The following is a 72089-nucleotide window of genomic DNA, read 5'->3' as shown; positions in this document are numbered from 1 at the left end:
AAGATTCCACTGTCAATTTTGCTGAAATCCTGACCAAAACAACTATGTCCAATTATTTGGAGATACCATGCCCTGCACCTCCCATTGTGCCCAAGCCCTTGGGACCACTGCCGAGGTTTGATTTTATTGGGTTTAGATTGTATGAATTGATTGATTTTTAATCTGATTATTTTATAGATGTTTTTCAGCTGCAATGAGTGCATAAGAGATATTTTTAATTATATAATAAACAAATTACAAACCCAGTTCACTGGATGGCCATGGAGTGGTCGCCATCACTCTGCTTCATCCTCTTAGATGGGAGATAACATCTCTGTCACCAGTGGCTTGAGACAGTTCTCTGGCCAAGCCACCAAAGTGATCAAAGAGGAGATCACTGACATGCCTCAAGAGCTGCCCAACCATCTGTGGCACAGGAGACAACGTCTTCCTCTAGCCATACCACTGCCAGCCAGACTCAAGATGGGTCCCAGCTGCATTGCCATTGCCACATGGCCTTGACTTAGACCTGGCCAGCAGCAGGATGGGAGAAGGCAAAAGGATATGACAAAATGCTCGGAACTGGCCTGACTTGAATAGTACTGGCATTAAATAAACTATTCTTTGCATTTATTGATATTGAAAAGGTCTGTTAAGAATGTTCAGTAACATCCAATGATAAGGTAAAACAATGATATGTGTGTGTATTCCTGCTATTTATATATTTATTAATATATTACAGAGATCATATGTATCCAGTGTGGTCTCTTATTGCAAACAAACAGATGCTGGGAATATATAGATATACAAAGACATGTTCTCAGTATTAATCCAATTAGTGCTGCCACCAATCAGAATAAAGCTAGTCTGGCCCCTTACCAGGAAACCAAGGGGCTGTCCCTTCGTTTTCCCTTCGTCCATTCTTTTAAAATTGTTTTTGGCCATCTACATTAGGAGGATTAAAATAGTTTTGTGCTGGCCTTCAACCATGTCCCTGACAAGAATTGTTGGCCTTGTCCAACTAGGCCCACAAGTTTTCATCCTTGGACCCATCAAAATCCAGCAGGTCCCACTGTGTCTGCAGTCCCATGCTGAATCTAATGGGCCATGCCACAGGCCCTGCCCAAATATCGGAATTTTGGAGACCCAGCTTCCCAGTTCATTGTGCCAGCAAACTGAACCAAGGATGGATATATGTAGAGTGGAGCAGGCTTTAGTCTCAGCTTATTTATTAAAAACCTTTCTATACTGCTTTTCTGTTATGGGTTTAAAATGGTTTCCACAGATACAGGCAATAATCATAAACATTGAAACAAGAAACAGCATATTATTAGGCAATCAGCACCATTACAATTTCAAAAAGCCCCCTTTAAAAGGTTCGAGCTTCCATTATTCCTAAAAATTGATACCTCCCTTCCTTTAGTTAGCCCATTCCAAAGAACTGGAGTTGCCGCTGAGGAAGTCCAAGTACATGCTGAGATCATCTTCAGGATTTATCTAAGCAAGTCTATTAAGAAACTAGTTCATTTTATTCAGTAGGGTTTACTTCTAGGCAAATGTTTTTTAGGATTGCAACCTTAATGTTCCTTGGCGTTGGTATTATAAACAGCCCTTTTTATGATAAGCACTGCACACTTGAGGACTCGTATTGATAGAAGTGGTCCAGCGAGGCTAGAGCCAATGGCTGGGGTCATCAAAGGGAGTAGGCTTAATAAATAATAATGATGATGATACTACTATTACTATACATTTATATAGAACAAGATGGAGGGGGTTGAAAGAGAAGGGCTTGTCTAAGGTCACCTAGAAAGTCTGTTGCAGAAGCAAGGTTTGAACCAGAGATATCCCAAATCACTTTCTTAACCGTACTTTGTGTCCAACCCAGTAAGAAGCCTTATTGCATCCTTGTACTTTCAGCCATGGGACAATAAATAGTTCCCATCTACTTTTTGGAATGTTATTGTGAGACCAAAAGTGCCCCTACCCAGTTCACTGTCAGGGATCCCATGATGAATCCAATTTGTGAAGAGCGCACACAACAATACATGGCTTACCCCAGGGGTCCTTCCAATACACACCTTCCCACCACACACATTCCACCTTATCACAATGACAAACATTTTATGCCATAAAATGAAGAGATGGACACTAACAAGACTGAACACAAAACAGACACATCATCCATATATCTATTTCCCAAGTGTGCCTCCCCATGTCTGTGGATATCTAAATCTGTGGATCAGGGCCACACTGGCACTTAACAGATGTTTCTGCAAACTTGGGGGACTACCTAGGTTTGCAGAAAAATCTCACATTAAAAAAACATTGGGGGGTTTAAATCCCCCCCAACAAAAGTGTGTTCTCTGCACAAGCGCAGAGAATAACACACACCTCAGGTGGCACAGCCCGGGAACTGTGCTGAGTCTGGCAGCAGAAGAGGCACAGCTCAGGAGCAGCGCTGGAGGTGGCAGCGCAGTCTGAGAGCCATGCTGGGCCTGGTGAGAAAGTGAGAAGGGAGATGAGATTCCCCCCTCCTTTGAGTCTCACAGGACTCCCCCACTGACTCAGGAAGGAAGTCCTCACCACCTGTCCCCCACTGAGTCAGCAAGCACACTGCTTTCCTGCTGGAAGGTAGGTGGGGAGAGCAGTAAGGATGGGGGAGAGAGGAGTGCCAAGGATGGGGGGGTAGAGCGTGAGATCTGCAAAGATGGGAGTGCATGAAGCGTCAAGGGCGGGTCATAGGTGGGGACAGCAGCAAAGGTAGGGTAGATTGATGGAGAAAAGGTGGAGGCAAAAGAGATGGGGTAGTTGATAGGTAAGAGGAATGGGAGAAAGGGGGATATAGGGGGTACATTGACAGAGAAGGGGAGGTGTAGATTGATGAAGAAGGGGGCAAAAGAGATGGGGGTAGGTTGACAGAAAAGGGGGAGAAAGAGGGGGAAGATTGTTAGAGAAAGGGGAAGAAGGAAGGAAGCAAATAAGGGGAAGGGATGCACCCTTTCTGAAAGTGTTTTGTGGGCCCCCACTTCTCTATATACTAATAGTGAAGTTGGCCAAATCTGCGGATACTTAAATCCAGTGACTGGAGCTGTGAACAAGCAGGACAGATCTTTCTAGAAACCAGAAAAGGGACCCAGGCTTGCAGCAAAATGTGAAATCTTAAAAAAAAAAATACATTGGTGGGGTTTGAAAAACCCAAAAATAATAAAAGGAGCACCTATAGCTTTAAGCAACAGATTCCCTCAGTGGCTGTTGCGAGGCAACCACAGTATTCCAGACTTGGTTCTCTCAGTAAAAGGTGGAGAGGGGCAGGATCCTTTTCAGGCCTGTTATGGCCTTTGAGGGAGGACTCGTCAGGGCCAGGCCTGGGTAGGCTTATCAATTCCAGGTTGGGAAATTCCTGGAAATTTTGTAGTGGATTCTGAGGAGGGCAGGGTTGGGGGAGGAGAGATGCCTGAGCTGAATATAATACCACAGAGTACAACTTCTGGGTGACTTGATATCACCTGAATTGCAAGACTCAACTAGGCCTGGCTGCTTGCTGCTGCTCAATAGCAGCCACCCTATGAAAGCCAATGTGATATAGCGGTTAGAACTTCAGAGTAGGGTCTGGGAGACCCAGGTTTGAATCTCCATCTTACTGTGGAAGATCACTGGGTGATTATGGACCAGTCACATACTTTCAGCATCACCTACCTCACACAGTTGTTGTGCAGATAAAAAGGAGGAGAGGAGAATAATGTGAACTCTTTGACCCCCACTGTGTAGAAAGGTGGGGTAAAATGAAGTAAATAAATAATAAATAAAGTTGAAGATTGGAGGTAGTTAAAATGTAGGTTGGTGAATGGCTGAGAAGGAGAGAACAAGGGAAGGGAAGGGGAAAGTGTATGGGGGTTGCCAGGAGAAGGGAAAGACAAAATAGTGTGGGGAGGGAGAAAGAGGGGAAAGTGAGATGCCACCCCACAAGCCCTTGAAGTTCCCTACCATGAAAGTGGGCCTGGCTTAGTGGCCAGCACCACATAACTAGGCCACAGTTTTCCTTGGTACAGGATGCTGAGGTGGTAGAAAGCTTAAGATATAGATATTGTCGAAGGCTTTCACGGTCAGAGTTCATCGGTTCTTGTAGGCTATCCGGGCTGTGTGACCGTGGTCTTGGTATTTTCTTTCCTGATGTTTCGCCAGCAGCTGTGGCAGGCATCTTCAGAGGAGAGTCAGATAAAGGTAGGTTGGCTGTTGGGTGAGAAGGAAATAGGGTTGGCAACTCTAGGTTAGGAAATTCCTAGAGATTTGGGAGGTTGAGCCCAGGGAAGGTGGCATTTGAGGAAGGACCTCAGAAGGGTATAATACCAGAGACTCCACCCTGCAAAGCAGCCAGTTCTTCCAGGGGAACTAAGGTTGCCAACCTACTGGTGGGGGCTAGAAATCCCTCAGAATTACAACTGCTCTCCAGATGACAAGTTCACTTGGAGAAAATGGCTGCTTTGGAGGGTGGACTCTATGGCAATATATCCTGCTGAGGTCACTTCCTTTCCCAAACATTGCCCTTGCCAGGCTCCACCCCCAAATCTCCAGGAATTTCCCAACCTAGAGCTCACAACCCTAAGTGAGAACGGATCTCTGTTGTTGGGAGATGTGTTGTGATTGCAAGAGATCTCCAGGTTGGCAACCCTAGAAGGAGAGAAGGAAGCAAGGAAAGGGGGAAAGACTGTGGGGGGCTTTCAGGAAAGGGAAAGAGGAAATAGTGGGGGAGAGGGAAATGAGATGCCTCCTGCAAGTCTTTGTGGGTTCCCACTTGTATCTGTACATTTCTTCACTCCAATGGATAGGAGCCTGATGAAATTATTTGTTAATCTGGATTCTTTTCCGGGGGGCCCTTCCTTTTGGCTTTCTTTTCTCCTAGCCTAGCAGTTTTGCCATATGTGGCACATGGCAAACTGTTTGAATACATGTTTTATTTATAGATTCATTTATAATGATGCATTCTGGAGGCAATGTGGTAAGTAAGGGTAAGCCCATACCTTTCATTTCTAGGTAGACTTTGATGTCTATAATGTGAGCATTCTTGGAAGATGTGCTAATTTATATGTAGGAAGACACCTTTTAAAGCAAGGTTTAAAGTGATGAGTGCTTTTATACCCGCTTCTAAGATTGTTATATCTATAATCTCAAATTGCTGCAGAAGATAAAAATAAAATAATCTGATTTAAAATATAGTTACATTAGGAACTATTTCAGCTTGGCACAACAGACCTTTAAAAAAAGCTGTTTCTCTCTGCTCTGGAAATCATTTTGTTACAAAGATGGCCTGAAAGTGTAGACAAGAAGCAGCTCTGTCATGAGACCATCTGTTGTTTTTCATCTATGAGAGACCCAGATTCAGCATCACACATTCTTACACGTTATGTCAGTCTTGCTACTGTCAGAGGGACACTGAGGGAGGACAGGAATACAGGAAGAAGAGTTGGTTTTTGTATCCTGCTTTTTCTCTACCGTAAGGAGTCTCTGGTCGTTTATGCATGGGAGCTTTACCTGGACCGACACTTTCCTGTTGGGAGTCTATGCACCAGCAGTCTCCAAACTCAAATTAGGAAGTATTTGAATCCCCGCCCCTTGAGATGCTGCTTTGTAATTGGCTGTAGTGAGAGAAAAGTTTCCTTCCCCCCCCAAACCCAATTGCTGCATAAAAAGCATTTTAAGAACAAAAAACAAAAAACATCAATCTGAAAAGAAGGGGAGGGGCGAGAAATCCAAGCCTCGGTTTTAAAAAGCCTTTCTTCTGCTCAAAAAGAGCTCCGGGGAAGCAGGAAGTATTTGAATCCCCACCTCTGGACATGCTGCTTTGTAATTGGCTGTGAGTGAAACTAAGCTTGCGTGTCCTGCACTTTGCCTTATGCACAGAGATTTCACCCGGGTTGAGCTCAAGGGAGAGGGAAGAACTGGATTAACAGAGGAATGGGAAGGTCCAGGATTTGTGAGACTTGCAGCGAGGTCATCTCTAATGGAGGGAAAACTCATGCATAACTCCAAGGAACAACCGAGACAGATGTGTGTGTGTGTGTGTGTGTGAACATGCATAAGCGACCTCAAAATGGCTTACAATCACCTTCCCTCCCCCGCCCCCACATCAGGGCTGAGAGAGGTCTGAGAGAACTGTGACTGGCCCAAGGTCACCCACCAGGCTTCATGTGGAGGAGCGGGGAATCAAATCAATTTCTCCAGATTAGAGTCTGCCACACTTAACCACTACACCACGCTGCCTCTGAAGGGTTCCTTCAGACATTTGTCACCCCCTGTAGAAATTATCTTTGGGTAGGGAAAAGTATCCAAACCCTCATGTCTAAAAAATCCTGTACAATACTTCTTGCTATAGTTCGTATGTAGCACTGTGCTTACAAGCGTGCGCACACACACACACACACACATTAACACAGCAGTAAATGGTACTTCTTTTAGGACTCACCTATATCCAAGGAGTCCAAATTCTTCCCACCTGAATTCCCTGTTTTTAAAGAAAATGCAAATTTAGCTGTTTCACCAAATTTCAATTGACTATTTCTTGTCTGTTTTGTGTCTACCTTGAACAAAGCAAGCATGTGGTGTTTGGGAGGGGAACAGAGCCCCAGATGCAGAACGAATGAAGTTCAGGCAAGCAGACAAAGAAAAAGAGGGGTTAGGGAATTGGATTTTCCCTCTCCACCCCCCAAGTCCTCATATGTCCCCAACTTCTATGTTAATATTAGCATTCATTCAAATGGTGTAATTTTAAATTATGCCCTGTGTCCACACACTGATCCGCTTCTTATTACCACATCTGAATGCTGGTCTCAAAAATCAAGTCTACTGTTCTGAGTCAATTTGCACTTAAGGTGTGCATGTAAGATAATGTAAACTTTTATACTTACAAATATACACGAACACAGGAAGCTGCCTTGGTCTATTAGTGTCACTAATGTCTTCTCTTTCTCAAAGCAACTCCTCCGAGTCTCAGACAGAGATCTACCCCACCCACTACCTGATTCTTATAACTGGACATGCCAGGGATTGAAACCAGAACCCTCTCCATCCCAAGCAGATGCTCTACCATTGAACTATGGCCCCACCCTGCACAAAATGTGAATGCAAGAAGTACTTGCTTGCAAACACGGGAATCAGGCAGGCAGAGTCATCTGCAAGTGACCATTGTCCCCCTGTTGAGTATACACTTTGTGGTGATCTTGGGTTTGCTGCTGCATAACGTGTAAAACTGCCAGTGTTTGCTGCCCCAGGGCTACGGAGGGGAGGATAAGCTCTGACCCATCCCCATTCCAATAACTCTTAACATTAACAAAACACAATATACACAAAGTTTGGAGTGAAACAGGCACAACTTATTTATTTAAACTGAAACAGCTGTAATGCAATGCCGTAACATATGGGCTGGATCCAAAAACATCAGCTGACCCCAATGCAGCTTGATGTGCTCCCTACTCACAGCAATCCTGTGAGTAGCTGGGGATGGCAGTACCTGGATAACACCTGGACGTGAACCACTTGGTGGTTCCCTTGCCATTTGGAAGGAGTCAATCAGGGTTGCCCCCGAGTTGGGTGTACCCTACTTTGGACCTCCCCCCAAATCCCTTATTGGGATCCCCCCAATGCAGAGGCAAGGAGCATACAGGCCGCTTACCTCCCCCAAAATGAATCCAGCACAATGCTCCACTGCCTAAGTTGTGACATAACAATTGTAACTGAACAATAATCCAAGAAGGGAAAGGAGGGAGGGACTAAAGAGCCCAGTGGACTAAAGCCGCATGGGAAGGGAGCCCTCTTTTATCCTCCTGAGATGGACCAGAGTGAAAACTCCACTCCATCCGCTCAGGAGCCAGTCCCACCCCCTTGGAACAGCCACTCCCATTGGTCCCTTTGAAACCAAAGGGAGGGAGCTGATTGGCTGAGCTGTTCCTGGGCAGCACTGTTGCTGGGAGCCGGGTGATTGCAGTGAGCCCACCGCAGACATGCCGCCCATTGCCTCAGCGCTTGTCACCTCCTTGCTTCTTCCCCCTGCCGTCCCAGCAAATCGGGGTTCCGGGTAAGTCCCTGAACCCTTACTTTTGCACACAATGGCTTCTCAGTGAACCTCATTATGACAAAATGGATCCACGTGTCATTTTTGCACATGATAGTATAGGTCTTATGTATACCCTCCCCCCCCACACACACACCATCGCAGAAGATACTGCACACCCAGCTATAGACTGCACTACTTCTGTTTGCTTTCAGAGCTGAACGCATCACTGCACAGCAACCTCAAAGCAGTGTTATAAGGGAGGGGTGAGAGAAAAGAGTGTGGGGAAAAAATTAAAACTAGTGTTACTACAATTCACAAGTGGATTGTAGGGGGGAATATATTGGAGGGGGGAGGGAAGGAGGAAATGATGAAAAAGCCAGCTCTTGACAAGTAGTTCTACAGAAAGAGCACTGTTCTTCAAGGAAATAAAGTCTTTCAGAGTTATCTGATTGACTAACTCTCCCTGTCTCATCAGCTCAGCCACATCCCCCCCCCCCCGAGCTATCACATTAAGGGCTGGTGTGATTTCATGCAGGGCTTGCGATCAGCTGCCGAAGAGCCTCTGGGAAAGGGAAAGAAAAGTGATCATTGGCAAGACCCATTGGCTTTTGTAGGAAAGGGAAGGATTTAAAAAACCTTAAAACTCCCTGTATATGAGAGTTACTGGTGTGACATTCCATAAAAACTAGTGTTTCTAGTCCTCATTAGTTTGTCTCTGTGCTTAGACACCCTCCCCCAGTGATTTCTTATATATATTATAAGAAGTTACTTCAAATGACAATAATTTGCAGGCGGTGGGCATTAGTTCCAAGTCCATTGTATCACTGGGTTTAGAAGGGTATAACTTGGTTTAGGATTCGGTATGTGCCCATATGGATATTTCTGGTCCAAAAAATATACCTGAAAAATACCTTATTGGTATTCTGGGGATATATTCTGGTCAACTGGAACAATATTCCAAATTGCAGAATACCGAATATTGATTTCCCAAAACTCCTAGAAATTTTTGGATATATTCAGGAATATTCAGGGCCACCATCTGAATACCCCCCAGGACTGTATTTCCCCCATTTTTAAAGGTTTCCTGGCAAAGAGAGGGATGGGGGAGGGAGAAAGCTGTCCTAGGCAATGGGATCAGATGTTAGAGGGAAAACTTTGCCCAATCACGAGAATTTGCACATCCCTCCATGATTTTGAGCAGGGGCAAAAGAGGATAAAAGAAGTCTGACTCCATTCCTGGGCAAGGTTTTTGTTAAGTCATTTTGGTAGGGTAGCCATGTCAGTCTGCCATAGCAGAGCTAGATTCAAGTCCAGTATCCATCAACAAGATTATCAGTAATAAGCTTTCAAGGGTCAAAGCTCTGTTCATCAGATACTTCATCAGATTATACCCTAAAAATCTTGTTGTCTCTAAAGTGCTGCTGGACTTGAATTTCGAGTTTGGGTATGCTGCTGCTGCTCTAGTCTGCTTTGTGGTGTAGTGGTTAAGAGCAGTGGTTGGAGCGGTGGACTCTGATCTGGAGAACTGGGTTTGATTCCCCACTCCTACACGAGTGGCGGACGCTAATCTGGTGAACTGAATTTGTTTCCCCACTCCTACACATGAAGCCAGCTGGATGATCTTGGGCTAGTCCCACTTTCTTAGCCCCACCTACCTCACAGGGTGTCTTTTGTGGGGAGGGGGTGGGAAGGTAATTGTAAGCCCGTTTGATTCTTCCTTAAGTGGTAGAGAAAGTCGGCAGATAAAAATCAACTCTTCTTCTTCTACTTCCTGCCTGGGAAGGCCTTTTTGTTCCTTGCATGCTGGCTATCTTCAGGCCTGGTGGAATTTGTTTCAAATATTATTTCAAGTTGTTGTATCACAAAGGATACAATTAATGCCAAAACAACATGGCAAGTTGATATCAAACCAACAGGATGACTCAGAAACATAGTCAAACAGACCTCAGAGTAGGGCTGTTGATTCGGTTCGGCCCGAACTGAAAATCAGTCGAATTTCCCCTGATTCGGGGTTTTTAGTTTGGGAGGAACCGAACTCAAAACTGGCAGGCAACCGGGGGGGCCCGAATTCAGCGAGTTCGGGAGTTCGCGAATAAATTCGGCAAATTCGGGGCTGTCAGTAAGCAGCATAACCGTCAGTAAGCAGCATTCTCCTCCCCCGGCTAATCGGTGGCCAAGCTGGGTCTTCTTCTGGCCAATCAGTCAGGATTGAGTACTGGAGGAATCAGCTGATGTGCGGCCCGGCCAGGGAGAGAGAGAGAGCGAAATCCTCGTGTGTGTGTGGGGGGGTGCTTGTGCACATTCGCTCCTTTCTGTGGCTGCAGGGGGTGTATTTTTTGGGGTACAGACACAAAAATTTCACTGGAGCTTCAGATGAAGCTTCTTAAGATACCCCCCAAGTTTTGTAAACATTGGGTCAGGGGGTCTCGAGATATGGGCTCCCCCCTTTTTCTTTCCATGGCTGCAGGGGGTGCATTTTTGGGTGTACAGACCCCAAACTTTCAGTGGAGCTTCAGATGAAGCTTCTTAAGATACCCCCCAAGTTTTGTAAACATTGGGTCAGGGGGTCTCGAGATATGGGCTCTCCCCCTTTTCCCTCCCCCCTTTTTCCATTTATGTGGCTGCAGGGGGCGCTTTTTGGGGGATATAGCCCCCAAACTTTTAGCATAGCTTCAGACAGTTATTCTTAAGATACCACCCAAGTTTTGTAAAGATGGGTTCAGTGGGGGCAGAAATATCGCCTCCCCCCTTTTCTCTTTCCATGGCTGCAGGGGGCGCATTTTTGGGGGTGCAGATCCCAAACTTTGAATGGAGTTTCAGACCAGTGTTCTTAAGATACCCCCCAAGTTTTGTGAACATTGGGTCAGGGGGTCCCGAGATATGGGCTTTCCCCTTTCCCCTTTTCCCTATTGGGATGAATGGATCAGCCGATCCTGTGCGCATCTCCACTCCAGAGCAAAACGTCCCGTGCCTAATTGGAATCATCTTGGATTACAAGTCCTCCCCAGCCCCTTCTGATGGAACAGAAGACAGCCACAGTAAGACCCCTTTGGGGGCTTTAATCTATAATTTTTCTCCTGTGTATGTGTGTGTGTGTGTGGGGGGGGGGAAGCAAAGTCTGTGTATGTGTGGGGAGGGAGCAGTTTCTGTGGGTGGGGGGGAAGCCAAAGGGGGCTTTCATCAGTTCTGCCTGGGGTGTGTGTTCCCCCTCGAGTCTCTCGCTCCCTGGTTTGAGGGGGGAGGTTTCAGTTGTGTGTTGCAAAGGTGTTGTTTAACAAGGTTGTGTTGTTTTGCAGTTGTTTTGCAGTTGGTTTGCAAACGTCTCAGCTGTTGTCGGGGCTGGGAGCTTTGTGCGTGGGCAGCAAGCTCTGCTGAGAGATGCACATTAAGGGTGGGGGGGACCCCTTTCAGGGCCCATATCTCAGCCCCCCCTGACCCAATCTTTACAAAACTTGGGGAGTCTTTCAATAAACGTCCTTTGAAGCTCTGCCGAAAGTTTGGGACCTCTAACCCCAAAACCCCCCCCCAGAGCCGCGGAAAGGCGCGATTGTGTTTTTAATGGCTTTATTCGGCCAATTTTTTTTCCGAACTTTGAATTCCCGCCGAATTGAACGGATCCGAAGTGGGGGAGTTCGGACTTCGGCATATCCCGAATCTAAACGGGCTGAATTTGGCCGAATCTGAACTATACCGAATTTTTTTTTATTCAACAGCCCTACCTCAGAGCCTTAAAATGCTGGTTCCTGATATTCCCAGTTACTCCAGAATATTTCTGGGATTTTTTGGGACCCATTTCCTGGTACCCCAAAAAATTCCAGATATCACCCAGAGACCTGAATATATCCAGAAAATACTGATGAGGCCTTTTTCAGATATATATTCAGACCAAGTAAATCTAAATGCACATCCCTAGTCCGAAGCATTCCCTCAGCGAGAAAGGTGAGACATGCAACACAAGGACCAAACCTCATTACAGCCCAACCTTGGGTGAGTCACTTCTTTGTGCGTCTTTCCCCCCATCTGTAGAAACAGGAATGCAGTTTACTTACCTGTCAGAGGCACTGCAAATCTTAATTTCATTAATGTTTCCAGTGACCCTGAGAAACTTTAGTGGTTCTCACTCATGCTAAGTGTTATTCTCAGTCAGCTGCAGGAATGGCTCAGATACAGATATTCAGAGGAACTGATGGATAAAAGTAATGTCTCCTTCACAGAATATGATTGGATTTTTAATGCAAATATGGGCTACATCACTAAGATAACATTTGTTTAATTTTTCTACAAAAACACAAACACCTTTTGTTTCAGAACAGAGCAGTCACCAGTCCACTAATTCAATGCCTGCTGATGTTTCCATCGTGCTGCTATTTGTGCAGCGTTATATTTCCAACAGAGTTCCATTGATCTCCAAACTGTGTGTGTCAGATACTGGATATGAGGTGTCCATTTGCTTCTCTCATTTTGGAATCAGCCCCAGCCCACCCAGGGTCAAGAACGATCCAGAAGCTGTTCCTGCTGGGGCATTCCCTAAAGTACTCACTACCTTCTTTCTCCACTTTGGGAGACTTACTAGAGGTGAGCCATTGATTGGAAATGCCACAAAAGGAGGTAGGAACAATGTGGTTTAAATGCTCCTACCTATTTCAAAGGCACCCTCAACCAACACTTCCAGTTAATACAAATATAGTTATCTTTGCTTCCATCTTCCTTGAAGGCTATGGTGAGCTTGTGTGGGACAGTCCCCAGGGTCTCAGTTCCTGCTGTTTTGCTATCTGCAACCCACCTGGTTATTTTCCCCTCACATCCAATGAACTGCTTGAGGTGAACAGCACAATGGAGAGGGGTCTCCAAGGAATACTGTGATGGGGAACTGTGTCCTGGGGCACAGAGATGATGTCATTGATGTGCTTCAGGATCTTGAGTTCCAGCCTGTGGCAGTCACAAGCTTGGATCCAGTGATGTGTAAATTGAAAGGTAAATACACTTAGCACAGTTTCACTTGCACAAGATCTTGTGCAACACTGAGCACTTTCCTCCATATAGCTATATCTGTATACATGTATCTAATAGTGAAGGGGGCAATTACAGATACATAGATCTGCAGATTGGGCCCATTTACATAGATTTTTCAGCAAACTTGGGTGACTCCCCGGGTTTTCAGTTAAATCAGAGAAGTTGGACAAAAATGGAGTTTGTGTGTGTGTGTGTGTGTGTGTGTGTGTGTGTGTGAAATTAGCCAAAAAACACAGTAAGGCTGTCTATGCTTGCACACGGAATGCAACTCTGTCAGCTGGTGTCATCACTCTCCTGGCAGCAGAGACAACAGAAAGAAGAGGAGCTGGAGTAGTGGCTGTTGCCACTGCTTGAGCTAGGCAAGTGGAGGCTGCACGTGGAAGGGGAGAGGAAGAGAGGTGGAGCTGGAGGTGGGGGGCGAGGCAGTGGCTCTGTGTTTCAGGAGGCATTGGGGACACAGAAAGACAGAGAAAGCATGACAGCAGGGGTTAGGAGGACAGATAACAAGAAAAAGGCATTCAGGGAGGGAGAATGGGAGAAAGAAGACTAAGAGACAGAGAGAGAGAAAGTGAGAAAGAGTAGGGGGAGAGGGGAGGAAGCTAAAGTAGAAGGAAGAGTTGGCTGCTCCTGCAGTTTCCTTGAGGGTTCCCACTTGGGTATATGTAGCTAGTTTCCACTGGGGCCTGGATATCTCCCAGAATTACAACTGATTTCCGGAGTATGGAGATCAATTCCCCTGGGGAAATGGCAGCTATGGAGGTCAAGCTTGATAGCATTACACCCTGCTGAGGTCCCTCCGCTCCCCAAACTCTGCACCCCCAGGGTCCACCCCCAAATCTAACCCTGTTTAGCTTCCAAGATATGACAAGATTGGACTAGCCTGGGCTATCCAGGTTAGGGTGTACATAGACTAGCATGGCCTGTATTAATATTCTGGATTATACTTGTGGTGGTCTGCTATCAAGGCTGACCATTCTTAACATTGCTTGCAACATTCTCTCCATCTGGATGACTCCCTGGATGTCAGAGTTTGGAGCTTGTTTTCAAAGGGTTGCCACTCTGACAACAATCCACCTTCTTCCAATTTCAATTTGCAGATTTGTGGCACTTCACACTTTTTTGTTTTTGATAGAGGTTCTTATAAATGCGGCACATAATCAATGAATCTACAACAAAAAGGAACCTTGATGTGATTGTACAATTGCATTAAGATTCTTTTTTGTGCTGTGATTTCATCAATCTGCATAGGTTCTGATGTTCATCAACAAGTAAATTGTATGGGAAAAGAAATAGACGCAGATGGAAAAAAAGTAGTATATTGGGTGCGCATCAGTTCTGAGATCAATATTAGAAACTTCCCAAGGGAAAACAGAAGATAGGCAGACTGGAATGTGGGACTACATATTCCCACAACACAGTTGCTGAACAGGAGAAACCACTCATCCCCACTGATTCCCCATGTGGATGCCACACAGTGGTGGTAGGTTAAAGATGTTTGCTTATCAGCCCAGGTTCCGGCTCTCATAACGTTTGCACTTTTGATGCCTCTGGAGCGCTAGCACATTTCATGCTGCTCCCCATTAATTTGCATTTGAAGACCACACTGCACAAAGTGGCATCTCTTCCCCCTCCCTCCACATTGCTGAGTGCTCTCCTACTCATCTCTTTGTGGAATTACAAAGTGCTCTTGTGGACTGTTTCAGTGATACCTGCAGCGAGGGATGCTTGGCTGTGTCCAAGCAGCAAACGAGAGCACTTGTTAATTCCAAGATAGAGAGGCAGCAGCGAGGGAGCTCTTATGAAGTACTAAAAACACATACATACACAGACAGAGCTGCAATTACTCACGGAGAATATTTCTCTCCCGCATGCTTTTCCCTTTTTGTATTTGAAGTGGCCAAGTAGAGGAAGGAATGCCTCCCAGCCCGTTTGCATATCAAGAGAACCAGGTAACCTCCTCAGACCATACAAAGGGGGGGGCAATACTTTATTGGTGGTTTTGTTTTGTTGGCTTTATACCAATTCATTTGTTTTATAATTATTTTATAAGCCCCACTGCCACTGCTGCATATATACCAGCTTTTGTTAAGAATTTACTGAATAATAAACCATGTGTTGGAAGAGTAATATATATAACACACTTTGATACTGAGAGACACTGTCCTTCAGTGTTACTCCTCTGAAGATGCCTGCCACAGCTGCTGGCGAAACGTCAGGAAAGAAAATACCAAGACCACGGTCACATAGCCCAGATAACCTACAAGAACCAATGAACTCTGACCGTGAAAGCCTTCGACAATATCATGCAAGAGATGTTTAGATCTGGATGTCTGGGATTCCAGCTGCTTAAGATGACCACCTCCTAACACAAACACACAGAAGAGCAGTAGCAATCATAAGTCATCATGGTATCATTAACTATCAGCCCTCAGAAAAAATGAAACAATCTTCACCTGACACTTAAAATGGCAGAAAATTAATGTAGTAATTCCACATTTGGGACATCACCACAAAGAAGGCCCTGCCCATAGCTGCCTTGCTATCTGCTTAACCTCTGGAGGTATACTCTGAATGTAACCTCAGAAAATGACCTCAGTGAATGGACAGGTTCAGACAGGATGTTTGGACAGGGTCCATCTACATGCTATGAAATTTGCATTGATAATATTTTTGGTTTTTAATGGCTCAATCCCCACACTGGGTTGAATCCAGACTAAATCTGCAATTTCTACTTATTCTTCCTTCTCACTGCATATCTTTCCTTTGGATCCCCTATCCCCCAGCTGTAGCATTGGGCTGCTGTGGGAAGGGAGGGAGGAAAGTTTCATCTGTTATTGGAAAATTTAGTCTGGATCCAGCCCAATATGTTGTAGAAAATACAGGTTTGGTATACGTGTACCCTTGACAGGAAGCTGCACATATTAGTCACAGCTCTCTATAGAGTGTAGCAGTATAATACACAACCTTCCAAACATACTTTTGCTTCATTCATACTTCATGTTCCTTAGGGTGCCATTTACAAACATGTAGACACACGCAAAGCAATCCAAAATGTGCAAATAGTAATGTGGGAAAGCTCTTCCATGAAAGGAACGTTTGGGAAGGAAGCAATATCTATGGTGGAAGGATATAGACCAATGCAGGGCTCTGGTATATTGCCCTTAACTGTTGTAAATCCATCCCACCCTCTCCTAGTGTTGCCAACCTCTAGGTGGCAGGTGGAGATCCCCCAGAATTGATCTCCAGACTACATAGATAGCTTATTAATTGATTAATTAATTAAAACATGTATTCCACTTCTCCTGGAGAAAATGGCTGCTTTGGAAAGGTGGACTCTATGGCATTATACTATACTGAAATCCCTCCCCTCCCTAAAGTCAACCCTCTTACGCTCCACCCTGAAATCTCCAGGTGTTTGAGAACCTGGAATTGGCAACCTTACATTCACCATCCCACAATCCTCCAATATTCTAGCGATTTCATATGACATGGTTCCCACAAGTAGAAGGTTTTCCTTGAAAGTTTGTGAAAGTTTCAAATAAAGATTAGAATCTTTATTGCACAAATGAAGTTAGAATCACAGCAAGTCTTACATCTGCTCAGCAATTCCATGGATTGTGCAGAATCTATCAACTCTTTCACCTGTAACGAAATGAACTTTCCGTCTCATCACCGTGGAAGTAAAAAGAACAACAGTTGATCTCAGACACACATTTTGCAAGCACTATGGCCAATAGATCACTACCTCTACATCAGTTAGTGAAGGCACAGTTAGACCAATACAGGTGCAGTTTCCTACTATCATTCCAGGCATTTCACTTAGCAAATGAACTCTATAATATTTCCCCTGAAATTGGTAGCTCCCGGGTGTTTAACGAATGGTTGGCCATTTAATGGCCCGAGGTAAAGCCAAGGAAGGTTAACGTACTGACAAAGCAGACATTAACTATGGTAACAACTGTTTTCATGGGAGATTATTGCTATTATAAACCTTATTTAATACCACAATGCCTGCCACCATCACCACTCCCTTTGTTGCTTCTGTCAAAAATAAAAATGGCCATCACTTTCAACATTTTACATTAAGAGGCGTAGGAAAGATCACCGAAACTGAACCATTATGCTGTCTGAAGCAGAACATGAGAAGCAACATTCTTTGGAAGCTACAGAGATCGGAATTAGAGATGCGCAAAGCCTGCCCTTTTATTTTGATGGAGTTTTATTGCTTTGCCTCCCAACGCGATCAGTTATTTACGGAAATTGCAGAGAGTCTCAGAGATCTTTGTACAATAGGGGGTGTGGGGGTCTGGTTTATCGTTAGCTGAATAAAGCAGATGTGTGAACTGATGCACATTATAATGCTAGGGCTGGTAAACACATCGAAGGTTTGAATGTGCAAAATTTCCAGTTGTGTCAAAGTGTCCATTGTGCCTCGCCTTAATGGACAAGCACACTTTGAGAAGGATGGAAAAGGAAAGTCCAGTCTGCAAGCCAATTGACACGAACCCTCCTGGAAAGTGCCAGGTATAGGCCCACCATGTGTTGTGCTTGTTTGTGAGACATAGGCCGAAAACGCACGGGCACTTACTCCTGTTTCTTCCCAGTGTCCTCCCCGTTCCAGCCAGGATCAGTTCAAACCGGGCGGGGGGACAATCTGTGCGCAGAACCTCTCTTGATCTGTGGCGAGTCAGCGTGCTGATCTGCCCGTCAAAACAGAAAACGCCGGAGACACGCACTTCCTGGCCGTTCAGCAAAGCACGCTCCCGGTGGTGATTGGCCGACTCACTGACCAATGACAGCCCTGCGCTCCCACTTTTCAAAAAATTTGGAAACGAAAGGGGGTGAGGTTGTGCAGGGAGGGGTTTGGAGGCGTGCGGGACGTCATGACGCCAGAAGAATAGGCTCCTGTTAATCTGAGGTGAGCCAGGGTTAACGTTTGGGGTCTTCATTCACAAAGCTGGGTTCATTTTGGGTCGAGACAACGCTCAGCCAGCAGCATCTGAGGTGTCGTTCGTTTGCAAGAATTTGCTCCTGGTTGGAACTGGAAATAAAATGGGAGGAGACTGGGCGGAGACCGGAGTAAGTGCCCGTGCGTTTTCGGCCACAGTAGGCTTTGACTGCAACCAAGGAATCAATAGGAAATTGAGACTTGGAATGGCAGACATGAAGAAACTAGAAAAGATCCTTAAGTATAAGGGTGTGTTACTGGTGACCAAGATCAAGTTAACCCATACCATAGTATTCCACATTACTATGGATGGGTGGGAAAGCTGTGCAATGAAGAAAGCTGACAGGAAGAAAGTTGACTCATTTGAAATGTGGTGTTGGAGGGGGGAAAAAAACATGGATACCATGGACCTCCCAAAAGAGGAATCAGTGGGTTCTAGATCAAACCAAGTCTGAACTGTCCTTAGAAGCTAAAATGACTAAATGAAGGCTATAGTACTTTGGTCACATTATAAGAAGACAAGAGTCACTGGAAAAGACAATAATGCTAAGAAATATTGAAGACAGCAGCAGAAGAGGAAGGCCCAGCATGAAATGGATTGACTCTATAAAGGAAGCCACTGTTTTCAAGAGCAAGGCTATTAATGATAGGGCATTTTAGAGGTCATTAATTCATAGGGTTGCCATAATTCAGAAGTGACTTGACGGCAAATAACATACACAGGCTTTGACTATAGTTGTCCCAATATAACCGCATTCAGGCACAACTATACATGACTAGTTGCATCAGTGGTACACCACTGACATCCCATTGAAAGGAAGGATGCTGATAATTTCATTGCGAGCATGAGCTGAACTTCCTGTACCGAGCTCCTCATTTACATACAAGTCAAGGCTCCTCATCAGCTCATCTCAGTGTTGTTGTCTGATGTGAATGGTGTGCCAAGAGTTTTGCATCTGTGCGGTAGCCACTTGTGCTCCAGAGTCATGGCCCAGTCATGCCTGGGTAGATCAGCTACATTTGTAATTGTTTGTTACACACGGCAGCCGCTCGCACGATCTGCAGAATAAATCTTCTCTATCATTGAAGGCAGCACATCTCCCACAGTGTCATGGCCGGGTCATTAAAAGTGACTTACTTTTCAAACATACAATTACTAGTGGCTCAACCTCTCTTTTCATCAGCACAACTGGAGGCATTTTTTAAATGACTGGCGATGGACACAGATGGGGTTGCCAACCTCCAGGTACTAAAAACAAATAATCAGCATCAGCCAAAAAGGTGCAATGTATGTCTATATCAAAAAGTATCACAACCCAAAAATATGTGTCAATAACACATATCCACAGACAGAGCAATAAACAAATATACGTCACATACTATAGAAATATTAAGACTGACACAGAATATTTTCTTAATCTCTTGCAGGAGATCTGAACAATGAATACATCACACAAGACAGGTAAGTGGAAAAATAGTAGTCCATATGGCTTGAAGCTTCTATTTTTTTTTCTTTTCCTTTTTCCAAAGAAGAAAACTTCAAAGAAGAGAAGAGGACCTGGCTACCTCTTTTAAGTACCGTTTCACATTGCTCAGATTGAGCTAAACCTTTTCAATTCAACATAATATTCTTATAGATTCATCACATAGTCAGCATCATATCGCTACTGCTTCCACCCTGATGAAGTAAATCTGTCAGGCCTTTTAGCTGAAGCAAAGGCTCTTGACACGAGTTAGGCCAGGTTCTGGCCCCAAGACAAGGTCTTGGTTCTCATGCCTTTGAACGTCTGTGTACAGTTTCGCTCATCCTGTTTTCTGCAGCTGTGGGAGTGTTTGGTCTATCTGCCTGGATACCGCTTATCTCGGGGTTGCTTAGCAATGTTTACCTTTTCAGTCCATGGTGTTTTAAGCATGTAACCTGCCTGCTTTTCCTCATTACTAGCCTCACCTGCCTTTAGGCAGTCAGTCCTTTAATCTGTCTTTTTGTTCCTAATAAAGTATTACTGCTTCAGTGCTACCTGCCTGGATGAGTTTGCTTTTGGGATGCTAGGGACAGACGCCTGATCCTGACAAAATCACTGATCTCCAGCCGATCTGTTACAACTGATTTCCAGCCGATAGAGATCAGTTCACCTGGAGAAAATGGCCACTTTGGCCACTGGACTCTGTGGCATTGAAGTTCCTCTCCTCCCTCCTCAGGCTTCACCCCTAAAACCTCCCGCCGGTGGCCAAGAGGGACCTGTCAACCCTAGACACACTGCTTGCTCTACGTGCCAACACAGCTGGTGGCATCAACTGCATTGGCCCATGCACGGAACTGATTTCTAAAAAAGAATTCATATGTGCGACTGACTGCATGGGCAGGACAAGCACCTTTGTTTAAAGAGTTTTCTGGAGCAACCAACGGATCGATTCAAAAGAGAACAAACCGGTAATAAGTACTGTTCTGTTTCTTTTTAGTTTTCAGTGTGGAGGATGCACACCAGGAACAGGGCACTGCAAAAAACCCAGATGCTACCGGTATATTTTTTTAATAGCTGAAGAGGCTACAGTCCCCATGAAGCTGTGTGAGAATGCATATGCATGAACCGATCTGGGCCACTCATCAGCAACTAATACAAACCTAAACTGACTCAGAGATCTGAACAATAGCAATTAGTTAAGAACAACAGCAGGCAAAGGGAAAAATCACAAACAGTTCTCATTGATAAGGGGATTGAATGAACTTTCCTGTTATTATGGGTGAAGACAAATGTGACACAAATCGCTGTGATTAGGATATTCTTCAGTGTTTACAAAAATGGCAGCGCCATAGATGGCTACTTTGGAGATAAAGGAAGGGCCCTTGAATTAGAAAGTGCTCAATCCTTTCCTCCAGTGCCTTTCCCAACATCTAAAACACCATTCCAAAGTAGAAATGAGCACTTGCTGGGTGAAAAGACAGGTTCAGGCACTAAATCAGCTTGTTTTGAAGCTGTTCCATCCTGATAATGGATTAATTACTAAAGGCAAATGGGCAGGAAAAGTATAACTGTCAAGACAAAAGCACTCATTAACTTGTAAAGGGGCATTGTAGCTGTTTTCTGAAAGGTAATTCATCAGCCAGATCATGAAAATATCAAGGCTAGTTACTAAGGCTGCCAACCTCCAGGTGGCACCTGGAGATCTCCCACTATTACAGTTAATCTCCAGACAACCAAGGTCACTTCCCCTGGAGAAAACGGCTGCTGTGGAGGGTGGACTGTATGGCATTACACTGTGCTCAGGTCCCGCCCTACCCCAAACCCCGCCCTACCCAGGCTCCACCCCTAAAATCTCCAGGTATTTCCCAACCCAAACTGGCAACCCTACCAATCACAATAGCTGGGATTTCAAAATGCAAACTTTTCTTCCTAGTGGGTCCTTGGCCAGGGGTGATGAAAACATCAACATTTCTATCCGCCTTGACACAACGTCCATTTTGGGGTTGAGTCAAACACCACATGCAATCCTGTCAACAGTTAGCTTGAAATTCAAAACAAGCAACATTCCAGGTGGCTTTGCATCTATGCTGCAATGGTGGTTAGCTGGGTAACCATTGCTTACTGATGCCTGATCAGAATTGACTGGCTTGCTTGGATTATATATGCCTGAGGATCACCATGTGCAAATCATGAATAGCTGCATTAGAATATATGTGCCTTTTATTTGCCAGTGCAGTTGGTGGCATTCAGCAGTCAGCAACATTAATCATGCATGCTCAGAAATGACTGGCTCTAACCTGGCACCAATACAAGAACATGTAAATACAATCAATAACACAAACACTTTGGCTTTGGGAGTCATTGGAGGTGAAATGGGGAGGATTGTAACATGAGAAAAACAAGCCAGGCAACTTCCCACTCCCTAGCAAGGTTGAAACAACCCAGGAAACCACATGCGTTTTTTTGAAATGGTTGGGTGAATGAAGCATCTGAAGACAGTGTTATTTAGGACTGCATTTGACTTGGAATTTGGGGAGGGGCCGTGGCTTAGTGGTAGAACATCAGTTTGCATGCAGAAGGGTCCCAGTTTCAATCCTCAGCGTCTCCAGTTAAAGGGACTAGGCGAGTAGGTGATGTGAAAGACCTCTGCCTGAGGCCCTGGAGAGCTGCTGCCGGTCTGAGTAGACAATACTGACTTTGATGGACCAATGGTCTGATTCAGTAGAAGGCAGCTTCATGTGTTCATGTGAATGATCTGGTTTTTATTTCTCAGCAGTCCTAATTGGAGTCTTTAAATTGTGACCTTTTAGAGAGCCCATGTGGTGTAGTAGTTAAGAGCAGTGATTTGGAGCGGCGGATTCTGACCTGGAGAACTGGGTTTGATTTCCCACTCCTACACATGAAACCACCTGGGTGACCTTGGGCTAGTCACAGCTCTCTTAGAGCTCTCTCGGCCCCACCTACCTCACAGGGTGTCTGTTGTGGGGAGGTGAAGGGAAGGCGATTGTAAGATTCTTCCTTAAGTGATACAGAAAGTTGGCATATAAAAACCAACTCTTCTTCTTATGTGTTGTTATCATTGTTGTTTTATTTATATTGTTTTTATTGTGTTTTTTAATAGATGCTCTATTTGTATTGGAAGCCACCTTGAGTTCTGCAAGGGAGAAAGGCAGCTAATAAACGTTTTAAATAAATCAATTAAAGATGCAAAGAATGGTGGTGGCGTCCACACAATAGCCCTTCTGCTTGGCTTTAGGCTTCTGGCACTGGTCATGATTTAATACCACCCTGTCTTATCTATACAGGACTACAGGAACTGGCTCTCTAATGAACACACAATACACACTCTCTCTATTCTGCAGTCTGATGCTTTGAACAGAAGGCAAGTTTCCCCTTGAAATGAAAAGAGTCACTGATCTGAAGAACTGCTGACATGGTTTCTTTTAATATCATCTTTCAGTTTGGCCGCATGTGGCCGTACCGAAGTCACTTTTCGAATCATTGTCCATGCTCAATCCTCCTTATCTTATGATTCCTGACAAAAAAAGTGAGTCACAACTCAGAATGGAATAGCTGTAAGGATTATGCGAAATGCAGCCCCTTCTCAGGCATATAATCTTTAATCTCCATCTTCAAATACAGTGACAATATGAGCCCTGACATAAAATGGAGGTTTCTGCCAGATTTTCTTTGCTTGAAATAAAAAAGAGGTTTCCTTAAAAAAAAAAAAAAAAAAAAGTACATTGACAATGAATGGTGTAAAAGATGGGGGACAAAAGAAATTCCTCTATAAAATTTCTTTACCACTTTAAGGAAACAACAGCAAAGGCTTGTTTCTCTTTTTTTGGTTGACATGCATGATCCAAAAGGAACCGCCCTGCATGGATCTCAACCAGCCTTCATTTTGCTAGACTACTAGGGTTTCCAGGTCCCTCTTCACCACAGGGAGGAGGTTTTTGGGGCATAGCCTGAGAAGGGCAGGGTTTGGGGAGAGGAGGAACTTCAGTGCCATTGAGTCCAATTGCCAAAGCGGCCATTTTCTCCTAGTGAACTGAGCTCTATCGGCTGGAGATCAGTTGTAATAGCAGGAGAGCGCCAGCTAGTACCTGGAGGTTGGCAACCCTATAGACTACAAATGACTGCCTGCCCACACAAGAAAGGATTGGCCAAATATTTATTTTGATAAGCTAGGGAAAATGTGCAGCTTCATGAGCAAAATGGGAAAAAAACACATCCCAATCTGCAAGAGCTAATAGAATTGGAAGCAATAGGAAAGGCTTGCTTCTCTTTGTTTGGGCTGACACGCATGATCCTAAAGGAACTGCCCTGCATGGATCTCAATGAAAGTGGCTGGTGTTCCTCAGCAATGAAAAGGCCATGGCAATGATTCCAATTAAAATCCACAGTGAAGATTTTGGTGACTTTGCTGCACTCGATGTTGTGAGTATCTACCACGCCAGCCTTCATTTTGCTAGACTACAAATAACTGACCACACAAGGAAGGATTGGCCAAAGATTTCTTTTGAAAAAAATACGCAGCTTCATTAGCAAAATGAAAAAAAAAAAAACAATCTGTAAGAGCTAATAGAAGTGGAGAGACAAACAAAATGGCAGCTATCACACTTTGAAATAAAGAATATGACTATAGAGTCGTTTGCATGTGAACTCACTCCCCTGTTCCATGATAAATTTATTTAATAATAAAACAGTCTCATTTTGCTGTACGCTGCCATCTCAGGATCTCAAAGGGCTGTTATAAGCTTTCAGAAATACCGCTTTATCATATCCCTGCCAGTTCAGTAATATTGCCCTTGTTATATAAAGGGGGGGATGAACCACAGAGCTGAACTTCAGTCAAAAACTGCATGTGATGGTGAGTCACTAAAACAAAAAAAAGCATTCACTGAACAATGTCGCTGTGTACCTTCTGTTCATTCTGATGGGTCCATGAGGAACTCCAGGAAAAATTGGGAATGAACAACGTGCCATCAAGAATGATTCTTGAAGATGAGATGAGATATCCCTTTTTTAGACTCCTATGTTGTAAATAGATTTTGCTCAAATGATTGCTTGAATTTAGATTTATGCCAGGATACATCTTTAAACAATCACCAGGATGCATTGCATAAAATGGACTTCACTTTCACCAGATATTTTATGTTCCTTCCTTTACTGGAAAAGTGCACTGCTCACAATTTTTTTTTTTTGCAGGGTTTCTTTTTTATGATGTTACATATACACATACACACACTTCCATGTCACACACTCAAAAGGCACCACTAGCAGTTGTGTTCAGTGAAGTTACTTAGAAATAATTTTTGGTGGCTAATCCGCAGAATTAGATTGGTTTTCATTTCAACTCAGTGGGATGAGAAGAAGAAGAAGAAGAAGAAGAAGAAGAAGAAGAAGAAGAAGAAGAAGAAGAAGAGTTGCCGACTTTCTCTGCCACTTAAGGGAGAATCAAACCGGCTTACAATCACCTTCCCTTCCCCTCCCCACAACAGACACCCAGTGAGGTAGGTGAGGCTGAGAGAGCTCTAAGAGAATTGTGACTAGCCCAAGGTCACCCGGCTGACTGCATGTGTAGGAGTGGGGAAACCAACCTGGTTCACCAGATTAGTGTCCACCGCCCATGTGGAGGTGTGGGGAATCAAACCTGGTTCTCCAGATCAGACTCCACCGCTCCTGCTCTTAACCACTACACCACACTGGTGTGATGCTCCTCAGGACTGCACTGTAAACCGGTTCCAGAGGTGACACAAGATCTTGTTGATTTGACAGGCATTTCTGCAACTGTAAATGAGAAGGAGGTCCACAGCGCCATCCCAGGCAGAGTTATACCTTTTCTAAGTCTACTGAAACCAAAGAGCTTAGAAGGGTACAACTGCGCTTAGGGTTTGACTTTCATTTCCCCTAAAACAATGAGCTGGATCCATCCCATTAATGGCGGTCGTTTCCTCTGACACAAGGAGGCATCTCCCAGCACAACATGCTCTTTGAGAGAGCCTCTTGGTTGAGATAAAGGATCTTGGCCCTGGAGAAAAGTACCAGTATTACTAGAACAAATCCTCATGATCCAACCCATTTCATTTCTAAATGTTACCTTTTCTGATCTAATGGTTATCCTTTCAGAGCATTGACAGGTTGGGTGGATGAGTAGTATCAGTGTTACTCGGAATGCAGTCCTAAGAACCCCTTCCTACACCTCCTTAGGATTGCTCCCTAAATAGCTAACAATCCATGCAAGACGTTTCTGGGCATCCATTCATTTCAGTACTGCTTCTGCTGCACATGATTTTTTTGTTGAAAAATGGTCTCACAATGCCTGCATATGAATGTGTTTTGGTTTTGACAAGAACCATAAAATATGCTTATGAAGAATAGAGTGGGAAAAAACCCTATAAAACATATTCAGTAATATTTTAAAATGATGAAGACATGCAACAATCAATATTTAAACATATTGAATGAACTGGGGAAAATGCTAATTTTAATCAATTTTATTTTTCATGCCAAACAATTCAGCCAACAGCATTGGGAAACTAATTAGGTTATGTCATATTTTTCTCCTCATGATAAACAAAGAAGGCCTGAAGGTTGTCTAATGGTTTCTTTTCCCCTGTGATATTTAGAATTGGAATTGAAATTTTGATTGCTCCCTGACATCTTAGGTGAACTGGGGACTCAGGAAGAGGTAGAGAAAAATCTTTACTTAGATTATTTCTGTTAACTCCTATAAACCGACAATATGAGAAAACACTTAATTAAGGAAGGGAAATGTCTATAATCCATGTCCGGGAAGCAAAGAACTGTCAAATAAAAAACTAAACTGATGCTATTCCCTACACAGTTAAAAGCAGTTATCACAACCAAGCCTCTAAAATCTCAAAAACAACCTTTATGTGCTTGGATATGGTCACAATCCTGTGAAGCATGCATATACTTCCTGTTCATAAGAACATAAGAAAAGCCATGCTGAATCAGACCAAGGCCCATCAATAGGGTTGCCAGATCCCTCTTCGCCTCCGGTGGGAGGTTTTTGGGGTGGAGCCTGAGGAGGGAGGGGGTTTGGAGAGGGGAGGGACTTCAATGCCATAGACTCCAATTGCCAAAGCGGCCATTTTCTCCAGGGGAACTGATCTATATCGGCTGGAGATCAGTTGTAATAGCAGGAGATCTCCTGCCACTACCTGGAGGTTGGCAACCCTACCCATCAAGTCCACCAGTCTCTTCACACAGTGGCCAACCAGGTGCCTCTAGGAAGCCCACCAACAAGATGACTACAGCAGCATCCTGCCTGTGTTCCACAGCACCTAATAGGCATGCTCCTCTAATCCTGGAGAGAATAGTTATGCGTCATGACTAGTATCCAGCCACGCCTGCCATTTACATCTCTGAAGCCTTGGAGGGTAAGGCTGGTGAGCAACTGACCCCCCCCCCCCCGCGCGCGTGCTCCTTGCATGTATTCTGCAAATAGAGAGAAAACCTTTTAAAACTCAAGGTGAAGGTTTTGTTCAGTCCACACCTCCAAAGAAAAATGCATTTCTCCACATGTTGAAATTAGGGTAGACTGTGAACTTCAATACGAATGAGTTCAATGCTCAGACTGTACTTTTACATGGCAGTCAATCCTCTCACTTCATCCCCTTGATGTTTTGTGTTATGGTTTGAATAGAATGGTATATTTGTGGGTCAACAGGTTATACTTTCCGGTGTAACTTGATTCATATTCTACAGGGTCATGGGCAGGTTGTGTCCTGAAAAATAAGCTACATTTATAACTTTTGTGTAGCGTCTGAATAGGGTTGCCAACCACCAGGTACTAGCTGGAGATCTCCTTCTATTACAACTGATCTCAAGGTGATAGAGATCAGTTCACCTGGAAACAATGGCTGCTTTTGCAATCGGACTCTATGGCATTGAAGTCCCTTCCCTTCCCTCCCCAAACCAAAACCTCCTCAGGTTCCGCCCCCAAAATCTCCTGCTGGTGTCGAAGAGGGACCTGGCAACCCTACATCTGAAGCATGTCTGGGTAGCTACCGGACAGAGCTTTCTTGATCACCCTACAAAAGTATCTCCCAAGTTCATGAATGGATTGTTAAGGAGCTACTTTTTAAGCACAGGTTGCTTGCAATTTACTCCCTATTTGCACCAGAACTGTCAGGAAAAATTAATTTAAATGGCCAACCAGGAGAGGCAATATATATATATTCAAAAAAACTGCAATCCCTATAAGGCCATATGGAAGCATGCATGCTTCCCATAACCCATTACCAATTTTCCTGCCTTTGGCATTAACATAACCAAGTCAGGCAGTCATAAGAGACATGGTGAGATACCTCACATCTGTAAGTCTCCAATTGTGAAATGGTAAGGTTTGGCGTTCTTAAAGGGATGAGTTAACCAGCCAATGAGGAAATTGTGACAGTAGTGGGGAACCAGCATGGGAATCTGGAATACTAGGGTTGCCAGGTCCCTCTTCGCCACCGGCGGGAGGTTTTGGGGCAGAGCCTGAGGAAGGCAACATTTTGGTGGGGAGCAACTTCAATGCCATAGAATCCAATGGCCAAAGCGGCCATTTTCTCCAGGGGAACTGATCTCTATTGGCTGGAGATCAGTTGTAATAGCAGATCTCCAGCTAGTACCTGGAGGTTGGCAACACTAGTATATACAAAACTTGGTGTGTTCATGTTTGTGTGGGGGGGATTCTTTTTGCACAAACATATGCAAACTGTTCAAACACAAGAAAACAGTTTGTAGGATGTTTTACTGTTGCTGGGTGCAATTTGAGGACAGATTGTGAACCGGTGGGCAATCAACCACATTTGGTTAAAATATTCTTGGAAAGTAAGAGTGCCCGAACAAAAATATATGTTTCAAGAAACCAAGAGTGCTACTACTTTGTCCCTGATGTGTCTTAACTGCAAAGGCAAACATTGGAGTTGATTTGTGTATCTACTACTTTTTTCATGTAACAGAAATTTCAGAAAATACATTTCTAGTCTTTGCAGCTTATATATTATATCTATCTCTCTATCTATACATAAATGCTCTGTCTTCTTAATGAATATTATATGCTAATATAGTCTGGTGGCTGTGGGTATAAAATGGGTGTGCAGGATCATTGAGAAAACTACTCTAATCCTTTTCTCCAAGGATCTCATGGAAGCATAATTGTTCTATGTTCTTTCTTATCATCAGAACGACCCTATCAGAGAGGAGGAGGAGGAGGAGGAGGAGAAGAAGAGTTGGTTTTTATATGTCTGTTGTGGGGAGGGGAAGAGAAGGTGATTGGAATCCATTTTTATTCTTCCTTAAGTGGTAGAGAATGTCAGCATATAAAAACCAACTCTTCTTTTTCTTCTGTATGCCGACTTTCTCTACCACTTAAGGAAGAATCAAACTGGCTTACAATCACCTTCCCTTCCCTTCCCCACAACAGACACCCTGTGAGGTAGGTGAGGCTGAGAGAGCTCAAAGAAAACTGTGACTAGCCCAAGGTCACCTAGCAGGCTTCATGTGGAGGAGTGAGGAAACCAACCCGCTTCACCAGATTAGAGTCCTGTATGTGGGGCTGCCCTTGAGAATCATACAATCATAGAGTTGGAAGGTACCTCCAGGTCATCTAGTCCAACCCCCTGAACAATGCAAGAATTTCACTACTACCTCCCCCCCACACCCCCAGTGACCCCTGCTTCATGCCCAATGGTGTTCGGAAACTTCAACTGGTACAAAACACTGCAGCCAGAATGTTGACTGGGGTGGGTCACAGGGACAATATCACTCCAGTCTCTGCTCACCTACAGTGGCTTCCAATTTGTTTCAGGGAACAATTCAAGGTGCATGTCTTGACCTTCAAAGCCCTATACGGTTAGGGACCAGCATACCTGAAGGATTGCCTACTCCGCTTATGAACCTGTCTGAGCTCAACGGTCATCTTTGGAGGCCCTGCTTTGGGTGCCCCTTGTCTTCTGAGATTAGGCAGATGACAACCTGGGAGAGGGCCTTCTCGGTCTTGGCACCTAAGCTCTGGAACTCTCACCAGGGAAATTCGTCTATCACCTTCTGTTGCCATCTTCCACCAGTGGTTGAAGACTTTTTTATTTCATTTGGCATTCCCTTAGTGATCCCTACTTCCTAACCAATGCTTTAAATGCTGTTTTTATGTCCTTTATGTATGTATTTTAACACTTATTTTAATTGTTTTAATGATGTGTGTTTTGGAGGGTGATTTTAATGGTTTGAAAATGTAATTCTATCATGTATGGTTTGAATTGTTAGCCACTTTGGTGGCTGTCATGAGGGCAGAAAGGTGGGGTACAAATTTTGCAAATAAAAATAAATAATTGACTTCCTTCTCTTGTATAAGTGAAAGTGCTGTCTGTGAGTGGAAAAGGAGATAAGGATCCAAACCTAAGAGCCTGGAGTGGACTTCCGCTGGTGACTTAAATGGTGACAATATAGGCACCAGCTAAATATGAAAATGGATTTCACAATGGTGGTTCCCAAGACATCTTGGTCCCATACCATTTAGTGTTTAGCATCTGATTGTGTTTGCTCAGAAACAGACTGGTAGCCAGAGAAATTCTTCCAGAATTGGGAAAATATACTCTCTAAGGCTAGTCCCAATCTTGTTTCCATGTCAGGGATCATCTGAAGCTTCCAAACAGAATGCAGTATTAACAACATTTGAAGGTACAGATCAGATGAGCTGAACTTAGTTTGCCATGTAAGGCAGCAAAGAAAAGCAACTAATACATAGGTATTTGGGTTTGTTAAAAATGCTGCAGCTCATTTAGTCAGGCCTTTTGATTCCAAACCCAGTGTGAGATTTAACCAATATGCTGCCATGGCAAACTGAAATAATTTTATTTTGTTTTGGAGATGTGATCATGTCTATAGGCTAGACTGCTGTTTCTATCTGCTAATGGCCTATCCATACAGAGTGAACTTTGATGATCAATACAGTTCATTTTAAGTTCAATAGCAAGGCAATTTGGTGCCAGAGGCTAAACAATAGTAAATTGTACATTCCACATATGATAAAGTAGCAGAGCAGACAGTGAAAGAGAATCATTGGCTGCCATTATACCGTTACTGTTGTCCTGCAGTGATATGTATTTTCACAAACCTTGCAGCTTAGGCAAGCTTAACACTTGAGACAAAAGAAAATAAGGAGATTAGAACTAGAGGACGCTGAATGTGGGGTTGCTGCAGAAAATGCAATATTATGCTGTGCATTTTTCTGACATCACCCCATTCAGTACCACATTGATGGCTGCCAGAGCATATCACAGGGATCCACACAAATGCGATGACATCATATCACATCACATGATCACAGGTGGACACAGGATTGCCAATCTGGGCAGCAACTTCTGCTCAGCATTGCATTTAGTTCCATTAGTAGCGTATCTAAGTGGAAAGGATCAAAATATGGCAGAATGGAATATGGCATGTGCCTCCAGGAGGTTAACAGCCGAACAGCCACATTCAGTTTTTTAATTTAAATCTCATAGTGCTCTTTGGCTTTCTCTGCTATATCATTTCTAAGAAGAAGTAAGCATAGAAGAATTAGAGATATTGCTTACCTTGCCTTTCCTTGGGGGGAAAAAGTGTACCACATAAACTCCTTGAGATTCCAAAACAATTTGGCAAGTATTATTTTATCCTTTAAATGTATCGTTATTCCCGTTCTGTACAAGGACAAAATGAGGCATGAAACAGTTCGACAATAAACATCCCGAGATCACATGAGGTGATTTGTTTCAGTAGGGAAAATGCCAGTGTATTTTTAGACATAATGCTATCTTTCCCTTCTGATAATTTCATAATGTTATTCATGTTGTTATATAATTATACCACTCTGGGGTAATTAGTACTGCGTGAATTGAAATGACAAATGCTACTTCTTCTGAGTCTTCTACCTTCAGCAAGGAGAGGCCTGGAGAGAGTGGTCTTGTGGCTTCGCCATCTCTTGGTCTCACTGGAAGGGAAGGCTCACAGCCAACCAACATGAGGACTTGCACAATAAGCATTAATTCACCAGGATTTTGGCACAAGGTGACTCTGCAATTCATACACGTGACTCACTTGAAAAACTAAATTTACCAATTTTGCAATGCCTGTTTGTCTCTAGCCAGCGTGATGTAGTGGTTATGCACGGTGGACTCCTAACTAGTGAATCGGGTTTGATTCCCCACTCCTCCACATGAGCAGCGGTCTCTCATCTGGTGAACCATGTTGGTTTCTCCACTCCTCCACATGAAGCCTGCTGGGTGACCTTGGGCTAGTTACAGTTCTTTCTGAACTCTCTCAGCCCCACCTACCTCACAAGGTGTCTGTTGTGGAGAGAGGAAGGGAAGGCGATTGTAAGCTGGTTTGATTCTTCTTAAAAGTTAGAGAAAGTCGGCATATAAAAACCAACTCTCTCCTCCTCCTCCTCCTCCAGAACCCAATACTTTAGTATTCATGATTTATTTACTATCTACAATGATCCACATTTCAAGCAGATGTGCTGGTTTTGCATTTACATCATATTCACTCTTACACCTGGCAGGTGGCTGGCTGGTAGGGATGTCTGATCACTCACCAGTTCAGCTTGTGTCCTGTTCGCCAGTCACAAATAGAGACTTGGTTTTTTGACAACTAGTTTGGTAGTTTGCAAGTCTCAGATTCAGTTTTATTATTAATACGGCAAAGCCATTAAAATATTCATATCAATTACAAGTTTACATTGGGACCACACAACACAGCATACAAACAAGGATAAAAGAACATGAAAGATACTACAGACTTGGCCAACCTGAGAAATCAGCAGTGGCTGAACATGGACTGACCCAAACAGGACACAGGGTCTTATTCCAAGACACTGAAAGACTGGACAATTCTACCAACTATTTTGTCAGATTGCACAGAGAAGCCATTGAAATTCATAAACATCAGCACAACTTTAACAGAAGAGAGTTTAAGAATGAATAAGGCTTGGCTTCCTGTCCTGAAAACATCCAGACTAACAAAGACTACAGTCCACAATAGCCATGCGGATTAGCCTTGGATTCCACATGTTAACAGATCACTTCAGGATATAATGGTTCCACATTATCATACCACACCCTCATTAGCACACTATCTTGATACTTACAGGACAATGATTTGCACATTACCTTTAATACTTTGCAGGACAATGACTCAGCTCAAACCCAACCCCCTTCTGACTATATATTACTCTTCCTACACACTTGACACTGAGAGACACTGTCCTTCAGTGTTACTCCTCTGAAGATGCCTGCCACAGCTGCGGCGAAACGTCAGGAAAGAAAATACCAAGACCACGGTTACACAGCCCGGACAACCTACAAGAACCAATGAACTCTGACCGTGAAAGCCTTCGACAAGATTTAATACTTTTTTGTAAAAAAAAAAATTCAAGGAACTCCTTGAACATTATTGAGATAGCTTTCCCCTTTAAGAATAACATGGATACAGTTCACAGCAGCTGTGCCGAGAAAAGGCTGTGTATAGAAAGAGAGGCTTATTTTACAACGTGATACGGAAACGTTCCTTCTCTTGAAAAGTTGGACCTTTATTCAAGGCACTGTGAATTTTTTCTGAGACATGCAAGGTCGGTTTTAAGCTTTGTTATTATAGGAGTTTTAACATTGATCATATTCTATATATTATGCATTAGTTGATGAATTTTGTAAGAATTTTGTAAGAATTCTTTACACATGCAATTTATAATTCCAGGCTGATGAAGCCTCGTTTGGTGAAACACAATTTAATACCTGGGATTTGCGTCCTTTTATGCGGTCCTGATCAATTTCTACCTGTGGGTCTCACTAGATGTTGGATGTTACCCTTTTAAGGGATCTTTGCTGGCTACAGCACTACGAGTAAAACTGAAGAGATTCACCGTACTCTCAAGACTGACTGAACTTGCATACGGTTTAATACAATTTGTATTCATATCCTTTACTAGTGTGCTGTGGGACAATTTTGTGAAAAACGTTTGTTGTACATAGTTGTATATATTGTTGTTCAGCACCACATTTTGTTCTTATACACTTATTGCATGTTAATGATGTTATTAGATAGGTAGGTGATTTGTTTCTTTGTCCTTGTCATATATGAAATTTTGTATGCTTAAGTATCGTGTGTGCTGTAGCTTGTTTTGAGTTACTCTCATTACAGCACCGGGTGATTCTTATTTTGCTCTGCTGCACAATACTCAGCAGGCAATTGTTTAAATAGATAATTAGATCACTCACAAATCATACAAGTTGGTCATAAATAAATGCTGTGTTTCGATAAAATCAGTTTGAAGTGGCAGCGTCTTTGCACATGGAGTTTGGGGGAAACCCAGTGCAAACCAGTTTGGCAGGAGTTTGCGGCTGGTCAGCACGAACCAAACAGACTGATGGATCAGCTCACATCTGATTACTTGCCACCTTTGACCATGTTAAGTTAAACAGCCAAATGTGTTCAGAGCAAAAGTTGCAGCATACGTACTGTCTGGTTGCTTTAAATCATGGGGCAATGTGCATCATGATGCCTGAGATTATACACACTCACAGGGAATCTGCAAGGACTTGTGGGGAAGTCATTTCATTTTCTCCTGTATCCCCATTCTCACAGTATTTCCTTTTTCTGTTTCCCAGGCACCCCCCATATCCTTTCCCCTTCCCCTGCTTCCTTTTCTCCTTCCCACTCACCAGCTAGCACTTCTTTTATATCCTCCCCTCCAGTGGTCAACTTTATTTACTTTCTTCATTTATACTCCAGCTTTCTCCTCAGTGGGTATCTGAAGCAACTTACATCATTCCCCTCTCCTCTCTTCACAACAACCCAATGAAGCAGATGAGGCTGACAGACAGTGAGTCACCCAAGGTCACCCAGCAAGCTGCCATGGCAGAGGGGGGACTTGAACCTGGGTCTTCCAGATCCTAGTCTAACCTAGCACTGTCTCTCCGCTTTCACTCCTTCTCTCCCACTGGAAGTCTCTCCCTGGGAAAAGTCTGGCCAAGTTCAAAAAGTTGTATGGTAGCAAGTTGCTCAGATGAGTTGTGTAGTGGCCACTGTGAGCCCCAGCCATGTTTTGCAAGTTGTGTGGAGGCTTCCACTGGGCCCAGGCAACTTGTGTGGCATCAGATTTTAGCCCCTGCCGTACCTGGGTGAGTTGCACAAATTGCATGATAGCTAGTTACTGGTAGTTGCTATTGGCCCTGGCCCGGGGCAGGAAAAGGGGAGCAGGGGTGCGCTGGGAGGCCAAAATAGCCTTAGAAAGGGTCCTCCACCAGCCTTTTATTGGCAGAAACACGAGTTTGAAGGCTGGCAATATTGTGGTTGCTCAGCAATCCCCACAGTGGCCACTCAGAATGGCCACTTACGTCTCAAAAGGCATTAACTGGGGCTTTCATGTGATATGTAGAAAGGTGTGTATTGTCTGTTCATGGTTCTAGTCTTCGGATTTAAGTCCCACAGATAGGGCCATGTTGAGAATTAGATACAAAAGGAGGACCCACAAGGAATTGCAGGGGCATCTCATTTCAACCTTCCCCTCTATTTCCTCTTTTTCTTTCCCCGAAAGCCCCATAACTTTTCCTGCTTTCTGCTCTCCTTCCCACCTACCAGCCAATATATCTTTATCCCCCTCCCCATCTTCAGTATTCCCATCTTCCCTCCCTCTAGCAGCCTCCACCCAGGCAAAGTATAGCCCAGTTATGTAGTTCTTTTGTTAATAGCTACTGTTGAACAGTAGTGAGCAGCCAAGCCTGGGTGAGCGATTAGGGTTGCCAGGCCCCTCTTTGCTACTGGTGGGAGATTTTGGGGGTGGAGCCTGAGGAGGGTGGGGTTTGGGGAGGGACTTCAATGCCATAGAGTCCAGCTAGTACCTGGAGGCTGGTGTAATGGAAATTGCAGAAGACAATTGTACTCATGAGGAGGTAGGTGGTGCTCAATGCAGCCCTTCTCCATGTGAGAGCAATCTCAGGGTATCAGGGAGTTAACTGTCACACCACACTGTAAATAATGAGCACCTGGTGGTGGGGAAATAAATCTGGCTTCGCTCACTACTGAAGAGAGGAGAAGAGGGCTCCAGATAAGAAGCGTCTGCAGAACAAGGACGGGCTGCCAGACAGGATGAAGCGGCTTGCTTGCCTCCCAGGAGACGACTTCCCATCTTCCTAAGGTTATTAGCCTGGATACAGGGTTTATTTTGTTTAATAAAGCTGCATACCTTTTCTCCCCAATACCTGCCTGTTGGAATCCATTTTTGAACCATGGGTAATACAGCTGGCAACCCTATGAGAGATGTAAGTCAGATGGTAGCAAATGAATCCAGTGGTTGCTGCTAGGCCTAGGCTCTAGGCATCCACTCTCAAATGTCAAGAGGGCCCTGACCCTTCCTTTTACTTGAGAGAAACCAAGGCTTGAAGGTTGAAAATACTATTGTAATTGCCTAGCAACAGCCACTGAGCATATCTATTTCTTAAAGGTACAGGCACTACTTCTATTATTTGGCAGGGCTTTAAGTTCACCGTGGGTTTTTTTTTTTCTTCTTTTTTAAAAATTTCAGATATTTTTGCAATCCTGGGTTTTTTTATGTTTGTAGAAATATCTGTCTCATCTGTTTGTAGTCCTAATCTCCACATTTAAGTATCTGCAAATTTGGCCATGTTGAGAATTAAATATACACACACATTAAATACATTAAATACATTAATTAAATACACACACACAGAGAGAGAGATACACAATTGCCTCCACACAGGAACCATAGTCCCTTTGTGGTTTAGTATGAGAACATGGAAAGTATTTGCAATCCAGTTTAGAACACTCAGTAAAAAAATGAACCTTTTGAGTGTTTAAGGATTCTGCTTGCAATCCATAATCCATTTACAAACCAAACAGAGAAGTGATTGCATCATTAATGTTTTTACATATCTGAAACAAATGCACATGGATGAAAACTATTCATGAGATGTAAACTAAGAGAAAAATGAAACAGCCTACTCCAAACATCTATTAAAACGGAAGAAACCTCAAAATGCATTGCAAAATATTATCACCATAGTCACCTTCCAGCCCAGTTTTATGACCTTCAAAACAACAGAAAAAGTAGGACAATTTAGAGAAACTAGAAGTTGAATCTAATAGTTCATTAAATGCTGTAGGGAAAAAATCTGCTAAAGATAATCAAGGTCATTGCATCAATGAATGCCTTGAGACGTCTTCAGCTTTTAGGAAGAGAAGGTTAGAATAAATAAATAAATAAATAAATAAATAACCTAAACAAATGCAAGTACCCAAGAAGCACTGGCAGCGTTTACTGGTGATTTGCAATTCTTAGCACTATAATGGAGCAAACATCAGTAAAAAGAAAAATAGATATTAAGCTACATTTAGTACAAGGGAACTGGCAGGACTGCTAGCAGTTCTGACAGTGCAATCCTAAGCAGTGTTACACCCTTCTAAGTTCACTAAAGTTAATGGGCTTTGAAGGGTGTAACTCTTCTTAGGATTACCTTGCCAGGTTCGAGGGGGTACATCAATAGACACCAAACATTTTCATCAGTCACAGTGAACAAACTTGTTTGCTTGGTTTAGACATTCTCTCTCTCCCCCCCGCCCCGCCATCTTTTTTATGGAGGTAATATTTATGGCTGGGGCAGTGCTGAGTAAGATGCAGTGATTATGGCTGATTTTATCACGGCTGTATTACTTAGCTGCAAGGTGAAGCGCTGTGCTAAAATGGATCATGAATCCCCAAAATTGACTATCCGTCACCTTTATAATCCTGATGGAAAGGCAGGTCAGATCAGGCCTGACAACTTCCCATGCAAACGAGAGTACAACAGCAATGCCTGCTCTCCTTAAGGTATTTATTTGTCTAAAGAGGAGAGAGCAGGACAAGACAGAGATGCATACTAAAAGCAAATATACACAAGGAGAGCGGATAGACATAGAGGAAATACAAATGTGCAAGGACTGAAAGAACAAAGGTTTTCACAGGTCTGGCAACAGAGGAATAAAAGAACCCAGACCAAAATGTAGATTTCCAACCGGAAATAAGCAGAAAATTAATAGCAGCTCTCCGCCCCATCCCCTGCCCCCCCCCCCCTGCACACATACGTTCAAACTCATTTACCTAAGATTGGTAATGTTTGTATAGAATGATTACACACAGGTGACCATGACTCTGTTTCACAGAGAATAATATAGCATTTTGATCCAAGTCTCAGTCACTGCATTTGACCTTGGAAGGTTTCCTGTTATCTTGAGTTGCAAACAATGGGAAGTTTCACTCTGAAGGGGGGTTTCCCATCAGGATGATACAATAACAGCATAATGTTATGTGCTGCTCTTAAGGGCACAGCGAACCTCTCAAGGTCATGATGTGGGAACTTCAAGTGGAATTATATATTGGTGCTGAACTGCTGTGTGCTTTCATAAACTACGTTGTGTTCATAGCTAAGAGAGTTTTCCTTACCACCCACTTAAAATGTTTCATGTATTTCTGCTTGAGCGTCTGCCCACCTAATTTGCCAGTTCTTCTAGTGGCTTGACTTTGAAATGTGATAGGACAATGTAGAAGCCCTTTCAAGATTGATGGACATGATCCATAGAACCTTGACAAGTTCCAAGGAAGGTCTGGACTCATGTATCTCAAACGACAGCCCTGCAGACCCCACGGAAAACATCTTTTGTAATCAAGGGGAATTTCATAAACACTTTTGAGGTATGCATGGGGCATAGCAAGCCAAGCAAAGGAAGGAAAATCCACTGGCTATGCCAAGACCTTGGCTACACCTGACATAGTGTTTTGGATCTCACACGATGTCTTAAGCAGAATCTCTCCTGTCATTATGACTGCCAGGAAGATCACAGTATAGTCCTAAATAGACTAACACCTTCTATCTTGATTGAAGTCAATGAGAATAGATGGGTACAACTCTGTTTAGGATTGCACACAGAATGCTGGGGAAGTTATTTATTTATTTAAAATAGTTATATCTTGCTTTTTTTCTGCTTAGACTGAAGGCAGCTCATAATATCATATACTCTCTTACCCTTCACATTTTTGAAGATAGTACAAATCTTAATTCCAAACCCGAACTAAACTGTTTATCTTTTCTATACCTGCTAAAATAATTGTTCATTGTTTAGTTGCCCTTTTATGTAGATGTCACACTAGATGTTGGAGTAAATCAAGTGCTCTTTGCTTCTCATGCTGTGAGCTCTGAAAGGAAAATGGTCTCCTCCCAAAGGCTTTTTCAGGAAATTGGGTCAGGTATATAAGCATTAAGCAGTGGCAGGCAGAAGTCCCTATGAGGGTATTAAACAACATCTAACTTAATGAAAACAAACTTCTACAGCCTGACTTCATAGTCTTCATGGAGGCAGCTTCCTGGGCTTCACACGCTGTGAAAAAGTTACTCACTGGCACATTGATTGCCCCCATTTTATAAGCTGCTTCAGCTAACTCGAGGGCTGTTTTCAAAAATTAATTAATTAATTGCACTTGCATTTATTTATTTATATTCTGCTTCTTAGAATGTCAAGTTCACCCAGCGAGCTTCCATGGTGGAAGCGGAGATTCAACTCTGTATCTACTACACCACACCGCCTCTCTAATGTTAAAGACTGTTCAAACATGCCAGTCTTGTATACTGTTCTTTCGTAAGTGTTCTTTGAATGAGCTGTTCAAACACATGGCTGTTCAGTGGTCCATTAATTTTTTTTTTACTGAAAGTATTCTCCCACCAATCATACCACTACAATGATCTTCAGCTCCTTCTAGCAGGTGAATGGGATATTTCAGAAGGGGCCTGTAGGAGGACTTATGGAAGAAGCTAGGTATGTCAAAAAAGATTTTATTAATTAATTTATTATTCAGTCTTCTATGCCACTCTACCCAATGAAGCAGGGCTCAGAGCAGCTGACAATGGAATTAAACAGATTTAACAATAAATCCAGTAAATACAACTAAAACCATTAATAATAATAATCCCATATATGTGTGTGTGTGTGTGTGTGTGTGTGTGTGTGTGTGTGTGTGTGTGTGAGAGAGAGAGAGAGAGAGAGAGAGAGAGAGAGAGAGAGAGAGAGAGAGAGAGAAATGTCGTCAAGTCGCAGCCGACTTATGGCAACCCCTTTGGGGGTTTTTCATGGCAAGAGACTAACAGAGGTGGTTGGCCAGTGCCTTCCTCTGCATAGCAACCCTGGTATTCCCATCCAAATACTAACCAGAGCTGACCCTGCTTAGCTTCTGAGATCTGACGAGATCAGGCTAGCCTGGGCCATCCAGGTGGTATGCAGGGCCAACAGGGAAGTCAACAGCAGCAAGTCCCCCCACATAGTAATCAACTAGCTAAAGATGTTTAAAAGAGGGGAGGGGAGAAACAGGGAGGCCAGCTCTAGTTGGAAACCATAGCTGTCCTCAGCCACAAGCCCGGTGGAACAGTTTCATCTTACAGGCCCTGCAGAACTCCTTTAGGTCCCGCAGGGCCCTGATCTCATTTGGGAGGCTATTCCACCAGGCAGGGGCCAGGGCAGAAAAAGCCCTGGCCCTGGCTGAGTACAGCCATACACTCCTTGGGCTGGGGACCACCAGCAGATAGTTTCTTGATGACCGAAGCATTCTCTGGGGGGGGGGGGAAGCCAGGAGAGGTGGTCTCGCAGATACTAATTCAAAGTTTATGCTAATTAGCAGCTTTAATAGTCTGTAGGCCCTCGACCTCGTTAGAATTTTGGAACTTGCTATTTATAATGTGTTCAGTGATGACATCACACTTTTAAATGCATCTCAAGGTAATCCAGGGACAGGGATAGGTGACATATCCTCAAAAAAATTATATTAATACTGCTAAATTTCACAATGAAAAATACAAGTTCCTCTCTGCCGTTAATATTTCTGCATGGTTTCGTGACAGATTATCTGTCAGGCAAAAAATCAACAGGTGCAGCTTTTATTATCACTGTCTCATCATGCTTTGAAAAACCATATCTGTAGGATTATTGCCTATCATGCAGCTATAAATGGCACAAGGTCAGGAGAAAAAAAGATAGCAACTTGAATCCTAAGTAACATTGATTTTACGCAATGAAATGCCTTTGAAAAATAAAAGAATAAATGCTTCTGTTTGGGGCTGCAGATGTACGTCGATCGCAGTAGCAGGCAGCCGCTGGAGCTCCAAAATGCAATCAGAAAAAGAAAAGCTGTTGTGTTAATTTCTGCCCTGGCATCATGCAGATTGTTCTAAGAGAGCTTTCTTTCCTAGTTATTCAAATGAAGGAGCCTATAAACAAACATCCTAAATCCCTATTAATTCCTAGTGAGCTATCAGCAACTGAACAGTGCTGACCCCAGGGGTTAATGTATCCCATTTTCTTTATTAAGACTGACAGAAGAGAGCAAGAAAGGCCCATTTACTTTAATGGAGTGAAGACATGGTTGTATGCGGTCCACAAACTTGTGTTTATTGCTTATGAGCCTGATCCTGCATTGAGTCAAGGGGAGCTCTGGACCTGAATTTTTAATTCTAGAATCAGATATTGTGAGGTCAGCCCCCCCGTTTTTTGGTACCTCATTTGTCTCATCCATAAACCAAGGAATGATAACACTATGCTTCATAATGATACTGTAAATCCATGAGAACACTCGCATTTTGAAAGCTGTTTAAAGACCTTTTGGGGAGGATGTGCTGTGAAACAAGAAGGCAAAGACACTTCCTGGCTTGTTCCTCTCACCTGTCCTTTCCTTGGCTACCTTTAATGGGGGAAGTCACATCCCTGCTAAACCTGATTACAATGGAGATAGCATTAATTGGTAAATGTCCTCAGTATGGTGCAATCTTATCAAGTCCCAACACCTCCCCCCGGAGCAAAGAGGCTTGATCCATTTTCTCAAAGTATGCCAATTATCTGTTGCAAAAGCTTGACTCCCTCCGGCTCCCAATGACTGCATTTGGTCTCTGCCTCTGAACAAAGACTCAAGAATCTTCTCCACATGGGCTTTACAGTAAAGCATTTAACCCAATACTAGGCTGAGGTTGCTTGTTTGTTATCCCCTATTTAGGAGCAGTCAACAAATTCAGTCATCACTGGTGAGAGGTGTCTATGCACTGTTCAGCCATATTGTATCCTTCCTGATCAGTAGAAGAGGAGTTCAAGGTGTTTTACAAATAGGGTTGCCAGGTCCCTCTTCGCTACCACCGGGAGTTTTTGGGGGTGGAGCCTGAGGTGGGTGGGGTTTAGGGAGGGGAGGGAATTCAATGTTATAGAGTCCAATGGCCAAAGCGGCCATTTTCTCCAGGTGAACTGATCTCTATCGGATGGGGATCAGTTGTAATAGCAGGAGATCTCCAGCTAATACCTACAGGCTGGCAACCCTATTTACAAATGCAATACGTACATTTTGCCACCTTCCTACTAGAAATACTGAACTGCATAAAAGCTATGGGTGAAATGAATGTTAATATTCATTTTCTGCCTTGGAATCCACTGTAACAAATTCTGATCACATTGACATCATTTGTATTGGGCATTCTTGCTGGAATTTTTGAAGATGTTCACATTACTACAACCCCATGCTATACTCTCGCAATATTTCCCTTAAAAAGTCTGTTGCACTAGAGTATCTTCTCATTTAATACTATCCAGCCATTTTCATTTCAGCACTTTCATGCCAAGACAATTTAAAACTTTGAGCATTGGTTGGTTGTCCATCATTTCACCTGTTCTCAGGCAGAACAAAAGAAAAAAAATCCTTAGGAGTGTCAGACTGTGACTCATCCATATTATCACATTTTTAAAATCTTGGCTCGGCAATTCACTGGCTATGATTCACATTTGTTCTGTTCAGTTGAGTTGAGATTGCAATGTCATGTTATTTTACAAGTTAAATATTACAAATTCCATTCTGCAATGTGACATCCTTCACATGTACATATATGTTACTTAGTGCTACACAGTTTAAAGACTACAAATCTCATGCTCCAGCAAAACCTTGAGCAAATATGTATGTTCAACCAAATCTTTCATCTATATTCAAGTACTAAATAACAATCAGGGCTTGGGAACCACACAATGTATTCTTTTTCGAGCAATCCATACCTTGAGGCTTGGGGGGAAAGGATTTGGTGAGAGATTTCCTCCAAGATTTTCAAATGAAAATTTTTCATTTTGGATATGATTAAGTAGTAACCTGAACCCACGGTTTCACAACAGCTTTCACAATGAGAGGCAGCGATGGAAGAATTGTCCCTATCACAGTAGAGGCAAGCAATTATTTGTATATATTCTACCTTTTTTTTCTATTGTGGAACTCAAGGTGATGCACTTAGGGTTCCTAAGAGGCTCTCCCATGCCAGTGGTTCTGCAAGGCTGAGGCATTGTGTGCCCTGGGACCTTTATGACAGCAACAATGTGTCAGAATTGGGTTGCATTGCAAATTTAACTTGCATTAAAACTTTGCAACCCTGTGTAATCTCTACGAAATGAGGAACAGAGTAAAAGCAAAGCTGCTGTGGCAGACAGGAGGAAGGTACTGGACCGTTCTGCTACAAGCACTTCCCTCCCCAGTAGGGTTGCGAGGTCCCTCTTCGCCACCAGCGGGAGGTGATTGGGGCGGAGCCTGAGGAGGGTGGGGTTTGGGGAGGGATTTCAATGCCATAGAGTCCAATTGCCAAAGCGGCCATTTTCTCCAGGTGAACTGATCTCTAATGGCTGGAAATCAGTTGTAATAGCAGGAGATATCCAGCTACTACCTGGAGGTTGGCAACATTTTTCAAGTAGGCCAGGGATCAGTAGTGGAGGCAGTTGCAGTAAAATTCCTGCACAACAAATAATCAACTTAACAGGCCATGAACAGGCTCTGGCTGCCCTAGGCCTTCCCAGGTGCTGGCCATATGACTTGAGCCTCTCCTTTTCAGTGAGCCTCTGGGAATTGACCTCCATGTGATAGAACTATTATAGTGTAATCTCAAAGGGCAGGAGGACACACTTTAGGGTGTTGTGGTCCCTTTGTAATATTAATGCAAGTATGGTAGCATTTTCAGTGGCAACTTGGTGGTTGGCAGAGAGTGATTAATCCTTCGTACAGATGCCAGCCCATCTCGCTGCTTTACCCATTGCTGCCTGAGGAGCCAGAAGAATGAAATGGAAGGGGACAATGGAGTGCATGCCAGCATTGCCCCAGTGCACTGATATCACTTCTGATTTACAAAAAATCAGTTGTAATAGCAGGAGATCTCCAGCTACTACCTGGAGGTTGGCAACCTTACTCCCCAGCAATATTTTGTCCTCAATATCTCTGTCCAGACTCATTTCTGTGAAGGGTTGCCAACCTCCATGTACAGCTGAAAAAAATCACACCTCTATACCTAATGCAATACAAAGCAGTATAGGAAAAGGTATACCACGCTCAAAAAGAAATTCAATTAGTTATTTAGTGTATCTTTTGTAATAATTCAACATCAACACAATAACAATGATGACAAAAACCAAAAGTGTAAACAGAAAGGACCCAATCAAGTGTATGAATCTTACAATTCTCAATCAAAAGTCCCCAGCAATGTGGTCCCAATCTCAGATGTAGACTGCCGGTGTGGCAAAATTCAACAAAATGAAATCAGTTCTGGTGAAACAGGATTCTGGTAAAACTCCCATTTACATGGTCTTCTTCAGTCACCTCTTATTTAATTTGCTAAAACTATGGTGCAACATCATTTTGATGAATTTTGCCAGAACTGATCTTGTTTTGATGAATTAAGTGGCTATATCGAACAGATATGGAGCCCATTTTATGCATCAATCTGCTATTGCAACATATTTTTGCTTCATGGACATTGTATGATCCAATATGTAAAAGTGGCTTGTTGTTTTGATGTCTCTAGTCACAGTTAGGTGCATTTAGCTAGTATGACTCCACACATTGTTATGTGATTCTTTGTATTGATATAGTAGAAAAGAGCAAGAGTCCAGTAGCACCTTAAAGACTAACAAAAATATTTTCTGGCAGGGTATGAGCTTTCGTGAGCCACAGCTCACTTCTGTATTGATATGTTATTGTTTTTGTGATTAATGAATGAAGACATACACATATATTTATCTAATTACGTATCTAATAGAATTTGGCTGGCCATAGTGGCTGTGATTTTTTATGAACTACTAGTAGTACAGCACAAATCTTTTTTTTTTCTTAACCTCCAGTTGATAGCTGGAGTTCTCCCGCTATTGCCACTAATCTCTAGGCAACAGACATCAGTTCACCTGAAGAAAATGACCACTTTATGGCATTATATCCCATTGAAGTCACTTCCCTCACCAAACCCCACTCTCCTCAGGCTCCACCCCCAAAATCTCCAGGTATTTCCCCATCTGGAGCTGGCAACCCTACCTGTCAAGGTCATTCATATCTGGAACAAGCAAGTAAGGAGCAACATTAAAGCACAGTCTGTCTTTAATCCTAGCTGGATTCCTCAGAACTCTTCAATAGGCCTGATGTTCTCTATTATTTACCGCATTTTTCGCTCCATAAGACACACTTTTTTCCTCCTCAAAAGTGAGGGGAAATGTCTGTGCGTCTTATGGAGTGAATGTGTGTGTTAACTGGAGCCGAATCGCCGAGAGGAAAGTGCTGGGGTTCCTGTGTCTGTCCGGCGGTTTGTCCGGCGGAGTGCTGCTTCCCCCTGCTGCAGAGAGGAGGCTGCTGGAGTTTCCTGCGTCTGGTCTATCTGGCGGCGCGCTGCTTGCCCCTGCTGGTCGCCTGATCTTGCCAACAGTGATTCAATGAACTCCATTTACTTAAATTAATTATCCAAGGTAAGCTCGTTTTCCTGGCACTATCAGGGCCCCCTCCCGCTCCCCTCCCGCTTAAAGCCCCTTCAGCCACTTACTTTCATCCAGCGGCGGGCTCCCTTGGCACTCTCCTCCCCCGCCAACGTCAGCTCCCAGAGCGAGCATTCAAAACGCCCACAAGAAAGCATTACTCAATGCGATTTTCGCATTGAGCATCGCGGAAGCTCCTCTAGTGGCTATTCAGTTCTCTGAAACTGCTATGTTTACAGCTGCAGGGTTAAAACTAGGGGGACCTGGCACCCAGACCACTTCATTGAGCTGAAGTGGTCTGGGTGTTTTCCTCCTCTAAAAACTAGGTGAATCTTATGATCAGGTGCGTCTTATGGAGCGAAAAATATGGTACATGCTTGTGTAGTTGGGAGAATGACTTGGTCAGAACTCGTAGACCTCTAATCCTGCTCAGCTATCCATATGTGAAGCTTACAAATATTTACTAATTCACTGGCCCTTTGGCCTCTGCAATGAGCCTAGCCTTGTTCTCCAATAAGTTAGATATATTAGAAGAGTGACCACTGTGACTCTCAGAGGTTAGTAAATCTCACTATCCCAATGTTTGGATAGCATCATGCTGTATTTCTCACACCTCCTGATAACTTCAAGGCAATTTTCACTGCTCCTCACCCTCATTAGATCCCACAGTTGTATTCTTTCTAGGTTTTTCCCTCCCTTCGCATTTGTGTTCCTCTTATTTGCTGTCCCCAGAATTCATTTGTTCTCTGCTAATGAAACCTCTGCGTTGCTAACAAAGCAGAAAATAAAAAAGGTAAATAGCAGTCCCTAGAAACAATTTGTTGGTACACGCATTCTTGTTGAACAATGTCTGAGGGAATTTTCTCCTCAGCAAGAGGGAGGAGGAGGAGGAGGGGAAGAGGGGGCCACAAAAGCAATTAGTTGTGCTGGAGAGGAAACAGCAATTATAATCACACTGAAGACAAATGGGCACTCAGACAGATGCACCTGTGATCTCCAGAAGGCACTTGAGCGCAGCCAAGCCACATGATCAAGAAGAACCACCAACAGCAGAGGGGTGGAATTGTCAAGAGCTGTTCTATATTTCATATTTAGCCATTTAGTAGTGACGGCAAGAACCAGCTGGCCTTGCTGATCTCAACAACTAATATTAATCAGCAGGAAAAGAAAATGTGTGAGTTCATCAAAATAAGCCAAATAATTTGATAGGATATTCATAAGGACATAAGAAGAGCACTGCCGGATTAGACCAGTGGTCCAGTATCCTGTCTCACACAGTGGTCAACCAGTTACTATGGAGGGCAAACAACAGGACAAAGAGGCTGCCTTCCTCTGATGTTGTCTCCTGGCTCTGGTATTAATAGGGTTGCCATGTCCCTCTTTGCCACCAGTAAGAGGTTTTTGGGGCAGAGCCTGAGGAGGGCAGGGCTTGGGGAGGGGAGAGACTTCAATTCCTTAGAGTCCAATTGCCAAAGCAGCTGTTTTCTCCAGATGAACTGATCTCTATCGGCTGGAGATCAGTTGTAATAGCAGGAGATCTCCAGCTACTACCTGGAGGTTGAATTGAAGAAAATGGCGGCACGTGGGCTCAAGAAAAACACAATGTTGAATAAAACAATATAATTTGAAAATATACAGGCATTAATCTCATGCCCTAAAACAATAACCAACCATAAATTAATGTACAACAGGCATTATGCAGCAAGCATATTACAATATTTCATATTACACCCATATAGAGAAACCAAATTAAATCACGAATAAGCAACTCCAGTTAGGAGCCCTTAAGGTCCGTAAATTAGAAGAGCCTCCCGCCCGGGAGAGTAAAAAGTTCAACTGGAACCGAAAGTAGCTCCTACTGAGCACAAGGCAAAATAAGGTAACAGAAAGAACGGAGTCCAGTCCAGGAGCCGTGAAGGTCTGAGAAGGTCCGTAGATAAAGCAAGCCTCCCGCCCGGGAGAGTACAAGGTTAAAAACCAAAAATAGCACCTGTAGGGCTCAAAGAAGGTCAAAACAGAAAAAAAAGGAGAACACATGGCTAGTCATGAGAACACGTTTCAAAAGCTTTCAGAAAGCTTTTGAAACGTGTTCTTCAGCTTCAAGAAAGCTTTTGAAACGTGTTCTCATGACTAGCCACGCGTTCTCCTTTTTTTTCTTTTTTGACCTTCTTTGAGCCCTACAGGAGCTATTTTTGGTTTCTAACCTTGCACTCTCCCAGGCGGGAGGCTTGCTTTATCTACGGACCTTCTCGGACCTTCACGGCTCCTGGACTGGACTCCGTTCTTTCTGTTACCTTATTTTGCCTTGTGCTCAGTAGGAGCTACTTTCGGTTCCAGTTGAACTTTTTACTCTCCCGGGCGGGAGGCTCTTCTAATTTACGGACCTTAAGGGCTCCTAACTGGAGTTGCTTATTCGTAATTTAATTTGGTTTCTCTATATGGGTGTAATATGAAATATTGTAATATGCTTGCTGCATAATGCCTGTTGTACATTAATTTATGGTTGGTTATTGTTTTAGGGCATGAGATTAATGCCTGTATATTTTCAAATTATATTGTTTTATTCAACATTGTGTTTTTCTTGAGCCCACGTGCCGCCATTTTCTTCAATTCACATTAATTGTGGCACAGGTGTTTCGCTTTATAGAATCTTACTACCTGGAGGTTGGCAACTAGGGTTGTGCATATCAATGTACCCGAAATAAACCAGAAATTAGCCATTTTGGCAATATTCAGATTTCAGGTAGACCAAACATCAAAACCTGGATATCTGCCCAAAGCCGAATAATTATTTGGCTTTTTCGGGCTTGGATATTCTCCTTTGCTCAGATGCACAGCTCTGTGCTTTCGCACATTTTTCTATCTTTGACTGGTTTTGTTAGGCCCTCATAGTTGGGGTCCTTTTGAGGTAGGGGTTGTGTAATCAGAGCCAAGTTGGTCTGACCAACCATTACCATTCAGTGGGTTAATCTGGAACAAGTGCAAGCATTATTTAAAAGATGGAGATTACCCAGTCCCATCAGGAGGGATATGCCCTCCGACTAAAAAGAACTGGCTTCGACAGCTGCTCACACCACCAGGCTTTCGAAGGAGACTTCCTCACTTACGTGGATGAGCAATGTCCTTCAGAACAGCCCCCATGGTTGAGACTTTGGTTGGCTTCAATATCACCCCCACCCCCCCATGAAAACCTGCTTTCAAAAAGAAGGTTGCCCCGAGTAGTGGCTTCATTTCCACACACCATGACCATCTCTTGAAATTAGTTTTGATGACTATAATAAAGGACTGTTCACAGGTTGTCATTTGCCACCAAAAGAAATGTTTTTTTTTTGTGCCTTATGTTTCTTGCATCTAATCCTTTTTCCTCACTTTGGAAGCTAATTTGCATGGACATCATGCTATGCACCCCAGTTACGAAGGGAGCCCCAGACTTTGAGGCGCCAGCCTGCCAATCGTCTCTTTCCACCAGTCCTCGACAATGCTGAACTTGAAAACAGATGGACAGCTCGGCTTGCAAATGCTTGGAGGATGGGGGTGACCCCTTTGCTGGCCCATAAAATTGGACCCTCTGTCCCAAAGTTCACCAAACTCCAGTGACCATCCAAAGAGAGTCCCTTTGCAGCTATGCTGCAAATTTGGTGACTCTACCTCCAAAAATGCCCCCACAGGAGCTTCAAAAAAATCCCCATGGACTATAATGGACCCTAATTTTTTTGGTAAACCCGGAAATAAAGCCGAAATACCCCTTTACCGGTACGGGTATTTGACTTATTCTGGGTTTACTAAAAAAAAATCAGGCCTAATAAACCAAACCTGAAATTTACCAAAAACATTTTTTTGCACAATCCTAGTATCGACTAGATATTAGGAAAAAGCTTTTTTACAGTAAGAGTTGTTCGACAGTGGAATCAGCTACCTAGGGAGGTGGTGAGCTCCCCCTCACTGGCAGTCTTTAAGCAGAGGCTGGGCAATCACTTGTCAGGGATGCTGTAGGCTGATCCTGCAGTGAGCAGGGCGTTGGACTAGGTGGCCTGTATGGCCCCTTCCAACTCTATGATTCTATGATTCTAAGGAATGCTGCTAAAATTAGGACCTATCTACACATTACTGATAACACCACCTCTGTGTGCAAGGACTGTCTCATAGACTGCTGCATAAATGTAGGGCAAGGGTGACCTACCCTGTGATCCCCCCCATTGTATACTAAGGTCAACTGTGTGAAAAATTGTTAAGAATCTATTCTTAGCATGACATTAAACTCTGCATTCAGTTGCAATAGTATTGTGGGTCCAGCCCCAGCCTCAGCTTCAATAGTCTTTTAAATACCAACCACTTTACTACTAAAATCATATTTATTGAGCTTTAACTACTATAATTTATACATTTCTTATTACAGAGTTGGGAAAACGCTATCAATAATAATAATGGCAATAATAAAATCCAATTTGTATGTATTTAACCTACAATAACTGCCTTATTATATCTAAGGAAAGCTCTTCAGTGGCAAAGTGAAGTACTAATTGAGGTGCTGGGAGTCCACGCAGGTTGTTTTGCATTAGCTGTGTGGTTAAGAAAAAGGAAAGGAAACTTGCCCAATGGGAACATTCTGGCAATACAACAGTGCCATCTTATGGGGTCATAACCAGCGGAACTCATCAGTGATGTAAAGTGACTATTAATCAACAAGCAGGTTTGCCATGAAATGTCAAAGGCCGCCTCTGATTGGGTTACCATTAGATGGCAAAGCACCATAATCCAGATTTTCTAGCAGTATCGTGGAGTGTATTTAGTGCATAATAACTGCATGAATTCAGAATTAATGTCTTAATGGAGCTAAGATTGTCTCTGCATGAGCTTAAGAGACTGGCTTCCATTTTATCACCACTAAATCCAAAAATAATCAATGGGATTATTGCTAATTCACTCCGCTAACATGTTAGCATTGATTTGGTAGACAGACGTACACCAATATGATTTTCAACTACTGTTTCCTTTATTCGACTGCTCAGCTCAGCCCTAGTCAAAATGACCCAGGGATTGCCAACCTTAGTTTTAACCAGGCAAGCGTTGGATATTCCATCCATTTAATGCTTCAGTGAAGTGTAACATGTTTGGCTTCAAATAATTTGTTTGTATTAGAATATAATCACGGATTGTTGTTGTTGTTGTTGAACACATGAAGCTGCCTTATACTGAATGAGACCCTTGGTCCATCCAAGTCAGTATTGTCTACTCAGACCAGCAGTGGCTCCCCAGGGTCTCAGGCAGAGGTCTTTCACATCACCTACTCGCCTGGTTCCTTTATCTGGAGATGCTGGGGATTGAACCTGGGACCTTCTGCATGCCAAGCAGATGCTCTACCACTGAGCTATGGCCCTTCCTTGTTGTTGCTGTTCACAGCTGGAAAAATAAGACAGTAATACGTAAAAGGGACCAGCAACCCGGAGCTGGCAATCCTATCCCACTACTCTGATCTGGCACTGTATCAAATTGAGAATTAAAAGCCTTACTTAGTGTCATGTCCACCCCATGTCAATGAAGCAGTTTTGCATCTAGGTAGCAAAAAGGCCTATAATAGCATGTGAAAACACAAAACAGACTCTGGAAGTTCAAGCAAAAGCGTAAATCTTTGATGGCAGTTCAGGAAAGTGAAATGGTACTAGAAACACAGGGTTTCATAATCCTAGGACCAATTATTTTTACTCCCTATAAAATCAATGATTTATATCCTGGTGCTTCCACTAGGGAGTCTGAAGTTCTGTATCCTCGGGAACTGTCATTAATCCCAACTTCTGAAATGACAAAAATCTTCACCATCATCAACAAACTGTGACTGCATTCTTCAGGCCATTTACCTTTAGACTGCTTTGGAATATTTCACTGGGGACTAATGGCCTCATCACCACCATAAACAGAACCTCCAGGCCAAGGACTGCATTTACAGTTACACATGTGAATAAAGGCCAAACCATTTGGAGACTTTTTCACTATTCCGTCCAATAAAATCTGCATGTGCCAAAGATGCACACTCTGTTATAGCAAAGTTTGCCCACTTCCAGGTGGCATCTGGAGATCTCCTGGGTTACAACTGATCTCTAGATGACAGAGATCAGTTCCCCTGGAGAAAATGGCAGCTTTGGAAGCTGCACTCTATGGCATTATACCCCACTGAAGTCCCTCCTCTCCCACTTCAGGCTCCACCCCCAAAATCTCCAGGTATTTCCCAACCCAGAGTTGACAACCCTAGTTATACCGCTTCCTCCACATAGCAAAGCAGAAACATGAATATATATCACCAATGTTATGTTGACTCCAAGAGCTTCAAATATGCATGGGGCTGAGCCATCAAAATGCACAAAAAGAAAATTAGGAGGTTAATTTCATGCAAAGCTGCAAAAAAACCCAAACTTTAATAATAATAATAACAACAACCCAACACAACCTGCTGTTGTCTGAAATGTCACAACTGCCCTTATTGAAAACGTAAATGAATAAAGAAAAGTGGGTGAAAGTGTAATATTTCCCCCTCCCTCACTTCAAGTTTGCTGATAAGGAACTCTGGGGTTATTACTGCCTCATCAAATATTCCATTACGACTGACAGCCCTAAAAAGAGAAGTGCCATTTGCACAAACTCCCTCCAAGCTCCAGCAACCCTTTCTGTCAGTGTCATGGTGGGACTAGGACGATGTCATGAGCCGAAATGAAGTTGGAACTTGTTTAATATATAATTAGCAATAAAAGGAGTTGGAGGGCATTTGAATAATACATTCCGTGGCCAGCCAAGATGGAAGAAACTGTGAGGCGGAGAGTGAAAGGAAAGGGATAAAAGGGCATGTGTTGATGAGAGATCAGGCTTGTGTACAGTGGAAGCTACAGAACAGTGGAGCAATAGCCTGATCAACAACAATTCTGTATACTTATACTGTATTTTGACTACAAAGATAGCCTCCTATTTCCACAATAGCTAGTCAGAATAAACCTCCATATGTTAAGGAAGGCTGTCACACTTCTGACATTCCACCAGCTATGTAAAACAAAATTGTTCCAGAGGGCATTTTTATAAAGGTAATATGACTGCACTATAATGGAATGGTTCAGGATAGGGTTGCCAGCTGTGGGTGGGGAAATACCTGGAGGTTTTGGGGTGGAAACAGGGGAGGGGGGTTTGGGGAGGGGAGGGATTTCAGAAGGGTACCATGTCACAGGGTTCAATTCCACCTTCCCAAGCAGGGCTAGATTTAGGTTTGATGAGGCCCTAAGCCATTGAAGGTAATGGGGCCCTTTATATGTCCAGCTGTCCTTTGTCAACAACAAATTGTCTGGTTTTTTTGTGTTGAATATATGCTATATGGTAATTTATGGACCTAATAGGTATCTAAAGCCATTTGCACATAACAAAATATGTATTTTATCAAAGTAATTGTTGAATGTAGGCACCCTATATATAGAAAGGAGCAAACCAGTGATATTTTAGGGAGCAGGCTAGCAGGCGGGGTCCATTACTTACATCATAGGAGCCTACACAACACAAAACACTGTTGCTGTATGTAGGTTTTATTTTATTTTTTTTATCTTATATTTTGTAAATGTACATCCAGTTTTTTTCCCTTTAATTTTTTTTGGGGTGCCCAAGAGAGTGGGGCCCTAAGCTATAGCTTGTTTAGCTTATACATAAATCCGGCACTGTTCCCAAGCAGCCATTTTCTCCAGCGAAACTGATCTCTATTGCCTGGAGATCAATTATAGCAGGAAATCTCTAGGCCCCACTTGGAGGTTGGCAACCCTAGTTCAGGAAGTTGTTTTAATTAAGAGAATGCAGCCTGTACTACTGTGTATAGTACACACAGCCAGCATTATATGTAGGTAAAGTTGCCAACCTCTAGGTACTAGCTAGAGCTCTCCTGCTATTACAACAGGTCACCAGCCGTTAGAGATCAGTTCACCTGGAGAAAATGGCCACTTTGGCAACTGAACTCTATGGCATTGAAGTCCCTCCCCAAACCCCGCTCTCCTCAGGCTCCACCACAAAAACCTCCCACTGGTTGCAAAGAGGGACCTGGCAACCCTATGGGTAGGCTTAGGTGGTCACTTGCTGACCAATGAGAGCTACCGATGGACCCACTCATAGTGACAGCTTCTGAGAGTGAAAAAAGGAGTCTGGAGGCAGGGGAGGGCCGCCTCCTTCCCAGCTCCCCTTCCTGCCTCCCTCCCCTCTCCCCAGCTTTACCCATGAAGACTGCTGATTGCACACAGCATTTGTTGCTGCCCGCTTGGAAGGATTTGGTGTATTTGCTGTGGGATGTACTAAAATGAAGGACAGGATTGCCTATTGGGAACAATGGGAGAGGCTTGAAGGCCTATTGGCTGTAATCGGAGCAAGGAGTGCCAATTGACTTGCATGGGCACTATTAAAATATATTCCAGAACAAAGGAAGGTTGCAGTGAAAATTGTGGAATGGTTTTGGATGAAGTCTCTGGGCCCAGTTAGACTGTTCTGGGACTGGAATGATGGCCCACAGAGAAGAATGATGGTCCCTCGGAGTCGGATGAGTGTTCTGGGGCTGGAATGGTATGATGGACTCCATGATTGAATTCAATGACAACAAAATCACAAATCTGTTAAGTGCCAATTTAAACATATATGGTTAGGATATTATAGCTTTAAAAAAGGAAGGAAGGAAGGAAGGAAGGAAGGAAGGAAGGAAGGAAGGAAGGAAGGAAGGAAGGAAGGAAGGAAGGAAGGAAGAAAGAAAGAAAGAAAGAAAGAAAGAAAGAAAGAAAGAAAGAAAGAAAGAAAGAAAGAAAGAAAGAAAGAAAGAAAGAAAGAAAGATCTGTCACAGCAACAAGGTAATATTTCTGAAGGAATCTTTTGGTCCCTTTTGTGTCTGGTTATTTACAAATATAAATGTTAACTACACTCTTTACAAAGTTCTGTATTTGTTGAAGCATTAGATCCTACCACAAATGAACATTCTAGTCAAGTATTTTGGTGGGGTTCGTGCTATTTAATAAGCAGAGTTATTCTAACACTCCCATTATCCCATGTAGGGGAATAATATTATCTCTAAAGCTGGTGTTGGGATGGAAGGAGGAGAAAGTTCATTGAGTATGAGCCCTATGAGGTTTGCTGTCTATGCTGCAATTTTGACTAAGATATCTTACAAACACAGAGCTCTCTCAATGCAAAATAGACATTTTGGACTCAAGTACTCAGCAACTGATATTTCTGAATTTTAAAAAACCTAATTAACAACAGAACAGAACATTTCCGAACAAAAAAACAGTCAAATTCAATCCATCTGCAGAGTAGCATGCTCTGACAGGTGTGGGAATTAAATGGGAATAATAAAAACTCACATTTTCATCTCACAAACTAAACAACTCTGTGACTTTAGCTAATTTGGCTTGCCCATGTGGGACCGTATTTCTTTTTTAAAAGTATCAAATTATGTAGGCACTGAGGCTACCATTTGCTCCAGGTCCCTAATATTGGTTTGTTATACCAGATAAACCAGATCCTTGGGTGTTTGAACATTAAAGGCCACGATACCACCCCCGTACTTGTTCTAAATCCATCCATGTTCTGAATTTTAATTTGTAGCTATAAATAATAGCAGTCTTGCATCCAGACACACAATAATAATAAAACACCATTGTGAGCAACCATCCAAGCGAGTGTCTATCTCTATATTCCACAGTAATGAGTGCCATACAATCATCAAAAGTTGTGTTAAGTAATTTCTTTGGCCCAGCCTGAATCTATTGCACATCAGTTTCCACAATGGACAGATGAAAATAATTTGTTCAGCTTCTCTGTTATGTCCTGTCTTTCTTTAGCAGTCGTTTCTCTTCATTATTGTCCAACTGCTAGGGTTGCTGGCCTACAGGTGGGGCCTGGAGATCTCCTAGAATTACAACTGATCACCACATGACAGAGAATATTACCTCTAAAGAAGATGGCTGCTTTGGAGGGTAGACTCTATGACATTATACCCCACTGACAGCTGTCCTTTCCTCAAACCTTGCCTTCCCTAGGCTCTAAGATCAAATCTCCAGGAATTTCCTAAACTAATGTTGGCAGCATGATGTAGTGTAGTGAAGCAGTGGACTCTAATCTGGAGAACCGGGTTTGATTCTCCGCTCCTACACATGAGCAGCGGATTCTAATCTGGTGAACTGGGTTGGTTTCCCAACTCAGGCTTCACATGAAGCCTGCTGGGTAACCTTGGGCTAGTCACAGTTCTCTTAGAGCTTTCTCAGCTTCACCTACTTCACAAGGTGTCTCTTGTGGGGAGAGGAAGGGAAGGTGTCTCTTGTGGGGAGAGGATTGTAAGCCAGTTTGATTCTCCTTTAAACAGGTAGAGAAAAGCAGTATTTAAAAACCAACACCTCCTCCTCCTCGTCCAGCCCAAGTGCCTTCGTGGCCAAATGTCTTTCCTGCTTTTCAAATATTTAAAGGAATTCTTATTGTTTGTCTTTTGTTTTTAGCAATATATTGTCACATTCTCATTTCATCTGCTTTACTATTAACTTTCCTTTTTTTTGCCGCTGCCTGCATTCCTTGGGCACGTCTTCCACTTTTGACAGGAAGTTTTCTCGCTAGTTAACCACTGGCATCCATTTAGTTTAGATTATGCCTTTCCTAATCTACAGTATAAAGTTTATCTGAGCTTTGACTATTGTAGATTAATACTGCAACCCTAAACAAAATTATACCCTTCTAAACCAACTGACATCAATGGACTTTGATGAACAAAACTCTGCTTAGGATGACAACTTCTAAATGGATTCCCAGGTTTCTAAGGAGATATGACTTTCATTTTTCTTTTTCTTTCAAAATCCTTTTGACCAAACCTCTCTTTTTGAGAAGTTTCCTCTTTTGAAATTTAAAGTGGTCATGCTGGAAGTTTTAGACAGATCAGAGTAGGGGATACTGAGATTTGGCAGTACAAGGCAGTTGGGGTTTCCCTTGGGGGCTTTCGTCATTTTCCCCTCACAGATTCTTGTGTCCTGTATGAAGCCCATTTGGCAAATTTGATCAAGTTTACAAACCTTGCCCTCTGAAGATCAGTTTGACACAATGGGATTTATGGACAGCCATCTGCACCCTAACATGAGTGGCAGATAAACACTCATTTTTGCTCCAGAGAAGTTTGCCTGGCAGTGAGGCAGCCAACGTATATAGCTGTGCCATCTTAAGCTGCAACCTGAAGCGAACAGCTCATTCCTGACCTTGAGGGCTGAAAGTCCTTAGTAGGAGCGCAGGGGCCCGCACCAGCATCTGTCTCCCTTGCGTCGGCAAGACTGCCATGTACACCGGCATTGGGCCGCTCACGCCGCCCTCCCTGCGCTGCCACGGTAGCACAGCCCTGGGACACCAGCTCAGCCTTCCACCGGCATGCTGACGACGCACTTCTTTGTGTCATCTTCCTGGGGACATTCCTGGGGTGTCCCCAGGGCGGTCCAGGGGAGAAGCCACCTTTAGGTGGCCTCCTAAGCCCTTTCTGGCTGGGAACGCTCCCTTTGCCCTCACTTCGATGTACGCCACCTTTTTAGTTGGCGTATCCCCATGGAACCCTATGGAGTGGTTCCATGGGGCTCGAGGGTGAGAGCAGCATTTTGGCTCCAGTGGGGGGGGGGCTGAATCCTACTTTGGAGGCAGCACGGCGGTGGCACCTCCAGCCACCGGCTCAGCCCTTCCCCTCAGGAATGGGCTGTTAGTTACTAGGACACAATCCCCACTCACTCAGTGGCACTCACTGCTTCTAGGATTTGGAGGCGGCCCAGATACCGAAACAGGCAAGCCTCTCAGACTGAAGAGCCAGGCTTGGGTCAAAACCAGGTGGAATCCTATTTGTTCCTTACTTAGATGGCAGCCGCAATATCATTATCTGGCCCTTACAGTGTTAGTCTAGAAGTGGAGGGCAGGCCGGCAGCTCCCTCTTCTGGCTAAACACCACAATAGCACAGAGAATAAGGCTCCAGGGTCCCCTTAGCTGAATCCTAGGTTCACGAATCCTAACATTGTAAACTTACACCTACATTCGTAAGCATGTGTATGTATGAATGGAGGTGGCTCCATTCAGAACAAGTAATGCTATATATGGAGTTAAACACAGTGTCTGCAGCAAGAATCCAAATGGTGATTAATATTTATCTTTCTCAGCACTGAATCCATTGGAAAAGCCACAGTCTGGAGCTAAAAGAGTAGCCAAAACCGTGATTAAAGAAATGAGAAATGAGCTTCAGCAGAAAAGTGGAAGCTTAGAATGCCAGAGCAGAATAATAAAAAAGAGGGGAGGGAAAAGAAATTCCACCTCATTTTGGCCAATATACCCTAATAAAAATCTTTTGAAATGTTACACTCTGGGAGAGAATTCAGCTAGCAATAATCTGCAAATGTTCAGCCCACACCTGTCAAACGGAGGATGAATATTCATAGTAAAAAATTTTAATCATTGTGTTTTTCTTGATGTGCCACAACTCCCACCCCCCCCCCGGCAAAAATACCCTGCTTCATACTGCCAAAGTCACAGTTTCTTCTCTTCTTTCCCCCTTATCTGTTACAAGTAACAGGACACTTGGTGGCAGTATGTCATTACTGCCACAGCCTTCCGGACACCCTGGCTGAAGGTTTGATGTAATCAAGGAGTTTGCTGGGGAATGTTTGGCTTTGTTCAAAGAAGGATGATTATGGCACATTACCAAATGTATAGATATGAGCCAATCAGCACAGGAAACCTCTGAGGCTGGGGGGAGGTGGTGTTGCACCAAATCAATTTACTAAAATAGAAGCGGGGAGCTGCAGAGTCAAGCAGTGAGGCATTGTGTGTCCCTCCTTCGAGCTTTCAGCTCTCATGGGTAGGTTCACCAAAGGCAGAGCAGGAAGCAGTCAGGCCTAGGGATGGCTACTCTGATAGATCCAGTCTGAATATATACCCGGAAAATGCCTTATCATAATTTTTCGGATATATTTGGGATCCGATCGATATTCTGGAATCTCAGCAATACTGGTATCCCTATCCCAAATAATCCGAGAAATACTGGGGAATATCCAGGGCTGGTGTTTTAAAGCACTAAACTCCTTCCCACCCCCCACCCTACCCCACGCCTATTTTTTCAGGTTTCCCAGACAACAAGAAAGAATGGAGATGGAGGCATCTCTCATAGGCAAATGGGATCACACATAGGGGGAGTCTGCCATCTTGGTTCTATTGCGATTCTCTGGTTTGACATTGGTTCTGTTGGGCTGGAAAGAGTGTCCCTTCCCTTACTCCAGTTGGTTTCTCTTGGATTCTCTGGTTTGGCATTGGATGTGGTGGGTTTGCCACACTGGTCTGTCATATTGCTGGGATTCTCTGGTTTGATATTGCTTCTGTTGGGTTTCTTGGTTCTGTTGGGATGCTTTTGGCCAGTGGCTGCTTGCTCTTGTGTGTCTGGCTATTGTTTGCCCTGAGACAAGCATGGATTCCCCCCCCCCAATGGGAAACCATGGAGGATGGCTGGGGGCACCTTGTTCAGTGGCCTTTAGAATTGGAACCCTTGGTCCAATTCACTTGAAACTTATAGGGTCTTTAGTGGACAGGCAGCACTAACTTTGCTACAATGTTGGTATCATTTTCTTGGGAATCCGAATACTGAACTGGTATGGGACACCCAATGAATCTGGAATACTGATAATTATGCCCTCCCTGAAATTTGGGTTTTAAAAAATCCTGAATTTTTTTTCTGATGTAAATCCCTGGTCAGGAGGCCTCCTCTCTGTTATGCTGTGATCCATCTGCAGATGAGAATCTCCCCCCCACCCATCCCGGGTCCATTTTGTATTGAACTCTACCACCATATAATGCAAAATCATGGTTTCTTGTTCTGCCCTTTGCTCTGTTGCTGGTCCTCCAGCTATTACTGAAGTGTACTTGGATGGGGGACCACCATGGAATACCAGGGTCGCTCTTCAGATGAAGGTAATGGTACACCACTTCTGTTAGTCTCTTGCCTTGAAATCCCTACTGGGTTGCCATAAATCAGCAGCGACTTGACAACAATTTATACACAGACATACACTGATTAACTGGTGTAAAGTGCTGATGCCCATTGACTCAATGCACATAGAAGGGTGTAACTCTGCTTAGGATTGCACTGGGACTGTGGTGGATTAATTTGTTTACATCATTTACACCCCACCCTTTCCCCCAAGATGGACCCAAGGTGGCTTTCAGAATTGAGATCATGTTCCCACATGTTTACACACTAAGAGAATGCCTTTGTGCTTTCCTGTTAGAGCACAACATCTGTGTCCAGATGCTCACTAAAATGTCCAAGGGAAAAAAGAATCATTACTTTCTTGGGTTTTTAAAAACTATGAATACCACCAATAGCCAAAGATTGTCCATTTCTCTAAAAACTGAGTATTTGCTATTGTTAGTAAGTGCTTCAATAAAGTAACTTATTATATGGATGCATGAAAAGGGAAGGATTGTCTGTACAATGGCATATGATTAACTGTATTGCGCAGAACATGGATGCATGCAAAAATACACTGGTATGCTTTGTTGTTTATAATGGGTGACTATTAAAATGGACCCAGTTTATGCTTTTGAATGGGAGATGATGCAAAATTAAACTCTTTTTTCTCTAGAACAGTGTTAGGTGTCGGTGTGGTAGTAGAAGAAATATACATAACCAGGGAGGATAGGCACATAGGCGTATATGTGCTTGATACACACACACATTTTTAAATAACTCAGTTTTGAATAAGAAACAATATGCAATTAAGCCAGGTCATTGCTTGCAGTGAGAATCCATGGTTAATCAAACCCAGGCCTTCAAATGGGGAATGCACAATTATGTTAAGGCCTGAATCAACATGTGGAATAATATACAAAATAGCAGTTCAGAAAATCCTGCCTTTCCAAAAACCATACTTGCATTTTTACAAGTCAGTGTCCCAAACACGCAGTGCTACTGTTCAACAAGCAGAAATATCTATAGGAATGCTTGGGAAAGATTCACACAATTTTAATTGTGCCCTAGCTATGCTATACAGAATGGTTTCAATAACCATATGAGTACAACCTGCAACTCATGTTATGGTAAACCTTCCACAAATTTAAATGCAGCTACATTGTATTCCATAACGGATTACTTTTGTCAATTCCCCATTATGCATCTACTATGCAATAGTGTTTGTGGCTGCCTACATTCTAGATACTGAAACAATCCTGCTAGAGCCCAATTTTTCAGAAAACAAACTCTTTCTAATCTTCAAATTTTCAATCTACATACAAATGTAATGAAGTTTAAAAGCCAGATTTCAAATTTTAGATAGAGGGCCCAGGAATGAAGATTCACCACAGGGAGTAGCTTGAAGGATGTAGCAGTGTCAAGGAAGTAATGGCTACAGGATCTTATGTAATTAATGTGCGGTAGGATCACACCTCTTCAGACTGCAGGTAGTAAACAAATGTTTCAGGGCCTTTTGTAGAAAACAAAATCCCTGACATTCAGAACTAGGGCTTCAGGAAGAAGGGAAGCTACAACCTTCTCTCTTAGATGCTACTTTGTACCTGTAGAGAGGGAATAAGCAAACATTTACTCACCAACCTGATGACTTGGAGTGTTTTCACACATACTGAATAATGCACTTTCAATCCACTTTCAATCCACTTTAACAATGGTTTGCAAGTGAATTTTGCCATTTCACGCAGTCAAATCCAGCTGCAAAGTGCATTAAAGTGGATTGAAGGTGCATTATTCAGCAGGTGTGAAAAGCATCTTATACAGCAAAGCCCACCTATGCATACATACCAGAGGTCATAGTCATGTTGATTAGCTGGAAGTATTATTACAGTTGCTGCTAGTTTGGGATGTTTGGAATGTTTCAGGCCACTCTTGAATGGCTATTGCTAGTGTAAAGAAACTGTGTGAACATGGTTTATGCTGCATTGGAGCACCAGCTTTCCATTCTCTCAATAACCTGGACATCTATAGAGGGGAGTACCAGAAAAGATGCACATAACACACTGGATGTCTTCAAAGAGAAAAGGCATCTATGTATATTTTACACTTAGTACTTAAATCAACTCCTTTAGTGTAGTACAAAAGTTCTGGTGGGCCTTCTGGGAACTAAAAAGAGCCAAGATTTGGATTGGGGCAGAGAATGGATAGAAACAATAAGCTTTCCATGATTAGAGTCAACACTCCTTGGAATTCCAAGCTGCCCTTTTCATAGCTTACCTTACAACAGCCATGGCAACTACCTTGGCTTTCATTAGGGCCCAAACCCTTGACTCCCAACACAAAGATCTCTGTGGTTCGTATTTTCTACTCCCCCTTTGCTTTCACTAGCAAGTAAGTTTTAGGGAAAAGGAATGTCGGTGAGGAGCATGAATAGTAGGCACGAGGGGGAATGGCAACAGAGAAGGGGGTGGTGAAGAGCTGGCATTTGGAATGGGCCAGGACTTTCCAAGAATCCTTGAAAAAATGCTTTGGATTAATGAGCTGAAAACAGAGAGCCCGTTGTTATATTGGAGTAGTGCTGGTTCTTCCATGTGTGCTAGGACTGCAGAATTTGGAACTGCTTGTGTTCCGCACCCTTGCTAAACCTGTGCTCAGATGCACCTTAAGCTTCTAATTCTGAGGGGCTCCCAAAGTTATTATCATGCCATACCATACAGGAATGTATTTTTTTGTTTAAAGCCAGTCTATGGTGTTGAGGCAGAAACAATAAGTAAACCAGTTAGCAAGTGCTGGTCTCCCCTCTTCGGCAAAGAAGCACAACTCAGCAATATGCTGGCAAACGTTCCCCTCCATCAGATAAAGCCTGCTAGGCTCACAATTCCCACTCGTGGCGAGCAGCACCGACCTTCCTTCGTTCCCCTCCATAGCTGGTATATTCCGATAAGAGAGCCTCCGCTGTCAGAAAACAAACTCCAGGTGACAGATTGAACACATAATTCTGAAAAAGCGCATCTCCGGAGAGACAATTAAAACACGCGCACAGAAAAATAAATGGCTTTCTTTGCCATGTTTCCCCCTCCCTCACCCCCACCTTTTCTTCTTCAACAAGGAACAAGACAGGAATGAGTGTCTGCATGCTAGAATGCCCAGAAAATCGGCAATTAACAAGCGTTTCGGTCTGGCCTGTCTGCGATTTCCTCCTTGCAACTGTGGCTAAATGCTTAAATACATCACACGGGCCGTGCCTCCCCTATCTCTTCTTCTCGACTGGCTGTGACTCAAGGCAGTGTCCATCTTTCCGGCTCCCTACACATACCCTATCATCTTCGGTAGCTTTTCGAGAGCCTCCACATCTGTGAGAAGCGACTTGTTCACAACTGCTTGATGCAGCCAAGTGGGACATTCCATACAGGTGAACTGCCCCATAACATCATGGGTGAAGATGAAGCTACTAAGATACCACAGTACTGGCCAAATCATTCTCCTACTCTCCTATCTAGAGGGATAATGCTATCGCCAACCACAAACAACAGCCAGACAAAGCGCACTGGATTCCTCCTAGAAGAACTAACTAGCCACATATTTACTCTGCAGAAGCTCATTAATACACTTTCAGACACACAAAAACAAACAGTGGGGGGGTATTCACCTGTTTATGGATATTTTTTTTAAAGCTTTCACTTCACTCTGAATCCAAGAAAACACAACAGGGAATAAATGCATTTAAAAAAAAAACCCACTATGTCCTCATTATGTCCATGTAGCCAACCATCAAATACAGGATGAAAATAAATTCTCTGCATTGTGGTACATCAAAGGTGCAACCCGCCCCCACCCCCAAGATGCTAGAAAATCATCATCATCTTTACGAATAACTTTTCAGTCTGCTAAACCTGGTATTCTCACTAATCAATATATGCACCCGTCTTAAACCTTTGCAATGTGAGAATAAAATCTTTGCAATGAAAAAGTAACATTGTGATCAGTGACCGTTGGTGCGGCAGTCAGCACATCCAACCTTAAACCTGTATTTATGGGCAAACAAGGCCCTATTTATGACAATGCCTTACCCTTTCTGTTACCAAAGGAATTTGCACTAGCTAGAAGTCGTAGCAGTGTACGTAGAGACCAAGGTTCAGGAAAATAAATAAATAACTTACGCTATTTTAGGATAACCATCCAAATAACTACAGTGGCCGATTCTTTTATTTGAGCGACATAGGTATTGAATGTCTTAAATTATACCTTTCAGGAACACCCGATGTGCAAGACCAGGCTTGTTATGAAAGACTTGCAAGATACTCTGACAGTATTTTGAGCAATAAAGCAAGCTATTATTGACCATTTATATAAAGCACGTTTTTATTACAGAAAGTACATTTCCCATCCTTAGCTCAAACACCCCAAACAAAAGAGAGTCCCTTTGCACAAAACACTTAACATGTAGAATTCGTTACCAGAAGAGATGCTGATGACTGTCACTTGGGAGTCAATAAGAGTGAACAGGTAAATTCATAGAGGGTAGCAGTGCTATCCTAAGCAGAGTTAAACATTCCTAAGCCCACTGACTTCAATAAATTAGTATTGCACTGAAAGTCTATCTACAGGTATTAGCTACATTAAAGGCCAACATTTAAACTGTAAGCTCCTTTGGTGCTAGGTCTGCCAGCTCTGGGTTGAGAAATACCTGGAGGTTTGTGAGGCAAAGCCTGAGGAGGGCGGGGTTTGTAGAGGGGAGGGACTTCAATGCCATAGAGTCCAACTGCCAAAGCGGTCATTTTCTCCAGGTGAACTGATCTCTGTCGCCTGGAGATCAGTTGTAATAGCAGGAGATCTTCAGCCACCACCTGGAGATTGGCAACCCTATTTTCTTTTAATCACAAAAACATGGGTTTCCTCCCTACTTGAATATACAAACACACAAAATAAGGACAGTGTGCATTAGTGCTGTGCATTGGGGTGAAATTGAGATGAACGCATATGAAGTGGCCCTCACTGGTCTATCAATTGCTGTGGAATATGGGGGCTGCTATGTAGCAAATCTGAAGCCTCCTTCGGGAGCATGGAGCTAGTTTCATTTCTCTTCAGGTCCTATCAGAATCTCTCCAGTGAGGACATTTATTCATCGGAACATAAGAAGAGCCCTGCTGGATCAGACCAGGGGTCCATCTAGTTCAGCATCCGGTCTCACACACAGTGGCCAACCAGTTCCTCTGGAGGTCCAACAACAGGGCATAGAGGCCGAGGCCTTCCCCTTATGTTCCCTCCTGGCACTGGGGTTTAGAGGCTGATTGCCTGAATGTGGAGTTTCCCTTTAGTCAAAATGGCTAGTAGCCACTGATAGACCTGTCCTCAATGAAATTCACAGAAATCTTGTCTTCCATCTGCTCTGATCCTTGGCTTTCACTGAGATGCTATGCTGTGTGCTCATGTTCAGCCCAAATGGTAGAAATGGTCCAGTACCCTCCAATCCTTTTAGAACAATTATTTATTTTGTTTAATTTCAACAAACTGGTTTTCAGGAAGATAGGGGGCCAGTGTTTGCAGGCTCCTGGGGACTGTTTTTTCCTTCTTTTTTTCTCCTGTTGTCTTTGTTTTTGCGTGAAGGGGGTGGGGAGGTTCAAAGGGCTGCTTCTGTCAGTTTCGGGTTTCTTTGTCAGTTCCAGGAGGATTCCTTTCTTTCTTTGCAAGTGTAGCATTGTGATCCCTTTGCTTTATTCACACCGCTGCTCACCCAGTGCTTGGATTTGTTCTTCTCTGGATGCACATTAGCACTGTTGAACGTGCACTGCCAGACTGGCATTGGGGTTCTGCTGGGCATTCTATACACTGCCATTCTTTCTGCTAGGCTTGCAAAAGCCCCCCCCCCCTTCAGTTTCCATTCTAGAGATTCAGGACCATCTCAAAGCATTTTGCCACCCCCAGCAGGTCTGGGTGGTGTGTGTCGGGGAGGCAATGGACTTTCTTCAGCTCCCTGGCCTATGGTACCCATGGCTGGGAGGAAGGCAGCCCTGTTTGAGCTTGCTCTCATAAGAACATAAGAAAGGCCATGCTGGATCAGACCAAGGTCCATCAAGTCCAGCAGTCTGTTCACACAGTGGCCCAACCAGGTGCCTGTAGGAAGCCCACAAACAAGCACCTATAATAGGCATGCTGCTCTGATCCTGGAGAGAATAGGTATGCATCATGACTAGTATCTATTTTTACTAGTAGCCATGAATAGCCCTCTCCTCCATCAACATGTCCACTCCCCTCTTAAAGCCTTCCAAGTTGGCAGCCATCACCACATCCTGGGGCAGTTTAACTATGCATTGTGTGAAGAAATACTTCATTTTATCTGTTTTGAATCTGCCACCCTCCAGCTTCAGCAGATGACCCCGCATTCTAGCATTATGAGAGAGGGAGAGAAGCTTCTCCCTGTCCACTCTCTCCATACCATGCATAATTTTATCGACCTCTATCATGTCTCCCCTTAACCACCTTCTTTCTGAGGTAAATAGCCCTAAGCGTTTTAACCGCTCCTCATAGGGCAGTTGCTCTAGTCCCCTCTCAGGTCAAGGAGGCACTGTCTGTCACCACCCTGACCCACACCGCCAGGCAGAAGGAAGGTGATAACCAGTGGTGCTGGTAGCAAGAAGGGGTCCTGTCTTCTTCCCAGGAGGATGAGTTGGGAATTTGGGAGGTGAGCCGTCTCTTTACTGGGTCTGGAACTCAGGAGAAAGGCAAGCTCCACTGGCATAAACAGGACTGTGGAGCTTGCTTCCTTCCCAGGAGGCATAGCAGCAGGACAGGTCTAGGATACAGCATAAGCCATGCCGGTCACTTCCTCCTCCATCACCACACGTCTCCAATCCTGGCACCTCAAGTGGCTGCTTCGGCTTCTGGTGTGGTGAGCTGGCCTTGCCGCATTTCCAATTTGAATGCCTCCATCTTTAACTTCCAGTCATTATTTGCTAAGCTGCTTTCTGTAACACAGAGTTCTGTGGTAATAGTCTCTCCTTGTAAAAATGGAATTAATCAGGCCCCCTCTTAACCTTTTTAATGATAGAAGTTTCTTATGTCTCCTTCTGCAAGGCATATTTTCCAAAGTTCAAATATTTTTGTAGCTCCCCTCCGCACCTGCTCAAACTCGTGACTGTGTAGCATGTAACACAACCATTATCACTGCAGAGAATGGTGGAGCTAATGAGGCTGTCTTGCACCTTTGTTCTCTCCACAAATTAATCCCTGGTTCTGTATACACAATTACCCATAGGCATGGAATTAAAGGGGAAGGAAAACCACCTTTTTGCCTTTCTTACTAGTACAATAGGGTGCTTATAAACTAAGGCCTGGTTGTACAAGAGTTAGATGGCAGAGAACAGACAGCAGGTGGAGAATCACATTTTGGAGCGTTCCTGTATTTTAAACTCACTCTGCAAAAGGCTTTCTCTGTCTAGAACGTTTTTGCCCCATCCTTCCTCCATGAAGCTTAAGGTGACATACTTCATCCTCCGTTCTTTACTCACAACAACCCTGTAAAGTAGGTTAGGCTAAAAGGGTATAGCTGGCCCCAGCAAGCTCCATGGCATTTCAATCTAGCTCTCTCAGATCTTAGTCTGACACGCCAACCTCTATGCTACACTTTACAGCAACCACAAAGTCCTAAACGTCTCCTTTTGAAGAATGTTTACTTTTGAGAAGTCCTAAACGTCTCCTTTTGAAGAATGTTTACTTTTGAGAAGAGACTGCTAGATAATCAAAATGATTTGTAACCTACATTTGTTTTTGTTGCATCCTGTTTAAGGAATAGAAAATGCAAGGTTAGGTTTGCAAAGTCCCCCCCCCCCCGGGTAACAGCTGGAGATCCAGGTAATAGATGGAGGTACTAGCTGGAGATCTCCTGCTATTACAACTGATCTCCTGCCAATAGAGATCAGTTCACCTTGAGAAAATGGCCACTTTCGCAATTGGACTCTATGGCATTGAAGACCCTCCCCTCCCCAAACCCCGTCCTCCTCATGCTCTGCCCCCAAAAACCTCCCACTGGTGGTAAAGAGGGACCTGGCAACCCTACCCCTGGCTACCAGAGAGGGATGGTGGTAGGGTTGCCATTTCAAGGATGGGAAACTCCTGGAGCCTGGGGAGGGCAGGGACCTCAGTGGGGTTCAATGCCATCAAGTCCACCATTCAAAGCAGCCATTTTCTCCAGGGGAACTGATCTCTGCCATATGAAGATCAGCTGTAATGCCTGGAGGCTGGCACCCCTATGCAAGGTGCAGACATAAGCACAGTGTAGGCAATATTTGTCTTAAAGCAAAATGGAATTCCAAATGCTGCTTCTGCCAGCACAACATTTCTTTGGAATCTCTGCAGCCCAAATCCTAACTGCAAAAAAAGAAACGCCACTTGCATCTCTTTTCCCAAGCCAGTTTTATGGCTTTCACACATGCCAAATAATGAACTTTCGATCCACTTTCAATGCACTTTGCAGCTGGATTTTACTGTATGAATCGGCAAAATCCACTTACTAACAATCATTAAAGTGCATTGAAAGTGGATTGAAAGTGCATTATTCAGCATGCGTGAAAGCGTCCTTAGTGTCTCCCATACTGCACCCTGGCAAGAGAGTGGGGCATAGTGCAGGAGCTTAGAATAGAGGATAGTCAATCGAAGGTCATTTTATTCTATCATGTGATCAGTGGAGTCATAACTTAGAAAGACCTATCCTGTCCTCCCTCTGCAGACAAGAACTGCATGGTCTCCATCACTAAATTATACAACTGTCCTTTACTTTGAAGGTCAGCTGCAATCCCAAACAAGGAGCCTTAACTGTTTCCCATAAACGACAGAATTTTATCATCATCCTCAGTCCATTCTATATTCTTCTCAAGAATGAAAGAGCATTTCACTGGCCCCTTCCAGAAAACCTTTTCTGGTTGTTTCCTAGAACACCACAGGATCCTCTGTTGGCTTTTAATGGATCCAGTTCAAATGCAAATGGAGTATATTGATACTTTAGTATTTTATAGATGGGGGGAATTTTCCATATTATTTAACCTTGTCATCTCATATCTGGAACCCATTTGCTCAAAAATTAGCCTGTCGTTTTCAGGAGTAAATCATTTTATTATGAATTCTTATTTTTCTTATTCAGATCTGAGCAATATTTCCTGTCGTTCCCAATTTAAAGGCACAGAGACTCAAGGGCATTGTTTCTACTTCAGAAATGATTGGGTACTCTGTTGTACTTTTTATTTATATTACTCATTTGCTATTCTGCAGGGTGCCAGGCGATTACCATAGTTTCCCACGCAAAGTGCTGGCCGGCATTTCTATTGTTCATTTAGATCTTAATGCAATAGAATTATTTGCCCAATATCTTGCACAACAAGAAGCCACCTTTCTTTTTATGGATTTATGGTAACTGTTTGGGAACCTGTCGTTGTATTCAAAACAATCATTTGCAGTTGAGGATTGTGATTTTCACTTCTCAGATGTAAATCATAGTTATTTTTAATGGTCCATTTCCTTACGTTTTTGGTTTATGTGCTCTTATGCACCCTAAAGCCTTGGGCTGGGACCTAGAAATCAAGATTAAAAAATAATAATTTGACATTTAATTTTCTACACAGAATGCACCAACAGGATACCGAATTGTATTTGTGCAACCTGTTGCACTGATGAAAAGCTTCACCAAAGGCATCAAAGTGCTAATACCGCCTCCCCCATAATGTTTTTGTGTCATCTTGCCCATTTCATCTCAAGTTATTGAATATGTTGGCCTTCCTGGCATAGATGTATTTATTGGGGAGCTTTGTATCTATTATATTTTAGACAATCAGAGCACATGGAGAAGTTTCTCTGATGGTGAACTCAAGGGAAGTTATATAGGTCATGCAGTTAGGGTTGTCAGCTCCAGGTTGGGAAATACATGGAGATTTGGCAGTGGAGCCTGAGGAGGATGGGGTTTGGAGAGGGGATGGGCTTCAGTGGGTTATAATGCCATACTGCCCACCTTCCAAAGCAGCCATTTTCTCCAGGTGAACTGATCTCTGTCGCCTGGAGATCATTTGTAAGCCCAGGAGATCTCAAGCCACCATCTGGAGGTTGGAGCAACCCAAAACAGCACTATAACACTATAAAGCAAATAAGTGAATTTTATAAAGTGCACTTCCTTCACTTACAATGGAACAAAGAGTATCTCCTTTTTATTGGGTCAGGGCTTTTTCTTAATCAACTGCTCTTAGAACTTCAGTGGCAAAGCTTTGGGGGGGGGGGAATGTGCTCCGGGTGCAGGTTCACACTTGCCTTGTAAGGAGAAAATATTATATGTGAGAATAACTGATTCTGATAGCTTTTTAAGAGTAAATGGCCCTATAAATTCAGCAAAGTCTTTCCTGAGTTACATGATGTATGAGAGACGTGCTCAGTGGCAGCAGTAAGTAGACGATTGTCTCAGCAACATTGTTAGAATGGGTATGGACCGTCTTATTTCTATTTTCATTCTCATTAAGAATTTAGCTTCAAAAATGGATCCAATAACTATGACACACACTATAGGTTTATATATAGACTTAAAGTTCATTTCAATATATATGTTTTATTCCGATTCCAAAATTAGTATAGTCACAGTTTTCCCGCAAATTGACATTGGCTTTGAGTCTATGAGTATCACTACCTTATTTTCTCCTCTAGAAAATTTGGCAGCTCTGAGTATTTCCCTCCTCCTCATGTCCCAAGTCCCCCCCCCAAGTAAACTCTACTTCTTTCCTTCCAAGTGTGCATTTTGCCACATAACAATGTTCCAAAATTATTGTAATTGTATCACAAAACCTGCCACAATGCAATGGCTTCTTTTGATGGTTAGTTTATTAATTAGCTGCTGCCGTTTTTGTGATTTTATTGTATCATTTTACTTCTCCGAGCCTCCTCAAGCAGGTCTCGGGAGAAATGGTATTTTATAAATAAACAAATATCAGGCTTGGTTAGAGTCATGGTCCCCAATTGAGATGTCTCAACAAGAGTACACTATTGCAAATGGCATGCAGAGGCTACATGCTACATCCTTTGTGGGATTAGCTGCTCTGCTACACTAGTAACATGCAACACTCACCATCAAGTAATTCTTGCACGTTATTATTAGCTGCCTTCTAGATACAATCATGATTTCTGTGACGCAAGCACTCAAAAATAAGGCTCTTTGGGGCTTAATTAGATTGTATTTATTTACAAAACTCTTTGAAGGCTCAAGGGAAAACTTAAAGCCAATCAACTGAAATACAAACATGTTTACCAATTTCAAGCATGTCCTTACCAGATCTCCCTCCTCTTCCTGTCCTTTATATGAAAACAAACTGGCTGCAACTGAAAATGGTCTCTTCCACTCAGAGTGCTGCAAAACTGCTGTAAAGTTGCCAGAAAGTGCAGTAAGATATGCTCGCATAAATGTGGACATTCTCTATAGGGGCTAGGGTTGCCAACTCCATCTTGGGAAATTCCTGGCAATTTGGAGGTTGGAGCCTGGTAGGGTTGCCAGCTCCTGATGGGGAAATACCTGGAGATTTTGGAGGTGGAGCCTAAGGAGGGTGGGATTTGGAAAGGGGAGGGACTTCAATGCCGTAGAGTCCAATTGCTGAAGCAGCCATTTTCTCCAGTTGCCCTACATTTGAGCACATGTGCACTCACGTCCCTCACAGGCCAGATTAATCTTAACTTTGTTTGAGTGCTGTAACAACTGACATTTGGTCAATACTTCCAGCCAGCCTGTCTTTTTCTCTACAGTGAATTGTCAATGTATAGTAAAAACCCTAACCACAGAACCTAACTAGATGTTTTAAGAAGTCAGAAACATCTGTAGGAAGCCCAAGCTTTTATGTCCTTCATGGGCAGGATGGAGACAAGACAATTGAGCAGAGAATTTAGGAAGCAATGCACACTGGGAATGCACCATATTTTCCTGAACCTCACTTGCTGGTCCATCACAACCGTAAGCAACAGGAAAACATGACAAAGAATAGCAGAACCTTCACTGTCGACATCCAAACCCAACTTTAAGTCATAAAAAAATAAACAGTTCCCATTTTGTTCTGAAAACTAATATCTATATACCATTTGTCTAACCACTTCTGAAGTGCCTCTCACACAAATGCTGAGACATCATCACATTCTGGTCTTGTCATCTGCAGAACATGGTTGATAACCCCTGAATAAATGTTTTCCACTTTTGTAGCAGAAAATAAAATAGCCTTGTGCACTCTCTAGAACGCAGAAGTGAACTGGTAACCAGAAATCCAGCATGACAAACTGTGTTTAGAGTGGATGAATAAGATTAGGCAAAAATATCTCTAGTGAATTAACTAAGACGTGTTCTTGGTTATAATTGAAGCCATAGATCCAAGAGGCATGGTTTCACATTGCATGAATACAAATATCCATACATTTACAAGGAGAGGAAAGTTCAATGTGAACTGCTAACTGGAAAATTGCAAGGCATTAAGTAACCTGTGGAGATTTATTGAAAACTCACTTCCCTATGGGGGAAAATATATGAAAAGAGTCCTGATAACTTTTTAGCAGAGATGTATTTTTTCTGTTCATTTATCCTTCCAAAGGCTTCATTCATTTTTTTAATTATTCCTATTTGTTATATTACATTTGTTTTCTTTCCATCTTGATTTCAATAGAAAAATTACTTGCTGTAATCTCTTTCTCTCTCTCTCTCACACACACACACACACATACACGCACACACACACACTCATTCAGTTTGGGTAAAATATTCAGACACTGTAGCTTTAATGCAAGAGATCATTTAATGCCACGTTTTAGTCAGGTAGAAGAAAAAGGCCCAGCTTTACAAACAATT

This window comes from Euleptes europaea, chromosome 12 (genome assembly GCF_029931775.1).
Source record: "Euleptes europaea isolate rEulEur1 chromosome 12, rEulEur1.hap1, whole genome shotgun sequence".
Classification (NCBI taxonomy): domain Eukaryota; kingdom Metazoa; phylum Chordata; class Lepidosauria; order Squamata; family Sphaerodactylidae; genus Euleptes; species Euleptes europaea.
Note: the sequence above shows the minus strand (reverse complement) of the source record.